Source organism: Nicotiana tomentosiformis, chromosome 11 (assembly GCF_000390325.3).
Source record: "Nicotiana tomentosiformis chromosome 11, ASM39032v3, whole genome shotgun sequence".
NCBI classification, from domain to species: Eukaryota; Viridiplantae; Streptophyta; class Magnoliopsida; order Solanales; family Solanaceae; genus Nicotiana; species Nicotiana tomentosiformis.
Genome location: NC_090822.1, coordinates 35,017,259 through 35,089,347, shown reverse-complemented (window position 1 = coordinate 35,089,347; position 72,089 = coordinate 35,017,259). Strand labels below are relative to the sequence as shown.

At 37.4% G+C, this 72,089-nt stretch overlaps 3 protein-coding genes across 6 annotated transcripts in view; 1 reads left to right on the top strand and 2 right to left on the bottom strand.

Moving 5' to 3' along the window:
* The window catches only part of LOC104103436 (1-phosphatidylinositol-3-phosphate 5-kinase FAB1B-like), a 26,611-nt gene extending 20,808 nt beyond the window's left edge, over positions 1–5,803 (bottom strand). Inside the window, exons 1-3 of one of the 3 annotated variants that reach the window (XM_070187958.1) lie at positions 5,511–5,803; positions 3,794–4,477; positions 806–1,546 (exon numbers count right to left, since the gene is read on the bottom strand). In XM_070187958.1, coding sequence (XP_070044059.1) covers positions 806–1,546; positions 3,794–4,383 — 1,331 coding nt within the window. In that variant the 5' untranslated portion in view covers positions 4,384–4,477; positions 5,511–5,803. Of the gene's footprint in view, positions 1–805; positions 1,547–3,793; positions 4,478–5,510 lie in introns of those variants that run through there. The other 2 variants (XM_070187959.1, XM_070187960.1) reach the window with 2 other exon arrangements.
* Positions 5,804–34,372: 28,569 nt separating this feature from the next.
* LOC138901246 (uncharacterized) lies at positions 34,373–36,629 on the top strand. The gene is made up of 4 exons (XM_070188994.1): positions 34,373–34,599; positions 35,756–35,796; positions 35,878–36,500; positions 36,585–36,629. The coding sequence occupies exons 1-4, from the start codon at positions 34,373–34,375 to the stop codon at positions 36,627–36,629; spliced, it is 936 nt and encodes a 311-aa protein (XP_070045095.1).
* A 5,179-nt stretch (positions 36,630–41,808) lies between these two features.
* On the bottom strand, positions 41,809–52,877 carry LOC104102852 (uncharacterized). Of its 2 annotated transcripts, none has more exons than XM_009610691.4 (5): positions 52,703–52,877; positions 43,957–44,849; positions 43,375–43,575; positions 42,767–42,962; positions 41,809–42,202 (listed from the first exon to the last, which is right to left on the bottom strand). In XM_009610691.4, the coding sequence occupies exons 2-5, from the start codon at positions 44,833–44,835 to the stop codon at positions 41,997–41,999; spliced, it is 1,482 nt and encodes a 493-aa protein (XP_009608986.1). In that variant the 5' UTR covers positions 44,836–44,849; positions 52,703–52,877; the 3' UTR covers positions 41,809–41,996. The 2 variants fall into 2 exon arrangements, with proteins under 2 accessions (XP_009608986.1, XP_018628562.1); XM_018773046.3 differs by lacking the exon at positions 52,703–52,877 and adding an exon at positions 50,576–50,748.
* Between the last annotated feature and the right edge of the window lie 19,212 nt (positions 52,878–72,089).

Genomic DNA, 72,089 nt, shown 5'->3' with positions numbered 1-72,089 from the left:
GGTGTCTTGTAAGAGCAAGAAACAGAATGTGGTTGCTCGGTCTAGTGCAGAAGCAGAATATCGAGCAATGGCTATGGCGACATGTGAGTTAATTTGGATCAAACAGTTGCTCAAGAAGTTGAAATTTGGTGAGATTAGTCAAATGGGACTTGTGTGTGATAATCAAGCTATTCTTCATATTGCGTCAAATCCAGTGTTCCATGAGAGAACTAAACACATTGAGATTGATGTCCCTTTTTTAGAGAAAAAATATTCTCGGGAGATATTACTACAAAGTTTGTAAAGTCGAATGATCAACTTGCAGATATTTTCACCAAGTCCCCAACTGGTCCTCGTATTAACTACGTATGTAACAAGCTCGGTACATATGATTTATATGCACCAGCTTGAGGGGGAGTGTTAGAATAGTTATGTGAATGTATGTAATTAGTCCTAGTCCCTTATGTAATAGGAGTAGGTTATGGGTTATGTACACATATAAATAGGGTTTATTGTAAACATAGAATATTAATCAATAATATTTTCTCCCGTGCTTTCTCAGTTGACAATCAGAAGTAATCGCAGCACAGAATAGGAGTCTAATCAAAGACAAACTGAAGTCAATAACTAAAATAAGCCAAGTATCAAATTTGAATGCAGGGGGAACAACAATTGAGCTGCAACGATACACAACATGAACATTTTGTTTAGGTGTCGAAAGTTAGGTTTATTTGTAATTCTTATACAGAGAAGATGAAAAGAAGGTATATGAGAAAGTTTAGTTTAGGTCATAATAGAAAAGCCATATAATCTGATGTAGAAAAACCTTTCTCTACGATGTCCACAGGCAATGCATTTAATCTTCACATATCCACAAGGATCCATTCCTCCATTTTGACTCATGTCAGGCTTTAGGAGTGTAGCAGCTTCCCAGGATAAAGATGTGATTATCTCCGACCAACTCTCTTTATTATCCTCCTCAGCTGGACGAATTTTTTCAACTAGCAAAAGCTGCACAATCAAAGCTTTAAAATGTCCATCAACTACATTTTTCATGGCATTTCTATGCTCTTCGGTTGACCTATACCTACTATGGTACTCTCCACCAGCTAAGTTGCACGATGAATCCATGTAACCCCACTCCCCTGGGGCTTCTTCACCACCACCATCATCCTCGTCAAATAAAAGAGATTCTCTGTCATCCTCCTCTGTTTCTGGCTCTGGTGGCAACCAGAGTAAATAACTATTCTCAAAGTCAACAGGTGCATTATCTGTATCATTCACATCATTAGGAGGAGGACCTTCATGCTCGATACCATTGATACAAGTATCTGCTTCATTCCCAAGCTCTTTCATCCCTTCTGAGTTATGCCATTCACTTTTCTCTGCCAATAATGAAGAATTTACACTATTTGATTCAATTTCAGCAGGTTGGTTGTTGCTTGGTCCACAAATATTATTCATCTCCTTGTAGTTGAAAGCACCATAATAGACATCTGGTGGAGTAAAGTGCCTTGGCTCCGAATGTGATCCACAAACACCATAATTATCATCCTCATCATCACTCCTGCCATAGCAATGCTAAGTAAGATAGCTAATTGAAACATACACTGAATAGATGATATTTGCCTAGAAATAATACATGAAATTATACATAAGAGCAGGTAAAGTATAGGTCTGATTTCAAGTGTCTCATCTATCTGTCATGATAATACTATACATACTTGGTCCATACAAGATAATCAAACCTGCAACTCAGAGGGTGCTCCTCATAAAATATAGCTCTCCCCTCCCAAAAATCCTTAAACTTGTAGACAAGGCAGAGCCGCAAGGAAAAAAAAACCTTGGTCACGATCCAAATATGCCGTTATGGGTCTTTAGTACACGGACTAAGGTACATAACCATATCCGATATGGGTCACTCACAAGTGTTCAGTACAGTTTCAGTTTTTGGCTAATTTTAGTGTATTTTGAACAACCTGCATTAAGAACCTATACGCATGTCACACCCTCTCAACACATGTATATCAAGGCAAAAAAAGGATCCATGTTAAAGTTTATCAAACAGAACAAACTTGCAAAAGCTCAACCCATTTAATACTCGCGAAAACTCAGGATACTTTCCATTTTAGTGTTTCCAATTTGTCAACCCTTCCGGTCTTTCGAACTCCAAACCGCGACCACCGGGGCTCTTTTCTCTCCTCCTCCATTTCATCATCATTATTTCAATTAACCGCCTTCAACATCACCAGTGACCTCCACAGGCCACAGCTCCTACTAACCTAGGCCATATGGCTATCAGATTCTCCCTTCCTTATCTGGCGAACTTTGCTTTCTCTAGTTCTCTTTTTCTAGAAATTCTATTCCTCATCATTTTCTCCGGTGAAACCAGCAGCAAGTAAACCTTAGCACCACCCCCACCACCGGGGGCACACACAGATTTTCTCCTTTAGCTCTCGAATATAGTTTTTTAACTGAGTTATTTGCCTATACGGCATAAATCGAATGACGACAACAACAACAACATTTAACCCTCAATCTCAAACTAGTTGCGGTCAGCTATATACATCCTTAATATCTGATGAGCTCCAATTGGACACATTCATTGCACTACTCCACAATGTGTCCTAAGATTATCTAAAACTAGGGATCCTCTAAATCTTAGACATATCCTTACATTTTCATAGAATCTGCATTCAAGCTTTAAAAACTCTTTCAAACACTTGACCTAATGCAAGTGTGCTTACAACGACTAACCTAAATTTCAAGTAGTTGGTGTTGCCTTTAAGGATATTTTGCTTCCAATATATTTTGTTCTTTGCTAAGTCCACATAAATTTTAAAAAACTGTACGTCTTTCCAGACATACTTCGTCCAAGTCATATAGGTCTATCCCATCATTTTAAAATCTTCAGTCATCTGATGTCACACCTATGATCTGGTGTTGACATGGCATAAATAAAATCCTATTTCTAATTTATCTAAATGACTTGATCCCAACTAATTATATGAACGAGTTCGAGCTTAGTTGCTATACAAAAGAACCGAGCGGAGGTCGAGATTGAGCTCGTAAAAACTTAATCCAAACAAGGTTAAGCTCGATTCGAGCCTTGTATATATGCTAAACCAAGTTCAAACCTATAAAGCTGGTGTGATTCAGCTCATATCCAGCTCTAAATATAGCAACAATGGGGCGACATTAAGTTTCTTATTCTTTGTTAGGTTTACCAGATCAAGACCTGTTGGATTTACCAACTGGGGTTTAAATTTGCTTAGCTAGAGAATACCTTTGATCAAGTTTACCAATCAACTATTATCCCAGAAATTCTTTACATAGCAACAATCAGCAACTAAATACTGAAAGTTATTCTAAAGCAGTGAGGCTTTACAACTCACAAATGGACAGACAATAAATCAAAGCACTAATAGAAGGGCCATAAATCAAAAAAGTAAAAATTGTTAAAGAACCTTGAAAAAGTATCTTCTATTAATTGAAGCACTGTAATATAGATGGTTTCTTAATCCAGGATCACATAGAAAGATCAGCTAAAAGCTTTCTGTTCATATGTAGATCTAGCAACATGCAAATTATGATTTTGATCATATATTAAATAAGATTGCAGCAATTACAACAACAACAAAACCAGTTTAGTCCCACAAGTGGGATCTGGGGAGGGTGGGGGGTCTCGGGAGGGAAAGATTGCAGCGATTATGCAATTTTTATGTGTCAGCAAACTAGCAAGAGGGGCGTAAAGGAAATGAAATCCTGTTTATACATGTTGTTTGTCTGTACATATGACACTAATAATAGATACCTGTAGCAAGAGACAAAATGACCAAAATCTGGATTCCCCAGAGCTGTTTCTTGGTCTTGCTTGAGACCTGCAGGACCCATCTGAGCTGATTGAGAAGCGCTTTGGCATGAGCTGCATGTTACATGCTGATATGGCCCGGTAGGGTAAACAGTTGAACTACCACTGCTACCACTGTTACAAGTACAGCCCGACTGGTTGCTGGCCAAACTTGTGGTAGAAGGAGATGGGCTGAGGCCTGGACTAGAAAGGTTCATCCTACTATCAACTGTGGCTAACCCCTGCTGCCACTGCTTAAAACAGAAGTTACAAACCCTTATCCTGTCTCCATCTTCCCGGCCAGCCTTGGGCTCCTCATTTGGGACAGGAACAGAGTTTGATGCACATTTGGCACAGAAAACTCGGCCACAGAGACGGCAATGATGCCTGCGGTTAAATACAGTAAACTGAGAGTCGCACTCGTAGCATACCCTACAGCTCTGGTCGGGCATCCAGAAATCCCTGGACACACTCACCTGCTCTGTCCTTCTCGGGATCCATGATTTTACTATGTCAACTATCTCATTGAGCTTCTTATTTTCAGGCGTATCCATGAATGCAACTTCCAGGATATCATGCTCATCATTATCTAATAATCATCTGCCACTGCTCGTGCTACTACCAATATGTATGCGTCTCCAATATATACTGCATAAAGAAAAAGGGAACTCAGCGCACATTCAGATTATCATACGCATCACTGCCTACTATCATCCGCTAGAGATTCTACAACTACCAATTCAAATATTCTCCAACATCTAAAGAAATGACAATCAAGCTTTAGTTGGGATATCTCATATCTCACAGCAGGTGTTCTTTTAGCTCAGACTTCTATTTTGTGGAGACTGTTAATATGAGACAAAGCAATCACAACTGAAAAAGGCAAAAGAAAATAAATTCTAGACAAAGCAATCACAATTGGAAAAGGTAAATGATAATAAAATTCTTAAATCACAAAAGAATATCAATCGATAAGCTACACCGCAATCCCAAAGTAATTGGAGTTGGCTATATGAATTATATACCTGCTCCGCTCTATTTAGACCTATTTCATTCCAATACGAACTAATTCTCCTTTCAAGGCAAAAATCACAAAAGAAAAATGATAAGTACCAATTTTATTCTCTCCACCCAAATCCTTACCACAACACCTAAAAGAAGTGAGTTTAACTCAAACCCTTTTCACGATTTAGCTAAACTTTACAATGGAATTGCTACTTTACCATAAAAGAAACATCTTTTATTTTTGCAGCTCTCTCTTCAGCATCTTATATAGACTGAAACCCAAATTACTGCGGATAAATCAAGCAACACAGATTCCGCTACATCCCCAAGGGTGTGGCGTAATGGTCAACGAAATAGGTTGAGAACCATGAGATTTTCATGTTCAAATCTAAACGGAGTCAAAAACACTAAGTGATTTCTTCTCATTGTTATCCGTATGTGTGCTGGTGGCAGGCACCAAATACATGTGGAATCAGTACAGGTGCGTGCAAACTAGCCCGACACCACGATTATCAAAAAACACAGATTACACTGTTTCCTTATATTACATAACCATTATATATGACAATACTACAAAATTGAAGAGTACAATAGCAATTCAAATAGACATTAAATCAAACAAATGAAGTGCATATGAAAATTGCTTTATTAATTCCAGCAGTTAACAGAATATAACCAATTTCAGATCCTCTATACACCGAACCCACCACTGGCCACCGTCTTCTTATTCTTCTTCTTCTTCTTTAAACTTGTTCTTTCAGTTAAAATTTCTTTTTTGATATTTTGTTTTTCGGTTGTAGAGAAAATAATCATAATGTGGAATTAAAGTTGCAGCTGAGAAATTGGAGGCAGTGATTAGATGTGCATGAAAAGTAGTACACTAATCATTTTGATTTTTGTTAAGGAGGAAAAAAACACAAGAAAGTTAAAAAGATAAAGAGAGTCACGAAAATAATATGAGAGGAAGACAAAGACACAAATAAAGGTGGTGAGGGTTTTGTGTGCATGCATTTCTTTGAATTCTTCATCTTTCAGTTTCTTGCCACGTGCCCACTTCAATTTTATTTTTTTTTTGTTTCGTCTATTTAAAAACAGGAAGAAAGAATTACAACGTACATCATTGTAATAAGTATCCTACTTAGCACATCTTATCTTCTTTCGAAAATGACTTTCCTATCTATTAGTATTGTGACAAAAATATATATTATAAAAGCATGTAATATTTTAATCGCATATTATGGGGCATTTGCATGTATATACTCACCTTTTGGGGTACTATTTAACTTATATCCGCTTTATAAAAAAAAATACAAGCGTAATCACTTATCGGGTAAATTCAGACATACGGGGCCTGAAGTAGCATTTTTTTCCTGAAGTGTGACCTTATCAAAGTAAAACTTCAAATATTTTTGTCTGAAGTTTGGCCTCACTTGCAAAAGCAATCAAAAAAACGTCATTTCGTAGTGCAAACTTCAGACAAATTAGTCTGAAGTTCTTTAGTTTGTAGTGCAAACTTCAGACAAATTAGTCTGAAGTTTTTTAGTTTGTAGTGCAAACTTCGGACAAAATCAGCTTGTTATATTTGAACTTCAGATAATTTTTTCTGGCATGATAGTTGCAAACTTCAGACAAAAATTAACCTAGTAATGTCTGAAGTTTGGCCCTACAGTCCCAAACTTCAGTTGATGCTTCTTCGAGTTTTGACAATAAACTCTTGTTTTATTATTACGTACTTTGTGTTGGGATGTATTACTGTTAGAGCAGAGGCGGACCCAGAATTTTTATGCAGCGGGGGTACATTATTCTGCTCAACCAGTGCCCCCTAAATGCTTTGTGTTCAGGGTGCCAACTGCTTTAAATTAACCATTTTCAAGGTATATACGTATATATATAGAGGATTTCGGCCGAAGTTTACTGGGTCCGGTGACCCCTCACCCTTACACATGGGTCTGTCTCTGTGTTTGAGAGGCAGTGGCGAGTCTTTCTTTCTTCTTGATTTGTCACTTTGTCGAATTTCCAGAAACTATAACATGTTTGAGAGAGAAAAGAAGAAGAGGAAAAAGAAGAGGAGGAAGAAAGGAGCGCATAGGTCGCAGGAGAAGAAGAGGAGGCAACGACGGGTCTGAAGTTGTCAAAATTAGAGTATAGGTTAAATAATTTTAAAAATATGGGTATAGCTTAAATGTGGGCGACCAAATAAGGCGCCACATGCAAATTTTATCATATTATGATATAATTTTTTCGGACAATATATGAAAGTAGAGAGATTTATATATACAATTGAAATTACATAGGATATATACGTAAATATCTGAAAAGTATGAATAGTTCTCCTTAATAGTGTTACTGTTGTGCTTTTGTCTCGGTAAACCACTTCAAAATTTAAGTGTTGTTCATTCTATTTTATCTCACTATCTAATCTAATTATTCCAAAAAAAATAAAAAATTGAAGTTTTAACTTTGTCCACTTATATATTATTGAACGAAATATTCATCGAATAGTTAGAATCGCGTCGTTGATATAAAAAGATAGTGACTTGTGTGCAGTTAATTGTCAAATTTATATCTATTTATATCATTCTATAGAAGTTTCTGTACACGTGCCGTGTCTCATATAAATTAGAACAAATTTGTTTAAAATAATATATTAAACTATGTGTATAATGAATAATAAAAATTATAAAACGGAAAAATTACAAGCTCAATTTGATGAATAATTAGCCTATTTGAGTAAAAGATGATAATTTAAAGGTATTCAGTACAGTTCTGAAAGTTTTCCATATAAGCTTAACATGCTTGTGACTTTTTACATGCTTTTTTGCACTAATATCATTTTTATTTTAAAACTCTTCCAAGAACTGACAAAAAGAAAAATACAATTTGTAAGTAAATAATGTCGAAGTAATATGACCTCAAGTTAGAATAGACTTCAAACTTTAAATATCACCATTTATCTGTTGTAGTTACTAGTTCTAACATATATGATTCTATATAAATAAGAAGATACTTGCACAGTAAACTTTAATTTGAATATCACCATTCATCTATCGTAGTTACCAGTTCTAACATGGATGATGATATATCTAAGAAAAAAAATACTTGTACAGTTTTATGAATACTCGTTGGAAGTAACAAAGAAAAATTAATATGAAATATAAAACTACCAGCACTGTATAACCACGTAGAAATAGATCTTGAAGGCATAGTGACTTGGAGAAGAATTTAAAATTCTTCTATATAAAAACGATAAAGTGACACTTACTTAAAACAATGAGAAGTCAGAAGAGGAAACTACAAATAATCCTCTTGTTGTTAATCTACATTCTTCAGCTTCTTGTTCTCTATTAGAAAGTTTTTGATAGAATACGAGTTGTTTGGTAAAGAAAAAAACCAGTAAAAATATTATTTTTGAAGAGAAAGTCATCTTTCTTTGATGCATTTAATTTATTTTATTGTACTATATATAAATTTTTTAGACACCTTATTTTGCACTTTTATAGAATACTTTAAAGAATGTGAAAAGTTGTGCAAGAAAATTATTATTACTTCAGTAGAAGATGAAAGATCCAAACAATCAGTAATAAGTAAGAAAATTTATAATCCAGTAAAGAATGTAAGAAGCTATAGAAAGGCTATTAACATGGAAGATGGAAGAAACAAAACATAAATGTGAAATTACTTTACGTACACAGTAACATTAGAGGAGTAATATTTGATTGAAGGGCAAAATGGCCATTCAGCTTTTAATGGGTATTTTGATCTTTTAACTTTCCCTTTAGGTCTTCATATTTATAATATAGTATGATTGGTATAATAATCGACTATTTCTCTAATATTTAGGAATATTCATTTAATTAATTTCAAATTATTTAGATATAATCATTTAATTATCTCCTAATATTTAGAATTTTGATTTTTCAATTCCTTTCGGTTCTTTAGAATTTGAAGCACTTTCGATTCATACCAGGGAAGCTTCGTTGACTTTTTATTCCAGTACACCCTCCGTTCCAATTTATATGAATCTATTTTCTTTTGGTCCGTCCCAAAAGAATGGCTTCTTTCTAAATTTGAAAACAATTTAGCTTAAACTTCTAACTCTACCATTAATGAGAAGCTTTTATAACCACACAAATACTCTCGACCCTTTTTGACTTGTTTAGGACAACAAATTCCAAAAGTTTTTATTTTTTCTTAAACCTCGTGCCTAGTCAAACAGGTTCACATACATTGGAACGAACGGAGTAATATTTAGGAGTATTAAATTTTCACTTTTTAGGTTTAGGATATTTATTTTTAGTTAATAAAGTTTTGACAAATTAATTCATACTAGGAAATTAAAAGCACGAACGCATAAAAGTTTGAGAAATTAATTCAATCTAAGTATCATTAGTTAAACATTATTTTCCCTATATATATAATTAATAATACGAATATCATGTTTGGAAAGCAACCTAGGGATTAGATTGGGTGTAATTGGATGTAATTACGTCATTTGGCATGTTTGTCTGACTAAGTAATTACCTGGTCAGCATTGAATTGGGTGTAATTTGAAATGTAGGTTACTTTTAAATTTCTTCTTTTTGTTTTTATTTTAATTTATTTTCTATATAGCTTTTTATTTCCATTAGTTTAATTTCTTTTTATTTTAATCTTTTTATTTTATTTTTAATTTTTAATTTTAAAATATATTTTTCTTTGTACATTAATTATCTTTTATTCTCTACCTTTACTTATTGTGATTCCATGTAATTGCTCGTATATTTTATTTCTTATTTATTTTATTTTCTTCATTTAGCGTGGTTGCGTTATAATTCTAGATTTTGAAACTACACCCCCTAATATTAGAAATAATGAGTCATTAACAAACTTGGCATATAATGAGTGATGTCATTAAAGTAGAATTTCGTTGTTGAATGAGGGTATAAATTTTTTATGTTTCTTAATCTTAAATTATATTGGAACTTGTTTTTATTATGTTGGAATTTGATATATGTTAAACTATTTTTTTTTAAATTTGAAATTGTGTTATATTTATGGTTCCAATTTACTTGTTTTAGTAGTATTGTCTTGTTATTTCACATTGCATGTTGTTCATTATTTAGTTAGAATTAGTAGATTAATTTTGTCAAATATTTGAATAATGTTATGACATTATATTTATACATATTAACTTATTTTATCAGACATGCATTCCCTGATGTTCTTACAAAATGTATGTTTTTATTTTTTATAATTAATTAGATTAAATACTATTAATTTAGAAAATATATATCAAATATTTTGCAATATTAGTTATAAATAAATGATTACTAATTAATGTATATTCAAGAAAAAATATGCATCTTAAATACCAAACCTAATATCATTTATACTTATAAAAATCATTTATAGGCATATATTATATTAACTTTTAACTTTTGATAATTACTTCATTTAAATTTTAGGCTTATCTAACCTATGTTCGGGATACTACTGCAGAGACTCCGGCTATTGATTCAGTGTCTGTAGTTCGGGAGTTCTCTGATGTATTTCCTTCAGATCTTCCAAGTAGGCCACCTAATCGTGATATTAATTTCTGTATTGACTTGGCTCCAGATACCCAGCCTATATCTGTCCCACCGTATCGCATGGCTCCAAAAAATTGAAAGAATTGAAAGAACATCTTGAGGAGTTACTAGCCAAAGGGTTCGTCAGACCGAGTGTATCACCTTGGGGTGCACCGGTATTATTTGTGAAAAAGAAGGATGGAACAATGCGGATGTGTATTGATTATCGCCAATTGAACAAAGTCACTATTAAGAACAAGTACTCGTTGCCGCGTATTGATGATCTATTTGACCAGTTGCAGGGTGCTAGGGTGTTCTCTAAGATCGACTTGAGGTCGGGGTACCAATAGTTGAAGATTCGGGATTCAGATGTTCCGAAGACTGCTTTCCGGACTAGATATGGTCATTATGAGTTTCTGGTGATGTCCTTCGGTTTAACTAACGCCCCGACAACGTTTATGGATCTGATGAACAGGGTATTCATGCCATATATTGATTCGTTTGTCATTGTCTTCATTGATGACATTTTGATCTACTCGCGCAATAAGGATGAGCATGAGCAGCATATGAGAGTAGTGCTTCAGACATTGCGGGAACAAAAGCTTTATGCTAAGTTCTCTAAATGTGAGTTTTGGCTAGAGTCTGTAGCATTTTTGGGGCTTATTGTATCGGGTGAGGGTATTAAGGTTGATCCCAAAAAGATTGAGGCAGTTCAGAATTGGCATCGTCCCACTTCGGAGACTGAGATCAGGAGTTTTCTGGGTTTAGCAGGTTATTATCGTCGGTTTGTGGAAGGTTTTTCATCTATTGTAGCACCTTTGCCCAAATTAACCCAGAAGGGTGCTCCGTTCCGATGGTCCGATGATTGTGAAGTGAGCTTTCAGAAGCTCAAGACAACATTGACTACAACACCAGTGTTAGTGTTGCCTTCCGGTTCGGGAATGTATACAGTAGATTGCGACGCTTCACGCATTGACTTGGGTTGTGTATTGATACAGGAAGGGCGAGTTATTGCATATGCTTCACGTCAGTTGAAGCCCCTCGAAAAGAATTATCTAGTGCATTATTTGTAGTTAGTTGCTATTGTACACACTCTTAAGATTTGGAGGCATTATCTTTATGGGGTGTCTTGTGAAGTTTACACTGATCATCGCAGTTTGCAACATTTGTTCAAGCAGAGGAACCTAAATTTGAGGCAGCGCAGATAGTTGTAATTACTGAAAGATTATGATATTACTATCCTATATCATCCGGGTAAAGCAAATGTGGTTGCAGACGTCTTGAGTAAAAAGGCGAAGAGTATGGGTAGTTGGGCTTTCATTACAGCAGAGGAGAGGCCATTAGCTTTGGATATTCAATCCTTGGCTAACCGACTTATGAGATTGGACATTTCAGAGCCCAGCCGAGTTCTTACATATGTTGTAGCCTAGTCTTCACTATTTGAAAAGATTAAGGCTTGCCAGTATGATGATCCACACTTAATGGTTCTTCGAGAAACGGTACTACGGGGTGGTGCCAAAAAAGTTACTATTGGAGCGGATTGTGTTCTGCGACTCCAGGATCGTCTATGTGATCCTAATGTAGATGGACTGAGGAAAAAGATCCTAGAGGAAGCACACAGTTCTCAACATTCTATTCATCCAGGTGCTACGAAGATGTATCGTGACCTGAGACAGCATTATTGGTGGCGATGAATGAAAAAGGACATAGTTGAGTATGTAGCTAGGTGTCTAAACTGCTAGCAAGTTAAATATGAGCACCAGAGACCGGGTGGCCTACTTCGGCTGATGACTATACCAGAGTGGAAATGGGAACGCATCACTATGGACTTTGTAGTTGGGTTGCCGCGGGCTTTACAGAAGTTTGATGCAGTTTGGGACATTATTGACAAGTTGACCAAGTCGGCACACTTTATTCCTGTTGTGACTATGTATACTTCAGAGAGGTTGGCCCAGATATATATTCACGAGATAGTTCGATTGCACGGTGTGCCAGTTTCTGTAATATCATATAGAGGCCCTTAGTTTACTTCACATTTTTAGAGAGCAGTACAGAGTGAATTGGGGACCCGCGTATAGCTCAGCACAACCTTTCATCTGCAGACTGACGGGTGGTTAGAGCGGACAATTCAGATTTTGGAGGATATGCTCAAGGCATGTGTGATTGACTTTGGAGGTCAGTGGGATCGTTTCTTGCCTTTGGCCGAGTTTTCTTATAATAATAGTTACCAATCCAGCATTGAGATGGCTCCATTTGAGGCTTTATATGGTCGGCGATGTCGTTCACCCATCAGTTGGTTTGAGCCCGGTGAGGCTAAGTTATATGGTACTGATTTGGTGGAGGATGTCTTGGAAAAGATAAAGTTGATTCAGGAGCGACTTCGTACAACGCAATCCAGACAGAAGAGTTATGTGAATCAGAAAGCGCGTGATTTATCATTTATGGTAGGTGAAACAGTTCTCTTGAAAGTTTCGCCGATGAAGGGAATCATGAGATTAGGGAAAAAAAGGGGAAATTGAGCTCAAGGTTAATATGCCCATTTGAGGTGTTGAGACGAGTTGGTGAGGTTGCTTATGAGCTTGCATTGCCACCCAGTCTATCGGGAGTTCATCCGATTCTCCATGTATCTATGCTCCGGAAGTATCATGCCGACCTATCACATGTGTTAGACTTCAGTACAGTTTTGCTAGATAATAGCTTGGGGTATGAAGAGGAGCCAGTTGCCATTATTGATAAACATGTTCGCCAGTTAAGGTCCAAGAGGATTTTTGCAGTAAAAGTCCAGTGATGGGGCCAACCAGTCGAGGAAGCAACTTGGGAGGCCGAGTAAAACATGCAGAGCAGATATCCACACTTATTCAGCACTTTCGGTATAATTCTAAACTCGTTCGAGGATGAACATTTGTTTAAGAGGTGGAGAATGTAATGACCTAACCGGTCATTTTGACTTTTAGAATCTCGTTCCCTACAATAAAACTTTTCGTATGTGCTTTTAATGATTTATGACTTGTGGGGATGGTTGGTTTGGAATTTGGAAGTGTTTGGGTTGAAATCGGAATACTTGGTTTCTTAAGTTGGCTTTAAAAGGCCAAGTTTGACTTCGGCCAAAATTTTGAGAAAATTACACCGGAATAGAATTTTGACGATTCCAACAGCTCCGTAAGGTGATTTTGGACTTAGGAGCATGTTCGGAATTTCATTTGGAAGTCCGTAGTTAAATTAGGCTTGAAATTGCTAAAATAGGAATTTAAGTTTGGCTGGGGAGTTGACTTTTTGATATCGGGGTTGGAATCTAGTTCCGAAAATTTTAATAGCTCCGTTATGTCATTTATGACTTGTGTGCAAAATTTGAGATCAATCGGAATTGATTTGTTAGGTTTCAATATCGAATGTAGAAGTTGGAAATTTTAAGTTTCATTAAGCTTGAATTGGACCATAATTCATGGTTTTAGCGTCGTTTTAGGTGATTTGAGGTTTCAAATAAGTTCGTATGATATTTTAGGACTTGTTGGTATATTTGGTTGAGTTCCCGAGGGTCTCGGGTGAGTTTCAGATGGTTAACGGATCAAAAGTTAGACTTAAAAAGCTGCTACAATTTTTCCTTCTGCTGGATATTCTGGGCTGTGTTCGAGCCCAAGATCGAGCCAAGATATCGAGCCCAAGGTCGACGGTCTGAGTCGAAGCCAGGGACGAGGCTCAATATCGAAGCCACGATCGAAGGCCTAGCTCGAGGGCCATGATCAAAGGCAAGGCTCGAGGGCCAGGATCGAGACCCAAGATCGAGAGTCACAATTGAAGGCACATGCTCGATGCCATGATCGAGGCCATGATCAAGACGATGACCGAAGCCCAGGCTCGAGGGCCTCGATCGTGGCAAGGCTGCCTAGGCAGATTTATAAAAGAGGGCATTCGTCCCATTTGCCATTTTTGACGAACTTCAGCTTGAGCAGAGGCGACTTTTGATAGATTTTCAAGGGAAAGACATTTGGATAAGTGATTCTAACTCGGATTTGGTCTACACACACAAATATATCATTGTTTTCACCATTTAATTAGTATTTTGAGATTGAAATTTGGGAAACTTTTATAGAAATCACATATAAACGATTTTTTAAGATTTCAGTATCGATTCGGAGTCAGATTTGAGTGAAACTGGTATGGTTGGACTTGTAATTGAATGGGTTGTCGGATTTCGTAACTTTCGCCGGATTTTGAGATGGGAGCCCCACAGACGAATTTTTAATTAATTTAGGGATTTTATTAAAAATGTAGTATTTTCTTATAGAATTGATTCCTATAAATTTTAGTGATTGTATCGAATTATTTTTTGTTAGATTCGAGTCAATCAAAATTGGATAATCGAGGAAAATGCCTACTCGTGGATTAAATTGGAGCAAGACGAGCTAAGTCTCTTGTCTAATCTTGTGACCCCATAGGTGATTAAATTAAATAAGTATTGCTAATTGCGGGGGCTACGTACTCACGAGGTGACGAGAGTCCGTGCGTAGCTACTATTAATGCTAAAGTCTGGGTAGTTTAGGACTCAAAGCATGAATTACTTGTGTAAAGTGTATTCTTTATATATATATATATATATATATATATATATATATATATATATATATATATATATATATATATATATATATATATATATATTGTGAATTGTTAGGAAAGATATTAAAAGATGAAAATCTCATATGCTTAATTTTCAGTTTAAATTAATTAATTATTAAAAGAAATTGTTCATCCTCTTGAATTGATCTCATAATAATAGGTACATAAGAAAATGTCCTCCTTTCTTGTGGAGCGGGTCGAACGCCTCGGCAGGATAGATGCATCTATGGATCGTGCCGCACGTCCCTCGACATTGTACACGATACTCTGGATCGGGCCGTACGACCTCGTCATAAATCGTGCTTAATAATAATAATAATTACACGATACTTGGACAGTTTATTGCAGCTTGTAAAGCTATTTGATAAATTAAAAATTTATTGAAATTGAATTGCAACTTGTAAAACTATTTGATAAATTGAAAATTTTATTGAAATTGAAGGCCTATAGCCCCGCGAAGCAAAAATTTTTCTTTTTCATTTTTAATGTGTAGTTTCTCTTTGATTTCTTTTTAGAAGAAAAAATTAGCAATGGCCTATAGCCTTCTTTTCTCTTTTTCTTGGCCGTTTGTCTACTACTAATTGTATTGTTAGAAAATATTTTTTAGCATAATACTCCATAAAAGTAGTAATTTAATTAGAGAGTTAATTATATTAATCGGTATTAAATATATCTTTTTAAAACTGCTAACACTCATGCCCGACAGAAGCTGGTATCGATATTTTATGATTAATTAATAATAAGACACTGAATCTCATAAATATCTTTTTTCTTTTTGAGAACTACGAAGTTTGCACAAAAATAAACCTGTCAAAAAGTGTTGGTCATGCGATGGGTCCTTACTCCTTATAGAACAATTAAAGAAATTTAAGGAAAACAAAAAAGAAGAAAAAGAGCTTGAATGATTTGTAGTATCTACGTTTAGATCATAGCTAGAATATGGCCTGCAAATTTAAGCTTAAAGGAGCAAGAAAAAGAGGAGGAGATAAATGAACTAACAATTTTTTTTAAAGAAAATGTTAAAGATAAGCAAGGGAAAAATTATAAATGCCAAATACCACTGTGAAAGTCTATCAGAAATTTACTTGAACAGAAATGTACAAAATAATTGATTTTCTTTTTAATGAAGAGAAGTAATGTACGATACATGTATTACCCAAAAATCAAAACTGCCTAACCCGCAACCGCTTTGAATTTTTAAAATATTTTTGAACCCGCACCGCGGAAACTTAAACCCACCCCGCCCCGCGTAAGCTTAAATTCGCCCTGTTTGCCATCCCTAAGATTGGTGTACCTCTATCGTCGAGTTGTATGTCAATTAATTCATATATTACGTGTATTTATGTTGTCATGTTTGCATTATTGCCTTGGGTAATTTATTTTAACTTTTTTTTTTTAATTGATGTAGACTGCATAAGCATTATGACAAGGTAATATGTTTGATTCTATTTTCAATTATACCGACATGTTCTTTTCGATAATTTGATACATATGCTGTGTTTTGAGTTGAACTGTTTGTTTGAATAAGTAAATGATGAGCCACAATTTAAAAATTTGTAGCAGTACTATGAATGAAGACATTCAACTTTGTTTGTGGACCTTTGTTTATGAATCTTAGTAGCCTGTTTGGTCAAGGTTATGCTAAAAGCATTTTTTTCCAACAAAAAAAAGGTTGTTCTTTTTCAAAATTGAAGTGTTTGTTCAAGCTTTTAAAATAAAAAAAAAGTGGGAGAAACAGAAACAGTTTTGGAGAAGAGGAAAAAATAATTCTCTTCAGAAACACTTTTTTCAAAAGCACTTTTGATAGAAAATATATTTAGGAACACTTTTTTACAGCTTGGCCTAAATACTAACTGCTGTTCAGAAATGCTTTGAAAAAAATGCCTTTGAGAAAAAAATATATTTGATTTTATAAACTTGGCCAAACAAGCTATTAGAATGGTTGATTTCGTCATCGGCCGATCAACAAAAATAATAGAAGTCCGTTAGATGTTGCTTTGTTCTCACTATTGTATTATTTAAAGTTTTTATGACTTTGATCTACTGATGTGATGCCTTTGTATCTTGATTAGCATTGCTGGTTTACAATTATTGAGCTCATATTATATTTGTTGACAAGCATCATATATGGGTTGCATATTTTTGGACAGCAAATAAGAAATTTACTACAAATGTGTTTCATACCTCTTTTATTATACTAACTTTAGTGTATGTGTGTTGCATGTGTGTTTGGCGTCAATCAATAAAATATATGTATATGAAGAACATATAAATCAAGTTATCAAATGCTAACTTTAAAAATGTCTACATGAAGTTAATATTTTACAATAAGTATAGAGAGTTGTCATTTGTTTAAACGAATACCAAGAAAGAAAATTAATTAATGACAACTCACTTAGAATATATTTTGTCTTCTAATGTTTCACTTTTGTTGTTAAACATTTGCATTTTTAATAATTTAACTCTTAATACTATAATATAACCGATTAATATGATGAATTTCGCAAAAAATGACTTGAAATTTTCTCACATTAGTTAAATCAAAGGTTTTTTTTGATTAATCGAGACTTAATGATTTGTTTTTAACGTTAAGGAGAATAATTGTTTTTGTCGTTGATTCAAATTTTAATATTAGCGCATCCCAAGTTTAAATATTTAACTATAATTATAATTTTTATCCAATAATAATCTATGTTCATTGTAATAAAAAAAATCCGTTATGACATCATTTTTGGACTTTTATGTTAGTACAACCGTTAGTGTTGTTGAATTTTACGAACACTTGTCTTTCTCTTATATTCTTAAAATTAAAATATTTTCTTAGTAAGCTTGATACTTGAAATTTGTAAAACTTAGAATTGATTGAGGTACTACATTTATGATTACGAGATATTTGTTCATACTCCAAGTTTGATTTAATTACAAAAGTTTAGTTGGCATTAAATACTAAATATAAAGAAAAATAATTCAATGAGTATTTTATTATTTGAAAGAAATACTCGTAAACCTTGACAAAGTACTTCAAAAACTGGAAAAAAAAGAAGAAAGAAAAAAAGGATTCCTAAACCAAGAAAAGGAGAACAAGAACTACTAACCCTAAGCTTTTATAACAAAAAACAATACTCCTAAACCAATATAAAAAAATACTCGTCAAATGCTTGGAATTCAATACCCTAAATCTAAATATAGTTTAAATGAAGGACTCCAATCAAACAATATGTTTTTTTTAGATCAATATCATAAGTGTTAGGAAAAGAATTTAGTAATTATTCCAAAATATTAGGAAAATAATAAATGACTATTCTTACAATTTAGAAAAATAACTTAAATTACTATTTTATATGACGTGAAAGTCAATTTTAAAGGGTAAAAAAGACAAACGATTATGAGCGAACACTATCTCGATGAATATGAACTAATAAAATATTATATATATATATATATATATATATATATATATATATATATATATATATATATATATATATATATATTATGTTTGAGTGATAAAATATAAGTTTTTGAAAATAGTAATTATTGAACTTATCTAGCTAACATAATAAACAGAGAAACTATACTCCCATATAAACCCTCAATCATGTAGGTCAATATATTCAGCTTAAAAATCATTACAAATTTTATATAATATCATTACTTTAGTTTCACAAGTTATCGTTCTTCATTTTTAGTTTTAGCAAGTACGCATTAACCCTTGAACATGTAAATTATTATGTAAAAATTTGTTTGAAAAGTTATATATTTTTAAATTCATTTTAGAAAACACAAATAAAGTCAACTAACTGACAAAAGATACCTTTTTTCTCGCTGAAAAAATACAAATAGTGCTATTAGTTCAATCAATAAGAAAAAATATAATAATTATTTCAACAAATTAGTAAATAACTAAGCGTCTATGATTGTAATAAAATTATATGAAATTCTCGGGTTCTAAAAGGAGTACGTTAATACTATTTTAGAAGCAGTAAAAATATAAAATTCATGTTAAAATTAAAATTAGGTTTAGTTCTACCTTTTAGCCTTTAATTATTTTTTTAAAGTTACTTGTTTAAAGGTGGATTGTGAATATCCTTTGAAATATTCATGCTAAAAGAGTACTATTTTATAATTCTGTCATAATAAAATAAGAATTCCTAAACTTTAAAAAGCTATGTGCACTGTATACGATTAAAATCGGGCCCACCCAATTTTACTATTTGACCGAGACCGTAGTGGATCAGACCAAAGCACGAGGACAAGGTACCGAGTTCGGGATTCGAGGTACCTGTCGAGATCGAGGCCAGTAGCGATCGAGACCAAATGAGACAGACATCGAGCAAGATCGAAGATAGCATAATAACAGAAAGGCGAGATATCCGTGACTGGTCGAAGATCATGGAGGAAATATCGGAATGGATCAAATCAGGAACGGTTAATTAGCTAATCATGGGATTTTCTTCTGTAATTAGAGTTATACCATAAGTAGAATTCCTCTACTATATAAAGGAGAATTCTAATCATTTATAACACACATTGTTCACACATATCAAAGCAATATAACGCTTTATCTCTCGCTTATACATTCTTGTTCACCAATTTACTTCTGCTTTATTCATAATTGTTCTAATATCAACTAGTTCGAGGGCACTATAGCTCGAGGGCTGAATTCCGTTTCAGCACTGGTTTGCTTTATCTTATTGTTAATTTTTATTACTAATCTTCATATTTATCAATTGGTATTAGGTGAAATCATGTGTCCTTAAAACCATATTATAAGTTTAATTGTTATCCAATATTTAGGGTAAACAGTTTGGCGCCCACGTGGGGCTAAGGATAGTAGTGATTGCTTAATACTGATTCCGACAACACACAATACTTTACGCTTATTATTGTAAGTGTTTTTGTTTTCAGGATAAACATATCAAACTCACAAACTGCACCCACACATGGTAACAACGACCTCGGATTTCACGGGGAAAACGACAATATAGCCGCCCCAGGGATCGAGTGCCTCAGGCTAATCTCGAGGGAGTACCAATTGCAAATCTCGTCGATGTCAGTTCACATATCACCCTAAATGCAAATCTGGGCACTGATCCCGAAGGTAGCGTATGCAGGGAAGGTCGATCAGGTGGTCGAGGTATGCAGGGCGGAGAAGACAGTGGAGTCAGCCTCCAATTGATATTTGAAATGCTTCAGGCTCAGTAAGCCGCTATAGCACAACTACAAAATCAGCACCGAGCACCAAATGGGGTCGAACCCGAACCCTCACCAGAAGTTATTCGTAGGGCCGAACCTATACCAGAGATATCGAACACCAATGAATCGGGGACTGATCCACCATTATGAAAATGCCCGAGGAGCTCACTAAACGGATTGAATCAGGTGAAAATAAAATCGAGGTGAATGACAAAAAAGTAGAAACATATAACTCCCGGATTGACAAAATACCGGGGGCACCACTGATTCTAAAGGGTTTGGATTCGAAGAAGTTGTGCAGAAGCCTTTCCTCCCAAGTGCGGCTCCGAAGCCCATTCCGAAGAAATTCCGCACGCCGGAAATTCCCAAATACAATGGGACCACCGACCCTAATGAGCATGTCACTTCTTATACATGCACAATAAAGGGGAATGCCTTAGAAGATGATGAGATTGAATTTGTTCTACTGAAGAAATTTGGAGAAACTCTATTTAAAGGGGCGATGATATGGTATCACAATCTGCCACCCAATTCCATCGATTCCTTCACCGTGCTTGCAGATTCCTTCATGAAGGCACACGCTAGAGCAATAAAGGTTGCAACTAGGAAGTCAGACCTCTTTAAAGTGAAACAGAAAGACAACGAAATGTTAAGGGAATTCGTATATCGGTTCCAGATGAACGCATGGACCTACCCCTGGTCATAGATGATTGGGCTGTTCAAGCCTTTACTCAAGGTTTGAACGAACGGAGTTCGGTAGCATCACGGCAGCTAAAGCAGAATTTAATTGAATATCCAGTGATAACCTGGGCCGATGTGCATAATCGATACTAGTCAAAGATCAGGGTTGAGGATGATCAATTGGGGACCCCTTCCGGTTCTGTCTACCCAAACAAGCCCATCGGCAGAGTTTAAAGGGACATCGACAGAGAACCCCGATCGAATAGAGATCGGTATCAACCATACAATGCAGATCGTAGAAACAGCAGCCTAGGACGTAATCTCGCTCGAAATGATCGAAGGAATGATCGAGGATAGAGTTCTCGAGGGCTCATGAGCAAAAGTGGCTTCGATAAACATGTTGATCCCACAGAAGCACCACGATTATCAGAATACAACTTCAGCATCGACGCATTAGGTATTGTATTAGACATTGGGAGAATCAAGGATACTAGATAGCCCAGACCCCTACAGACCGATCCAGCCCAAAGGAACCCTAACCAAATATGCAAATACCATGGTACCCATGGTCATAGAACCGAAGACTGCAGACAGCTTAGGGAGGAGGTGGCCCGTCTGTTCAACGAGGGTCACCTTCGAGAATTCTTGAGCGACCGAGCTAAAAATCACTTCAGAGACAGGGATGCAAACAGGAAAAATGAACAGGAAGAACCACAGAACATGATTCACATGATCGTTGGTGGGGTCGACATACCACAAGAGCCTGTGCTCAAACGCACCAAGGTGTCGATCACCAGGGAGAAACGAACTCGAGACTATGTACCGGAAGGCACCTTGTCGTTCAATGACGAGGAAGCAGAGGGGATCTCACAACCCCACAATGATGTATTGGTAAACTCTATTCTTATGAATAAAATGCAGGTTAAACTTGTTTTAATTGATTCAAGGAGCTCGGCCAATATTATTCGATCAAGGGTCGTGGATTAACTCATCCTACAGTATCAGATCGTTCTCACTGCTTGAGTTCTCAATGGTTTTAATATGGCAAGTGAAACAACTAAAGGCGAAATCATCTTACCAGTAAATGTAGCCAGGACTATTCAAGAAACCAAGTTCCATGTGATCGAGGGCGATATGAGATACAACGCCCTGCTCGGAAGACCCCAGACTCACAACATGAGGGCGGTCCCATAAACCCTTCAACAATGCTGAAATTCCTGACGCCGGATGGAGTAAAAAGGGTGTATGGGGAACAACATGCTGCCAAAGAGATATTCACGGTCGATGAAGTAATATCGGTATCAGCGCTTTCATCAGCAAAAGGATCGGAGTCAAAAGAAAAGAAGGAGGTTAAATAGCAACCACAGGTACCAGCCTCGACCCAATCAGAGGAAGGGGGGCGGACGAGGATGACGAACATTGGATTCCCTGATCCTTCATAATTCCCGATGACTACGATGCCACAAAATCAATGGTCGAAGAGCTGGAGCAAGTCATACTAATCGAGTACCTACCCGAGCGAAAGATATACCTAGGCACGGGATTAACACCCGAGCTCAGGGAAAAACTCATTAAATTCCTTATCGATAATATGGATAGTTTTGCTTGTTCACACCTTGATATGACAGGGATCCCACCGGAGATCACTACCCATCGATTGAGCTTGGACCCAAAGTTTCGATCGGTAAAGCAAAAGAGAAGTCCCCAGTCCGAGGTTAAACATGCTTTTATCAAGGACGAGGTAACCAAACTTCTCAAAATAGGGTCCATTCAGGAAGTAAAATACCCCGAATGGCTAGCAAACGTAGTCCCTAAAAAAGGAATAAACTTAGAATGTGCGTAGACTATAAGGATTTAAACAAAGAATGCCCTAAAGACTCCTTTCCTTTGTCAAATATCGATCGAATGATCGATGCGACGGCCGACCACGAGATCCTTAACTTTCTCGATGCCTACTCCGGGTACAATCAAATACAAATGAACCAAGAGGATCAGGAAAATACTTCGTTCATCACTAAGTATGACACCTATTGTTATAACGTAATGAAGGCAGGACTAAAAAATGCTGGTGCTACTTATCAACACCTAGTAAATCGAATGTTCGAAAAACATATAGGAAAATCGATGGAGGTTTATATTGATGACATGCTAGTTAAGTCCCTGCACGCAGAGAACCATTTGAAACATTTGCAGGAAACCTTTGACATACTAAGAAAATACAACATGAAGCTCAACCCGGAGAAATGTGCATTCAGGGTTGGTTCGGGAAAGTTCCTCGGCTTTATGGTGTCAAATCGGGGAATCGAGATCAACCCCGATAAAATCAAGGCAATCGAAGACATCACGATAGTGGATAATGTCAAGGTCGTACAGAGGTTAACAGGGCGCATAACTGCCCTGGGTAAATTTATTTCGAGGTCTTCAGATAGGAGACACCACTTCTTCTCACTGCTTAAAAGAAAAATAATATTTCATGGACCCCGGAATGCCAACAAGAATTAGAGGAACTAAAACGGTATATCTCGAGCCCGCCATTTCTTCATACTCCGAAAGCGGACGAGCAACTCTAGTTGTACTTAGCGGTCTCGGAAATCGCGGTAAGTGGGGTCCTAGTTCAAGAAGAGAAAGGTACGCAATTTTCTGTTTACTATGTTAGTCGAACCCTAGGTGAGGCCGACCCGGTACCCACACTTAGAAAAATTAGTGCTCGCTCTAATAAGCACTTCTAGGAAATTAAAACCATATTTTCAATGTCACCCAATTTGTGTGGTGACTACCTATCCCCTTCACAATATTTTGCATAAGCCCAAACTCTCAGGCCGATTGGCCAAATGGGCCGTCGAGATCAACGGGTACGATATCGAGTATCAACCCTGAATAGCCATAAAGTCACAAATCTTGGCAGACTTCATGGCCGACTTCACACCAACCCTCGTACCCGAGGTTGAAAAGGAACTATTACTAAAATTAGGTACGTCATCGGGGGTGTGGACCCTTTTCACAGATGACGCTTCGAATGTGAAGGGGTCCGGGTTAGGCATCGTTTTGAAACCGCCCACAGGTAATACAATTAGACAGTCTATCAAAACTTCAAAATTGACTAACAATGAGGCCGAATATGAGGCCATGATTGTAGGTCTAGAGCTAGCTAAGAGTTTGGGAGTAGAGGTCATCGAGGCCAAATGTGACTCCTTACTTGTGGTAAACCAAGTCAACAGAACCTTTGAGGTTTGAGAAGACCTAATTCAGAGGTACTTGGACAAACTACAGGTGGCTCTAAATTGATTTAAAGAATGGACCCTACAACATGTATCTTGAGAACAAAATAGCGAGGCCGATGCCCTTGCAAATTTGGGGTCATCAGTCGAAGATGACGAGCTAAGCTCGGGGACTGTCGTACAACTTTTGAGGTCAGTAATCGAAGAAGGCCACGCTGAAATAAACTCCACAAGTCTGACATGGGATTGGAGGAATAAATATATCGAGTACCTAAAGAACGAAAAGCTTCCATCGGGTCCTAAGGAATTGAGGACTCTACGTACGAAGGCCGCACGGTTCATATTCGCCAAGGATGGAACATTGTATAGAAGAATGTTCGATGGACCATTAGCAATATGTTTGGGTCCAGGAGATACTGACTACGTCCTACGTGAAATTCATGAAGGCACTTGCGGAAATCATTCCGGTGCCGAGTCATTGGTTCATAAAGTCATTAGAGCAGGATACTATTGGGTCGATATGGAAAAAAGATACAAAAGAGTTTGTTCGAAAGTGCGACAAATATCAAAGGTATGCGCTGATGATTCAACAACCCAGGGAGTAACTCCATTCAGTCTTATCCCTATGGTCATTCATGAAATGGGGAATGGATATCGTCGCCCCTCTACCATCAGCCCGAAGTAAAGCTAAATTCATTTTGTTTATGACTGACTATTTCTCTAAGTAGGTTGAAGCACAGGCCTTCGAGAAAGTCAGAGAAAAAGAAGTCATAGACTTCATCTGGGACCCCATTATATACCGATTCGGGATGCCTGCCGAAATCATCTACGACAATGGAAAGCAATTCGTCGGCAACAAAGTGACAAAGTTTCTCAAAGACCACAAAATAAAAAGGATCATGTCAACGCCATATCATCCTAGTGGGAACGGACAAGCCGAATTGACAAACAAGATCATCATTCAAAATCTAAAGAAAAGATTGACCGAAGCTAAAGGAAAATGGAGAGAAATATTCCCCGAGGTCCTTTGGACGTACCAAACAACATCGAAATCCAGTACGGGAGCAACACCATTCTCTTTAGTCTATGGTGCCGAAGCTCTGATCCCGATCGAAGTCGGGGAACCTAGATTCTGGTTTCGGTATGCAACAGAAGAGTCAAATCACGAGGCTATGAATACAAGCCTCAAATTGCTAGATGAAAGGCGGGAAGCCTCCCTCGTTCGAATGGCCGCACAGAAACAACGGATCGAAAGGTATTACAATCGAAGAGCTAATCCTCGACATTTTAAAATCGGGGACCTAGTTCTGAGAAAGGTCACCCTCAATACTCGAGATCCAAACTAAGGAAAACTTGGCCCAAACTGGGAGGGACTGTATCTGGTCCTCGATATTGTCGGAAAAGGATCCTACAAACTTGGCACGATAAATGGCGAGCAATTTCCAAACAATTGGAACATATCACTCCTCAAACGATATTACTACTAAGGTATGACCTTCTCAATTTTCATTTAAATTTTATATTAACCGATTGTATATATTCAATCGAAGACATCAAGGGATTCTTCAGCACAAAGTCCTTAGGTCTGAAAGCACGCATTGCATTTTTTTTCCCTTAGACCGGTTTTTGTCCCAAATGGGTTGTTCCGGCGAGATTTTTAATGAGGCAACCATTGTTCGTGTTAACTTAGAGCAATTCAACAGTATACGAGGCTTCTTTACAATCAACCTCGAATACTGGGGGGCATCACCCTCAAATGTCAACTTTGTTATAAGGAAAGTACTTCATGTCAGCAGGGTCTCGATAGGTAAACTTTGTATGTAAGGTCCAAGCGGTCGAACGAACCGTGCCCATGTAGATTACTCGAGCCCTAATGACAAACATGTACACATGTATGATCTATTGAAAGATGTATTTTCTCCTTACCAAATATTTCATGCCTTAGAGAAATTTTTACTTTACAATTTCGTGCTTGTGATTTTTTATGGAAATCGGCTAAAGGGCCGATCGTAACTAAAGTTCGAGCAACTAAACCCGCACTCAGGTACTGCCATCTGAAAAATTGACATGATCGAATTACTAAAACCTCGATATCGTAAGACCATAAAAAGGCAACCCTCGATTTTATAGGCCACCACCACCCCACTCTAGGACTGACACTTCGAACAAGTTCGAAGTACAACAGAGAAACAAGCCCAATTGGCAAATCCTAAACTAAAGGCTACGGCCAAATTATCACGGTTTGGAGACGTCTGATTTCCATTATAAAATAGGCCTTCGAATATTTTCATAAACCGGTTAAAAAGGCTACCCTCGGCTGAATTACTAAGGGTCTCGATAATATCGACCCTCAAAAATCTTAATGAGTGCAAAGTCGTTCGAACTCTCGAACAAATCCTTTATTTTATGCTAAGGCATTACGAAACAAAGGGTCTCGATAATATCGACCCTCGAAAATCCTAATGGGTACGGAATCGTTCGAACTCTCGAGCAAATTCCTTATTTCATGCTAAGGCATAATAGATTTTATATGATTAAATAATAAACTTTTCAAGCCGAAAAAAGGGGGAAGCCATTCTTTTTACTATGGTCGTATCGGCCTAATTCAAGAGCCTAAAGGGCCATTTTAAAGAGCCTAAAGGGCCATTTTATTTTTGAGTTAAAAAAATCATCCTCACTCAATTAAGACCTAAGGGTCACCCTACTCCGAGTTCGAGCAAGTATTCACTCGATTATAAAGGCTACACTAGTCCGACTTCGACCAAGTTGCCTAAGCCTCGAACTTATGAGCAAAATTTTCATAAAGTATGAATGAAACACAATTTTCACAAAATAGAAGATGAAATAAAGACAAGTCAAAAGGGAAAGAGATCTTTTATATATGATAATATTTACAAGGTCCGATCGGGACCCTATATAGCAACAAAAAAATCCTAAGGTTCGTAATTTTCTCCGGGGGCAACTTCTCCATCGGGGTGCCCCCCGCTCTCGGACCCGTTCTCGGTGTCATCATTATTATCATCATCATCATTGGAGGAGGCCAGTTCTCTAGCATCGGCTTCATGCTCTTTAGCCTTTATTATCTCGTTAGTGAGATCGAAACCTCAAGCATGGATCTCCTCGAGGGTTTCCCTCCGAGATTGGCATTTGGCGAGTTTAGCAACCCAATGTGCTCGAGTTTGAGCGGTCTTAACAGTCTCTCTCGCTTGGTCTTGAGCAGCTTCAGCATCAGACCGGTAGACGGCCATGATTTCCTCCGCATCGGCCTTAGCCTTTTCCGCCTCGGATTTGGCCTTTGCAAGTTCGGTGGCCAACCGAGCCTCGGTCTCCTCTATTTTCTTTGCTTGATCCGAGCTCTTCTCCTTCATACCTTGAAGCTGACTTTCGGCCGATGACAATTGGGCTCGAGCAGCTTCCTTCTCTGAAGCAAGGTGGTCCATATTTTGTTTTTACCCCAAGGTATCCGCCTTCATCATATTGATCTCCTCACGAAACTGCTCGATCATCTTGACTTTTTGCTGAACCTGTGAGATTGAAGTGTTAGCCATCGTCCCCTAAATGATGCCATGAGTTTCTAAGATTTTCATTACCTGCTTGATCAGATCGGTCTGTTCTTTGTGAGCCGTGGCCAACTAGGCTCGGAGGTCCTTGATCTTTCTTCTTTTTGCCCGCTAAGAAGTTTGAGGGAATTTCTCTCCTCCGTGAGCCCTTGAAGATCGGCCTCACATCGACTCACCTCTGCTCAGGATTTGGAAAATGCCTCCTGATTGAGTGCTAAGGCCTATACGGAAAGAAAAAAGGAAATCAGACAGGAAAAGAAGAAATAAACATAAGTGTGATATCGACGAGGGGAATTGAGGCTTACCCGATTCAGGACTTGTTGAGCCTCATCAAAGAGACTCGATGCTTCACTCGAGTCCTTCCTGGAAATCTCCAAATCACTCAGGCCGGTAGCGTCTTCAACCCCGGTAAAGTAACCACGGAAGGGGTCCTCCCCTCTATGGGCTCCTTCTATATTGGGAGTCCTCGTAGCTTGGGCCTCCCAAATTGCCTCCTCAGAAATTGCAGGGAGAGTCGGCGAGTCTCCAATTTCTATTACCCCAGGTGGGTCACTTAGGGCATTCTCTTAATTTTGAAGGGCCTTAGAGTCGGCCCCTTCACACATACCCGACGTTTCTCATTCTGGTGGGAGGCATCTTCAGTCTTCAACAACTCAGGGACTTTGCCCGAGTCCTTTTACAAGACCCCTTCGGCTCGAGGCAGAATCTCTTCAGCTCCCACCAACTCAGTGGCCTTTGGGGCCTCGGTGTTCCTCTTCACTCGTGCCACCAATTCGGAGCCGTCTTCTTCTTCTTCTTCTTCTTCTTTCTCTCTTAGGCGCCGAAGTACCTCCGTAGGCAGGGCGACAATGTCTTTCTTCGGCTTACGAGCCGTATTTTTCTTGGGCTTTGGATCCTCGGAGGTTGAGGTCTTTTTCCTCTTTTTATCCTTCGCCGGTTTTGCGACCGGGGTTGAAGTCTCCTCCTCACCAGATGGGAGGCCTTTTGGCCACATCTTTGCCTAGGCTTGTATACAAGAAAATTGAGTTAGTATGAGAAGAATATCTTGATCAAGCCACTATACACGTGAAAGAAATCTTACCATGATTTTTGGCCTCCCATCGGCCCTTCGATAAATCACGCCATTGGCGTTTAGCATAAGTCGATGTCGAGACTAGGTCCCTGACCCAGCTCTTTATGTCGGAGATGGCACCGGGAATCCATGCAGCGGCTACATCGAAAAAGAACATCAGTGAGAGAAAGCAAAAAAGCCAAGTAAGAAATAGAAGGGGATCGTACTTATGTTTCATATTCCACTTCTCGGGAAAAGGCATTTTCTCTGCCGGAATTAAGTCTGAGGTCTTCACCCTGACGAATCGACTCATCCAGCCTCGGTCCTTGTCTATACTGGAGATAAAGACTTTGGTGGCTCGGCGTTGGAGCTTTGTTAACCCACCTTGGTAAAGCCGGGGGCTATATAACTTGATGAGGTGGTCGAGGGTGAAGGGGAGCCCGTCAATTTTGCTCGAGAAAAACTGAGCAATATGACGATCCTCCAGAATGAGGGGTGAATCTGACCGAGGGTCACCTGGTACTTCTTGCAGAAGTCCACGATGATTGGGTCAAGAGGACCCAACGTGAAAGGATACGTGTAAACACTCAAATACCCTTCCATGTGGGTAGTAATAGCCTCATCTGGGCCCGGAATCACTACATCTTTCTTTTGCCAGTTGCAATTCTCCTTGACCTTGTCGACATAGCTCTTAGGTATCGAGCATATGTATCTCGATACCGTCTTGCAATGACCGGGAACCGCCGAGGTCTTCTCTATCTTGAAATCAGAGTTTAGTGCGCACCCCCCAGGAATACATTCCTCAAGGCGGGGTTCCACCGGTGCTTTTCCGCCGGCCGGTTGAGAAGATGAAGCATCTTCTTTTTGTGGTACCGTTTTTGCCATTTTTGCCATTTTTGTTTGAGTTTGAAGAAAGAAGAAGCTATTGGGACTTGATGTTTAAGAAGGGGTTAACAATAAAACCTAAAGATCTTGTAGAATGGAAGAACTTAGAAGATGCAAAAAGCTTTGAAGAATAGAGGAGATTGAAAGTAAAGTTTGAGTCAATAGTAAAAATGCCTATTTATGGGTTTCACGGCAACAGTTCGAAACCACTAGTGGCCAACCACCAACTGACACGCATTAAATGCCTAGAGAACTACACTGACGGGACGTTTCAGTCACTTCTATCGCTTGCGTCACAGAGGTAACATCATGACAAGTCGAGGATCGAAGGCTCAATTCGTTTCTTGTCATTACACTCCAAAAAATGAGGGGACTATCTGTATATGGTTAAAACCGGGCCCATCCGATTTTACTATTTGACCAAGACTAAGACCAGGGAGTTGCATCGAAGGTCGTCCCCGTAGTGGATCAGACCAAAGCACGAGAACAAAGTACCAAGTTCGGGATTCGAGGTACTTGTCGAGATCTAGGCCAGTAGCGATCGAGATCAAATGAGTCAGACATCGAGCAAGATCGAAGATAGCATAATAACATAAAGGCGAGATATCCATGACTGGTCGAAGATCATGGCGGAAATCTCAGAACGGATCAAATCAGGAACGGTTAATTAGCTAATCATGAGATTTTATTCTGTAATTAGAGTTATATCATAAGTAGAATTCTTCTACTATATAAAGGGGAATTCTAATCATTTGTAACACACATTGTTCACGCATATCAAAGCAATATAATACTTTCTCTCTCGCTTATACATTCTTGTTCATCAGTTTACTTCTGCTTTATTCATAATTGTTCTAATATCGACTAGTTCGAGGGCACTCTAGCTCGAGGGCTGAATTTCGTTTCAGCACTGGTTTACTTTATCTTATTGTTAATTTCTATTACTAATCTTCATATTTATCAATTGGTATTAGGTGAAATCACAAGTCCTTAAAATCACATTATAAGTTTAATTGTTATCCAATTTTAAGGATAAACATGCACGAGACTTTATTTGTACTTTTAAATTTATTCTCTTTCAATTAGCTTTATTTTACTAAAATTATAAATAAATAATTGGTTATAATTCTATACAAAGAACATAGACTTCTAAATCTAAAAAAGAGTTCTAAGTGAACGAAACATTCCTACTTTAGTCCTTTTGGGTGTTAATTTTCTATTTAAATATATTGATGAAGGATTCAACATATAATATTTAGTTGATTTGGAAGTCCTAAATATTAGGAAAATAATTAAATAGATATTCTTTAATATTAGGAAAATAATTAAATGACTATTTTGTCTAATGGGAACTCTATTTTTAAAGGGTTAAAAAGGCGAACGACATTTCGCTAAGGACATTCGTGCTTTTAATATAGTATATAAATTATATTCTTTGATTTTTATGACAATCAATAAAGTGAAACGCCCAAAATAAAAAGCTAAAATGCCAAAATGTTCATGTCAGATGAATGATCTTTTTACCTTTCATTCAAACGATGTTCCTAATGTTTTTGTACAATGTATCATGTACTGAAACTAAAAGAAGAATGATTAGAATAGATCAAAACTCTAAACGTGATTATTATTTTCAGGAACTTGTAATGCTTTGTTAATTTTTATTTCTAGTTTAAAAAAGCAAACACATCTTTTTAATATTATTATGTTGTTTTCAAAAAAATTATTCTCATTGATACAAAGTACACGTGTGGTACCTTAAAGACTAATATATTGATAATTTTATGCAATTCACTCAAATTGCCTCTATTATGGTAATCTACTAGGTTTCAAAATCTTTACGTCACAGACTTTTAACGTAAAGTACTATTTTAGAGAGTCATTTCATAATTATAAGAGCCACTGTTCAAATAATAGATTTGTATTTAAAATACCCTCTTTTGTAGGCTAAATAGTAAAAACAGTTATTTGCAATTTTAGGGGGCTGATATCTTCGACTCTTATATATTAAAAAATGTTGGAGAAATGTATCAATTCCTGAAACAATTTTGAAAAGTGATTATTTTATCAAATTAAATTTTACTCCCACTATTATATAATATAGGACATGCTTTTTTTGTTTACTTTGATGATACATAATCATATATACAAATAAACTCCATTGCATTATGAATCCATATGATTTGGCAAGTTTTATATCAGCAAATGACTAAAGTTTCAAGTCATATGATTTCCCTTATCCTTTCCACATATTTTAGTGATTTCTAAATACTCCCCCGTTTCAATTTAGATGATATAGTTTGACTTGACACAAAGTTTAAGAAATAAAAGAAGACTTTTGAAATATGTAGTGTTAAAAGCTTCAGGGACAAAAGCTTAATGGGGTCGTAATATTTGTATGGCCATAAAAGTTTCTCATTAAGAGTAAAGTTGGCAGAATGAAAAGTTTAAAGTTAAATTGTTTCTAAATATAAAAATGTGTCAATACTTTTTGGAACAGACTAATAAGGAAAATGTGTGTTCTAAATTGAGACAGAGGGAGTAGTTGTTATCACCCTTATTCGGCCGATATGCACAGATAGCCAGTAATAACACATGTATTTATTTTTAAGCCACTATTTTAAATGTATTTAGTCTTTAGCCACTGCTTTAATACACTTTTACCTGCCCGGACGAAAATACCCTTCTGCTATATAGGATTTCGCTGATATATACGCTCCTTATTTACGATCAGCAGCAGCTCAAACTTACGTGCAAACTTACGTGCAGAGAATTGTTGTGATCGTCCAAAATTGTAGAAGCTTCTCTTCCGATTTCAAACTTCCAGTCTAAGTTCAGAATTCAACTTTCTCGTCCAAAATTCACCATAAAATTACAGTAAGTTCTAAATTTCAGATATCTCTATATGCTTTTGTGTATTTGTGTGAATTTTTATTTCGTTACTGAAGAATAAAATGCTAGGAATTTGATTTTTTTTTCTTTTCTGTATTGATAACGTTAAGGACATAGCGTCCTTAACTCTGTGATTATTCTATAAATATTGAGGACATAATGTTAAGGATTTGGTGTCCTTAACATGACTGTTGTTCTAAAACATATTAAGGATAAAGTGTCTTGTGTTTTGCAACTTGTGTTAATAAAGTTAAGGACACGATGTCCTTAACTTCATGACTATTGTTCTAAATATTAAGGACATAGTGTCTTGTATTTACAAATTGTATTAATAAAGTTAAGGACACGATATCCTTAACTTCATGACTGTTGTTCTAAATATTAAGGATACCATGTCCTTAACATTTTCACTGCACACATCAAAGTGAAGGACACCACGTCCTTAACATTTTCACTGCACACATTAAAGTTAAGGATAGTTTGTCCTTAATATTTACACTGCACACATCAAAGTTAAGGACAGCTTGTCCTTAAATTTTTACTGCACACATCAAAGTTAAGGACCATTTGTCCTTAACTTTTACAATGCACACATCAAAGTTAAGGACACCATGTCCTTAACTTTTTGACTTCACACATCAAAGTTAAGGACATAATGTCCTGTTTTTGCAACTTGTACTGATAAAGTTTAGGACATGATGTCCTTAACTTCATGACTACTGTGTAAACATTAAGGACATAGTGTCCTATTTTTGCAACTTGTACTAATAAAGTTTAGGACATGATGTCCTTAACTTCATGACTACTGTGTAAATATTAAGGACATAGTGTCTTGTATTTGCAACTTATATTGATAAAGTTAGGACATTATGTCCTTAACTTCATGACTGTTGTTCTAAATATTAAGGACATAGTGTCCTGCGTTTTGCAACTTGTATTGATAAAGTTTAGGACATCGTGTCCTTAACTTCACGATTGATGTATAAATATGTCCTGAATTTCCCATTTTTTTGACTTGCAGGATGGATACAATATGTATTATAGTTGCTTTTAATGGTAGATGGACTGCAGACTGTAAGTATCTTGATCATCAAACAAAGCTTGTTCTAGTACCAGAGGCAATTCGATTTGAAGATTTCATTAACCAGGTCTTTGAAGTTATTGAATTGGATAGACACAAGTTTGAAGCAATGATATGGTTTGATATCAATCTGGGGACAAGCAAGGGAATGCTTGTATCCAAAGATTTAGATCTTCACACATGTATAGAGTTACTAAAAAGTCATTCACTCTTCAAGGGCTATCGTTTCATTATTGATGTTTTGGAAAGAGTTTTTGGTTCTACAAGCACCTTTGAACATGTCAATACAGAAACTCAACAAGACAATCAAGACAAATGCCAACAAATAATGGAAATAGATGTGGTTGAAGCTCAACCAATAACTGAAGAGGTGCTTCAAACATTTGATTCTATTCAAGTGGAAGGACAAAGCATTATAGAGATTGACAACGAACAAGCTTTGGGTATTCAAGTCTTAGAGAGTGCACCGGTAATAGAAGAAGTTGCTGAAAAACCCTTTACTCAACTAACTAGACGAAGCTCAAAATCGAAACAAAAAGAATCCCCAACTACGATATTAAGAGAAAATGCTTCGTTGGATGAAATAAAAGTGGGATCAATATTTGACAAAAAGAAGAGTATAATTAACTGTTTTTCCAATATAGCAATTAAAGTACATTTTGAATTCAAGATTGTTAGATCAAGATCAACAAGATATTCGTTGAAATGCAATGATGATAGGTGTGGGTGGTGTGTACGTGCTTTCAGAATTAAAGATTCATAACTATTTAAAATAGTAAAGATTGAGAAAAATCATGACTACTCAGTTAACACTATGAAAGCTGATCAAAGGCATGCAACTTCAAAGTTTATTAGTGGTTACATTATCGACAATCTTCGAGACCCAAGGTTTGAAGTTACACCAGCCTTTGTCATGACAGAAATGCAAAAATTGCATGGACTAGACATTGGTTATCACAAAGCGTGGCATGCTATTCAACGTACTTCAGCTTTAATAAGAGGAACTCCTGAAGAGAATTATGAATTATTATCTTCATACTTGTATATGATGAAAAGTAAAAACCCGGGAACATAAACTAACATAAATATAGACGACAATAACAGGTAAACAATCAAAAGGAGTTTATTAGTCTGTTTTATAAACTTTAGGACATGGTGTCTTTAACTTGGATGTGTACAATAAAAATGTTAAGGACACGGTGTCCTTAACTTTGATGTGTGCAGTGAAAAAGCTAAGGACATGATGTCCTTAACTTTGATGTGTGCATTATAAAAGTTAAGGACATGGTGTCCTTAACTTTGATGTGTGCATTGAAAAAGTCAAGAAAATGGTGTCCTTAACTTGGATGTGTGCATTATAAAAGTTAAGGACATGGTGTCCTTAACTTTGATGTGTGCATTGTAAAAGTTAAGGACAAACTGTCCTTAACTTGGATGTGTGCATTGTAAAAGTTAAGGACATGGTGTCCTTAGCTTTGATGTGTGCATTGTAAAGGTTAAGGACAAGTTGTCCTTAACTTTGATGTATGCAGTGAAAATGTTAAGGACATGGTGTCCTTAACTTGGATGTGTGTAGTGAAAAACTTAAGGACATGGTGTCCTTAACATTGATGTGTGCATTGTAAAATTTGAGGACATGGTGTCCTTAACTTTGATGTATGCAGTGAAAAAGTTAAGGACATTCTGTCCTTAACTTTGATGTGTGCAGTGAAAATGTTAAGGACATGGTGTCCTTAACTTATATGTGTGCAGTGAAAATGTTAACGACATGGTGTCCTTAACTTTGATGTGTGCAGTAAAAATGTTAAGGACATGGTGTCCTTAACTTTGATATGTGCAGTGAAAATGATAAGGGCATGGTATCCTTAACTTTTATGTGTGCATTGTAAAAGTGAAGGACATGGTGTCCTTAACTTTGATGTGTGCATTCTAAAAGTTAAGGACAACTTTGATGTGTGCATTGAAAATGTTAAGGACATTGTGTCCTTAACTTTGATGTGTGCAGTGAAAATGTTAAGTACATGGTGTCCTTAACTTTGATGTGTGCATTGTAAAAGTTAAGAACAAGTTGTCCTTAACTTTGATGTGTGAAATGAAAATATTAAGGACAAGATGTCCATAACTTTGATGTGTGCAGTATAAATGTTAAGGATTTGGTGTCCTGTATTTTTAACCTTATGTTAAACTGTATTTTCAGGTTTCTTTATATGTTTTATGCATATGGATCATCAATAGCTGGTTGGAATTATTGTAGACCAGTGATTATTGTTGATGAAACTTTTTTGAAGTCAAAATAACGTGGTGTTTTAATGATTTCAGTTTCAAAGGATGCAAATAACCAAATATTCCCACTAGCCTTTGGAATTGCAGAATCTGAAAATAACAATTCCTATAAGTGGTACTTTAGTGAGCTTCGCAATGCAATTGGGAGCCGTGACAATTTAATTTTTTTATCAGACAAGCATCAATCTATTGCACATGGCATTGCAAAAGTATATCCTGAAAGCCACCATGGGATTTGTATCTATCATTTGGAGCAGAACCTAAAGCGAAGGAAAGTGAAAAGTGAGGTCATAAAACTTTTCCAAAGTACTGCAAGAGTATACAGGCACAAAGAATTTGATCTATACATGTCAGATATAGCAAAAGTTGATAAGAAGACTTTTGACTACTTGATGGAAGAACCACCGGAAAGGTGGGCACGCTCTTGTAGTCCACGACGAAGGTATGACATGCTCACAACAAACATAGTTGAGTCAATGAATTCTGTGCTATTAGAAGCAAGGGAGTTGCCTATATTAAGAATGATGGATTTCATCCAAGTGAAGCTACAATGTTGGTTTTATGAAATAAGAAATGAAGCAGAAGGAACTTTTTATTACGTTTCTTGTTGGGTAGAAGAGAAATTGAAGAAAAAGATAGATTTAGATTTTACTTTAAATGTAAGTATTATGTTATTACTTTAACTTATTATTTTAATAATAATTTAACATAATGTACTAACTTATAGTTTTTCAACTTTGAAGGTCTTCCTTGTTGATTCATGGCGTTCTAGAGTTGAGGAAGAATGAATTACTTTCTTGGTGGACTTAAACAAAAGAACATGTGATTATTTTCATTTCAATTTGATGAATTACCATGTATACATGCAATTGCAGCTATCTAGAAGAGAAACATCAAGAAGTCCAATTTCTGCTTGGACTGGTACTTAAAGAAATCTTGGCTGAAAATATATGAAAGACAAATACATCCTGTAGGACATACAGATTCTTGGATTGTACCAGAGAGTGTTAAGTCACAAATTATTAAACCTCCAGATTTCAAAGTCCCTCCAGGTATAAGGCAGAAGAAAAGGCATATTTCAGCTACCGAATCATCAAAAATAACATTCAAATGTGGTCGTTGCAGAAGAATTGGTCATAATAGAATATCTTGTATATATTCTCCGGCAGTCCATCCATTTTCAAGGAAGCATAGAGAATAATAGATATATCCACTTATGTTTATCTACTCTTTTAAGTTTTTGCTATAAATTGGATTCATTTAGATTGTGTTTATTTGAGCAAGTAAACATTAGCAGATGGTTATATAAAAGATGTCCTGAATTTTTTAAGTTTCTTTGCGCTTACGTGCTTTTTATTTCTTTTTCTTTTTCTGGGAGTTCAATTTACCTTTGTCGGACCAATTATTATTTATGGAATTTTATTCTTGCCGTAAGTAAACAAGAAAGTCCTTTTCTTTATATAATTTGACGCCTGCAGCTTGCTACATCTTTATTTTTAAAATCATATTGGTACAAGTAAAACGTAAGGACATAATATTTTAAAAGTCCTGAAAATTTCAAGTATGAATTTAATATTAAGGACATAAATTTCTAAAATGTCCTTTACTTCTGAAAATCTCAGATTATTGTCTAGATATCGAGAAGTTCAGGACATTTCAGAAAAATATGTCCTGAATATTATTTTCATCCTTCAACAAATCAGGACGTTTATGAACATTATGTCCTGAAGTTCTACAACAATCAATGTATCTTTTGCTATATCTCTACAGATTTAATAAAAGACTGGCAATTTAAAATGGACAAATCAGTAGTTATAAAACTTTACATCTGCAGCTTGCTAAACACAGCTTGCTACATTTTATTTTTAAAATGAGATTGGTACAAGTAGACTTGAGGATATAATTTTTTGAAACGTCCTGAACTTCTCCGATAATCTCTAAATCTGCCTCCATATCCTTTTTGAACTTCTCCGATAATCTCTAAATCAAAAACCATAAAAATAAAAAAGTCTCTTAAGCAAAAATATGCAAATAAAAAACTAATGGTATTCAAAGACAGAAAACCTATATTAACAATTTTCTTAAGCAAGACTTCTTCAAATTGTGTTGAAGGCATTGAACTTTGATCTTGAGACAATGGCACATGCACACTAGCGGGCTCCGCATCTACTTCAGAAGAAAGAAATGGTACCATCTCGAGCAACTGATACAACTATTATATAAGGAAAAAAAACGTAAGTATTCAGAACTAAAACACATAAACAAAATAATAGCTAGTAATCATATTAACTTACTTTTTCATTATGGAAGTACTTTTTACATAGGGTGTCATAATATGGAGATTTGATATCTGAATAACATAGCATCCGAGGGAACCCACATTCTCTGAAGTTCACAAATTATTTTTCCTGAAAAATTTGGAATACTTCCATAATCCAAACACAGAAGGTGAAAGGGAAGCCAAATATAGTATAACTGTCCTTCTCTTTATCTTTCTCTTTCTCATTCTCATTGGCTGAAGTATTTTGTTTGGGCTTCAAGCAACTCTTCAATGATTTTAGTAACTTTTCATAACAAAGAGAGCCCCAATTGAAAGAAGAGCAGAGTTCATCGTCATCTACGATTTTCATTACCCGCTCAGACACATTCCGATTCTTGCGCTTCCCCATCAACACAGATTCAACAAAATAAATTGTTGCCAACTTCACCAAATCATCATGGCTGCCTACAAATGATGCAATTGTACCATATAGGTGACTAGTAATAAAATGCCACAAATCGCCTAACTCGATTCTATCCTTTCCAGGGAAGTAGACTTTCGAAAGCCTATTCTCTCTTTCACGTAAAACTTTGAAGTCCACTGAAGAAGAACATTTCAACCCAGTAATTATCTGGAACGCTTCACGTGTAAACTTCACTTCATGATCAAAAACCTTGAATGTCATTGAATGCAAGTCATTGCTTACAATTTCTGAAAGCAACACACAATGAATAAGTCTACCACAAAACTTCACACCTTGTAATCGGAAAAAGTTTCCGAAAACACCATCCCTCAACTTCTTTCATTGCGTGTTCGACAAAATTTTTTTTATTGTTTCCTTATACTGAAAATCTCCTTTCCAATAGCTCATCGAATTATGCCAATCATTAAACTCGAAAACATGATCTCCTTCCATTAGCACACTACAAAGAAGGAAATAGAACGTAAACATTAGGACTATTTTTTTGAAATGTCCTTAATATTTAAACTATAAAACTAAAATCCAGGACCTAAGTAGATGCATCTTCAATAGAAGAACAGTAAACTAAAATTAGCTTACAAATTCTTAGGACTATTTTTCTGAAATGTCCTTAATATTAAAACTACAAAACTAAAATCCAGGACCTAAGTAGATGCATCTTTAATAGAAGAACAATAAACTAAAATTAGCTTACAAATTCTTAGGACTATTTTTCTGAAATGTCCTTAATATTTAAACTAAAAAACTAAAATCCAGAACCTAATTAGATGCATCTTTAATAGAAGCACAATTAACTGAAATTTGCTTACAAATTCTTAGGACTATTTTTCTAAAATGTCCTTAATATTTAAACTAAAAAACTAAAATTCAGGACCTAATTAGATGCATCTTTAATAGAAGCACAATTGATTAAAATTAGCTTACAAATTCATAGGACTATTTTTCTGAAATATCCTTAATATTTAAACTAAAAAACTAAAATTCAGGACCCAATTAGATGCATCTTTAATAGAAGTACAATTAACTAAAATTCCTAAACACAATTAGCTTACAAAATCTTAGGACTATTTTTCTGAAATGTCTTTACATAATCAGTATATTGATTGAACCACAAACACATTTCAATACCAAAAGGTTCTCAATAACTTTCTCACAAAAATCCACACCTTATTCCTCAGCGAATCAAGTTATAATCATTATTTTGGACATTTCACACATACTTGATGACAAACACAATATTAATCACGATTAGAGATATACAAAAAGAAAAATGCATAAAAGCAAAATCGAAAACATACTAGTACGTTGGTTTGTTGCAGAGAAGATGACAAAGGAGAAGAGATTAAGTTGGACAAAGTATACGCAGAAAATTATTGTGGGCTGGACAGGAACGATATTGAGGGAGCGAAATTTTGCTTTTTGGCTCTGAACTTCAATCGAGAGAAGAGAGTTGCATGCAGGAACGATATTGAGGGAGCAAAATTTTGGCTCTGAACTTAAATGAGAGAAGCGTATAAAGGAAGGGTTTGGGAATAAAAGAAATAGAAGAAAGGGTAAAAATATCTTTTCATATTAATTTTAATAGAGTAGTGGCTATTTTTGCTCAACATTAGAATTGGTGGATAAAAAATAAACACCACCTTATTTAGTGGCTACCACACGCCATTTTTACCCCTTATTCTTCTCCAAGATTGTTCTAATTAGCCAAAAGTACTCAAATGTTTTGATAATGATATTCTACTATTAGTTGACAATAGGTGTGCATAACTTTGAATGTCTGGCACGGTAACAAGGTCCAACAATGAATCTAACATGAAAAATGGAGCAATGGCTCTGTCAATGTCAAGTTCTTGCCACTATTTTGGCTTCGATGATTCACCCCTCACCAAAATTCTCTATTTAGCCAAATCTCCGATGGATGTGATTAGCAAATAGATGAAACCATCTGGTCTTTATAACTAATGATGCAAATACTAGACTGGAATTTCCGGTTTATACTACGTATTACAATTTACAACAATGCTAGTTATAAACTTACTCGATTTGCTACAACCTTATTCTCGGTCGCATTGGAAACTTTATCTTCCAGTTGAGTAGTTTACAAGGCATGTACTGCGTTCAATTGACCAACAAATCTCTATATAATCACAAATTCCGAAACATAAAAATAAGAATCTGTATATTTCGTTTTGCTTATCGATTGTTCGTGACTTGATACGAGCCGGATGAGCACGCTTAATGAGGATGATTTCCTAGTCAACATCATAGCATTGGAGTGCTTTAAAGGAATCAAGATCAAGAAGGCTATATTGACAATTTAGCTATTTAGGCTAGTCTTATAATATAGGTCTACTTAGCTTCTTTACTAGCCTAAGGGTATTTTAGTCATCTAGCCTAAATAGACCAAACCTTGAGAGGTTTAGGATATCTTTTATTTCTCTTTATTTACCATATTTTTAGACTATCTATATTAGGTTTATCATGTATGAGTTCATGTTCATATTCTTGGATTATCTTTTGTATTTGGATGTTAATTCATTGTTCTAGTTGATATATATCTTCGTAGGGGCTTTGGATTGCATTCTTTACTTAGCTTAATCCGTGTTTCGTATCTAACTAGTTCATAGTTAGGTTCTTGTCTTTCTCTATTTTAAACCCTAATCTTCTATCTTTTTGATTCCGTGTATTTTTGCATTATCCGTGTTTTCTATACGATTCCGTATCATGACTGCTTAACGATTTGTGAATCTTACTCTTAAATTTGCTGTTTTGCATTTGTGATTATTCTTCTAAGATAACGTGGGGCAATAGAATCAGCTTTTGGCAGTCTCTAATCTTACAATAGTTTTTCAATCAAGCAGATATAAGTCAATCATGCAAATTTGGCCAATACGGCAAGTGCTGGATTGTTTCACTTGTCTCTGGACCAATCTAACCATTATCTCATTAGAGGAAAAAGTGCAATAAGAATCTTAAACATGTACTCCCTCAATTATTATCACCTTTTTTCATCAACAGAAATGAAAAAGTTCATGAGACGGCAATACACTATTCCTAAGCTGTCTACCTACAATTTCAACAGCTTGATGTTCATGCTATTGAAAGAACTGCTGCATTTTCATGTTATGTTCTTTTTTCCAAAATAGAAGTCATCTACAGCAATAATAACCAATTTTAGCACTTACCAGATCCGTCATACCCTAGTAGTATATCTGACAAATATCCATAGCATGAAAATTAACTCCAAATTATCAGAATCATAACAGTATATATGTACAAGTATATTGTTTATGTACAAGGGAGAGAAGCTATTATCCTGGTTCAAAAGGACATTCCTCTACCCTATTAAACCAAATACTTCACATTTCTTCTAGTATGCACAAGGGACTGCAAGAGCCAACACATCTCACCATTTTAATCATGGACTCCTTTCAAGCGTAGTGGAAAGCTTTCATATAGGTCTCTGAGTGCAGCATACAAGGGTTCTCCAGCTTTGGGTCTCTCCACTGTCCCAAGAAGGATGTCAGCTGTAGTAAGGTAAGGATCCCCATAGAATCGGAGATTTGTATCCATCCGTGTCGTGACGATGTTCCCCTCAAGCGAGACTCCCACAAATGCACCTGAAGCACACAAGTCAAACCCAACGAGAATTAAGCGATCACAGTTTTGCTGATAACCCCCACTGGTGCAGGAGATGGCCACCAAAGAGAGGAAACGGTAATAATGTGCCTGGCCGCTCCGTTTTCTAAAGAGTCATCAGCAGCATACTTTGGACTCGTTTTGGATTAATTCATTTGAATCTCGATATAACTATGCATACAAAAAAGTGCAATTTGCATGAATAAGAGGTCTTTTACTGTGTGACAATGGATTTTATCTTTTCCTAAGAGTTTTCACATAGGCACTGGCTTGTGAGGTCGCCCTTACTATTTTGACAAACTTCTGAAACAAAATTCCAGACACAGTTAAAACAAAAATCGAGACTCGTGTCCCTCCTCATATTTCCGAATTTTAACATATGCATGACCAAAGATGATTAATAGCTCCAATGTCTGCACAAGATTGTATCAAGTAATTCTTGTATGACCTAAGGCATGGCACAAGGCCAACCTTGAATATTGGAAATTCAAAACAAACTTTCATGATATGTTACGGAAAATCTAGGCCCAAAAGAAGCTACTTACCTTTACTACAACTGTAAGTATAGCATATGCCAGAACCTCTCTCTCCAGCTCGAAGATCTGCCTCCACAGCTCTCCCAACTGGACCAGCTGCAGCACTGCAACCAGCACCAAGAGAAAAATGCATACGGCTGCAAAATGTCTTCACAGCCTTAGAGTCATGTAGCACAATAATGAAGTCCGTCAACTCGCCTCCAATCTACACAAAGACAAATATCAATCTTTTGGACAAAGGATGATGAAAAAAGTAGCAAAAAACAAATGCAATAAATATGTGCTCTACTATTTAGTTAATAGGAGAATAAGCCATTCATTTTAGTAGAGAGAAATGGATCAAATTCTTAATTCAGGAAAAACCAAAAAGTATTTGTCAATTAGGGTAAAGAAAAATGCCGATTACATGCCCATGGATCTTTTTGTTCCCCTTTGACATAAAATACTTATAATTCAGACCCAACCTTTGGCAGAAAACAGAAAATGAATCTGATTAAAGACAGCATAGTCAATCACTCAACTCATCTGAATTCCTAAAGTTTAGTATTCTACATAATCTAAACTGACTGCATTCTCAAACCTGAAAAAGACTCACTAGCAAAGACCGTTAAGTATACCTGCGCACCCCATCCCAAACCGGCTGATATTATAGCAGATGGTGCAGACCATGAACCATCAGATCTTCGTGCAACCACCAGGCCAGTACCAAGTTTATAAGTAAGAAGCACCCCAGCTTTAGCAACCGTTAATATTGCCAGACCTTTAGCTCCTTTGAGAACTGCACCAGGTATGGACCTCTCAGGATTCAACCGAGCAACCTGTGCATTACAAGATTTAATCAGCATCACAAGGCAGAAGTTGCACGGTAGGGACAGCAAGTCAAGCACAAACGAATCTGAAGATTCTGATAGGATCTTCTACTATCAGAATCTTCTGGAACTGATTCCATTCTTGTTTACACCGTACAGGAAGAGAGGGACGACGGAATGTCATACGAGCCCTGTGTGTGTGTGTGTGTGTGAGAGAGAGAGAGAGAGAGAGAGAGAGAGAGAGAGAGAGAGAGAGAGAGAGAGAGAGAGTATCCAAAGAAAAGAAAAAAAGTTGTCAATATTCATCTCAATAGTAACAAAAGACACAGTGGTGATCTGAGGTTAGAGCAACCAGAATTAGGAAAAGAAAAAGTAGTAAATATAATAGACCTGTGCATAAGTCCTCAATGTGTTTGATGACTTGTATATCTCATATTCCATAGATAAACCCACTGGAAGGTTCAACCAACCTCTCGTACAAGTCCAGTCCATAACATCATGCTTTGCGGCCTGCACAGCGTTGCTGATGGTGTTGATGAGAACGCCTTGCACTGGATCAAGCCTATCATAGCAGGAATCACACACTCTCTGGGGGTTCTTCTCCCGAAACATCATGGGCAACAGGCACCTCCCTTTTGTACATGTCCTACAAAAAACCCCTCCGCAAAACCGACAATGATGTCTTCCACGAGTAAAGGCCGTGAAAGGCGCAGTGCACTGCATGCAAACAGTTGTAGAACTGTCTGGGAGCCACTCTGGAGGCTCAGCTTCCAACACATCCTTGTAAGCACTATAGTTAAACGCACTTGGTTCAACTAGTGGGGGAGCACTTGGTATGTAAACTGATGAGTGCAAGAAAGTATCTCCATTCTTACTAGATCCAAGAAATGAAACATCAGAACTAGGCAACTGAGGAACTGCATCTGAAACATGACCTTTATTCTGCCCAGTTACAATAGCAACTAGCCCACTCAAGACATTTTTTAAATTGACCTCAGGAGGACGATTTTGTGGCACGAAGTTATATGGGTCATTACCAGAATCATATCCCCTATCTAATACATCATCAGATTCGATCGAAGGGTACCCACAGAGATAATTTTGCCCAGCAGACTGGGAAGCTTCTGGGAATCTCCCGAATGAATCTTCATCAACTTCGTCTTCAACAAACTGAAATTTCACATTGTCCTTTTCCAAATTAGCAAGTGAAGAATACACAACTTTGCCTTCTGATTTCACCATGCTTCCAGCATAAGCAGTACAGCACATCAACAATAGATAGGCTGCAAATAGGCAACATGACACCAGTCAAAAGAAAATTTAACAAGAAAATTCAGAAGGAACCGTCAAAATTTCAACTCTGTTATCTAACGAGATACTCATAATAGCCATGAACCAATTTAAAGAACCCCATCGCCCTAAAATGCTTCCTGATTTAAATTGAAGGTTCTAAAACATTTTAAATACCGTAAAAAGTTTATGAGACGCACTTTAACTATTCACATCTTTATCCTCTTTTCCATTCATTTAAAATGTCACAGAAAATATATACCCGGGTATGTTTCTACACATTCTGTTAATAATTGTGGCAGGCCAAAAGTCCACAAGCAAATAGGGAGGAGAGTAATCCAATTAACAATCAAATCAACTAAACCTCAATCCCCAAACTAGTTGGAGCTGGCCCCAATTTCAGTACTATAATTGAACTTATTCACCCAAAAGCAAATTACTTCCAGCCAGAAATGAGAATTAAAGCATTATTGAGAATAGTAAAAATGAAGAATCAAGTCCCATAACCGAAAAATGCATCCAAGGGTGTCGCTAAACTGATAAAGTGGGAGGATCGCCATGAAGCTTCGGGTTTAAATCCCAATGAAGCCAAAAAGCAATAGGTGATTTTTTTTTTTTGAGTAGGTTACATATTGTATATTAATATAAAGACTACACAAAAAATGTGGAGTCACCCATAATTACATAGGAGAGGAAAAAAAGACTCCTAATCCTTGGTCTTCTCACAAGGAATCTAAAACATCAAAAAGGCTCATGTTCTTCTAAAAGTTTTCCTTTACACCAAAAGTAGAACAACAATAGACACTTCATTTTTATCTCCTGTACATGATTATACTTGTCTTCAAAACATCTCTTGTTTCTCTTTTTCCAAATTGTCCACTAGATGCAAGCAGGGACAATCCCCCATCTCTGCTTCTGATAGGACAAATTACATCTCTATTCCAACATGCAAGAACTTCAGGAATTCTTCTTGGCAGTCCACATAATACCCCTTAAGTTGATAAAAATTCTCCATAGTTGAGCACTAATTGTCTTTGCCTCCTCTCCACACAACTAGCATTTAGAGCATAATTGATATCCTCTCTTGACTAGGTTGTCCTGTGTCAACACTGCCTCCTTTGCCAACAACCAAGTAAAGCAAGCAACTTTATAAGGAATTTTAACTTTCCAAATCAGTTTCCATGGCCAACAACCAACTTGGTTCATGGAAAGGCTGAATTCATTATAAGCTGATCTAACAGAGAACTTCCCAATTTTATTTCCTTGCCAATTCAAACAGTCTTCAGAGTTTGAAATTCCTTTAAACTGTTCTAAAACATTGTAGAACTCTGTTAGTCTACCAATCTCCCAGTCATTTAACAATCTTCTGTAAGTAAGATTCCACACTTGCATATTCCATACCTCTCCTATTGTTGCTTCTTGTTGTTGATTGAGGATGTAGATGTCAGGAAACATTTGACTCAAAGATCCTTGCCCAGTTATCCTTCCAAAAGGATATCTTTATGCCATTTCCTACACTGAAACTTGTTTTGTTCATGAATTTAGGCCATAGATTCCTGATGGATTTCCATAGACTAACCCCATGAAGCCCATTCACTGATTTGGTTGTCCATTTGCCATTCATACCATACTTCTCACTAATCACCTTTTTCCATAAGGATTGTTCTTCGGCAAATCTCCATAACCACTTCATCATCAAGCTTTGATTCTGAGTTCTCAAGTTCTTTATTCCCAACCCCCATCTTTTTTGTTAATAGTAAGAGAGTTCTATTTGACTAAATGTATTTTCTTCTTAACACAGTTCCCTTCCCACAAGAAGTTCCTTCTTAAAGCATCTATCCTCTCAGGAATTGGAAACAGGACATCATGTAAGTAGGCATAGCATCTAATACAAAGTTTTAATCAGAGTTAATCTACCCCCATTGATAGGTACTGACTCTTCCAGTTAGTCAACTTCTTTTTACATTTCTCTATCAACACCATTTCATATCCCTTTTGATTTGTTTTTTACCCCCAATGGCATTCCCTGATAGACTGACGGCAGCTCCCCTATTTTACCTCCAAGAATTCTAGACAAGTATTGCATCTCACTTACATTATTAACTAGATACATAAAACTTGATGTAGCTTCAAACAAGACAAAAACTGCCCTTAACACTTTCAGTTGCTCACTGTCAGCCTCACAAAATACAATAGTGTCATCGGGATATTGTAGATGGGATATCTCCAAATTGCTGTCTGCCCTAGCATTTACCTTAAAACCCCTTACCCAATTGTTTAATTGGGCAGTTTTCAACACACCATTCAATCCTTCCATAGTATTGATGAAAAGGAGATAAAGGGTCTCTCTGCCTCAAACCCCTCTGAGAAGGGAAGGAACCAGCTGGTGAACTATTAACCATAATTGAAAACTTTACTGTACTGATGCAAATTTTATCCTTATCCTCAAAGCTCATTTTAGTCCGAGTTTCCAACAAAAAGTTCCAATTTAAGTGATTGTATGCCTTCTCTATGTCCAGTTTGCATGATATTCCAGGCTCTTTGCTTTTCAATCTTGCATCTACACATTCATTGGCAATTAAAATGGCATCCATTATCTGTCTGGCCCTAATGAAAGCCATCTGTTTGAGCATCCACCAGCTTGTTTACCACTTTTTTGAGTCTTTCAGTCATTAATTTAGATATGATCTTGTAAACACTGCCTATTAAACTTATAGGCCTAAAATCTTTCAACTTTTTAGCCCCATCTTCTTGGGAATTAATGCCACAAAGGTGGCATTAAAGCTCTTTTCAAACACACACTGCTCATGGAAATTGTGGATTGCAGTTACTACTTCCTCTCAGCATTGAAAGAAGAAAGCCATAGAAAATCCCTCAGGACCTGGTGTCCCCTGCACAAGCCTTTACACTTTCCCAAATCTCCTGAGTTTCAAAAGGACTTTGCAAATTAAGTTTTCCTCTGGAGAAATCCTAGGACAATTTATGATATTGCCATGTGGCCTCCATATTTCTGGTTCAGAATATAGCTTTTGGTAGAATGTTACAATCTCCTCTTTTATGTCTGTCGGATTCTCCATAGTTTCCCCTTCTACAATCAATTTGTCAATGTTATTGTACCTCCTATGAGCATTTGCAGTTCTGTGGAAATATTTAGTGTTTTTATCCCCTTGTTTCAACCAAAGATCCCTAGATCTTTGCCTCCAAGCCACCTCCTCATTTCTAGCAATCTCTTCAAATTCTAGAGCTAAAGCAGACTTAACATGTATTTCTTCCTCAGTGAGACATCTTTGATCATGTATTTCCTCTAGTTCAGCTAGTTGGTTGAGGATTAAGTTTCTGCATCTCCGGATTTCCTTGTAGTGTTTTACTCCATTCCTTTAATTTTGCCTTCAGGGCTTTAAGTTTAAAGGCCAGAATAAAATCAGGTCTTCCTTCACAATTAAAAGAGTTCCACCCGTGTTTAATCCTTGATTGGAAGCCCTCAATTTGAAGCCACCAGTTCTTAAACTTGAAATAGGATTTGACTGAATCCCAATTGTCACATTGAAGCATCACATGGGAGTGGTCAGATGTCACTCTATGATGGATTGATTGCTTAATGTTTCTGAAGCTCTCATTCCAATCCATAGAGATCAAGAACCTGTCCAACCTAACTGATATCACATGCATGTCGCCTTTTCTCCAAGTGTAGTTACCTCCTGCCACTTGAAAATCCACCAACTCCATGTCTTCAATAAACTCTGAAAATCCATTCATTGCTCTAGAGATTCTATTGCAGTGCTTCTCTGATGGAAACCTCACTGTGTGGAAATCCCCACATACCACCCATGACCCCTCAAAGAGTACCCTAGCTCCTGCTAATTCCCACCAGACTTTATGCATTTCCTTCATATGATTTGGTGCATATACACTGGATAGGTACCAGGTGAATCCCTGACATTTACCAAAAAATTTACAGGTTATTGTATAAGAACCTAAGCTACTAATCTCCCCTTCCCACATTCTACCATCCCACATAACTAATATGCCCCCTCCAATCCCACTAGCTTCCAATTGTGCAAATTTTCCCCATCTATTATTCCACAGTTCTTTCACAATCTCCCCAATGTCTCCTTCGATTTTGGATCCTTGAAAACAATATACATCTGCTTTCCACTTGTGAATTAAACTCTTGATCAACATTCTTTTTCTATGTCGATTCAACCCCCTAACATTCCATGAGAGAAATGTTTACCTTCATTGGTCCCTGGATAACCATACAACCCCCCTACTTCAAGTACCATTGCTTCTGAAGTCGCTTCCTATTTCCAACCCCTTTAGTTTTTAATCCCTTTTCGCCGAGGAGTTTCTGACATTTGCATATCTGGAAACCCTTTGTTCTCTTGTCTTTTGTTGTCAATTTTCATGAAAAACTTCAAAGCTTCTCTCTCGCATCCCTGAAAATGTATCCCAAACTCCTTGCCGAGTCTGATTATGTTCTGGTGTACCCAAATTGAGGCCTCAAATTTTGGGTTCTTCTCTTCCTCTAAACTCTGTAAATTTAGAGGAGTAGCTTCTTCAATTACCAAACCCACAAATTTTTCCACCTCTGAAGTTTGCATGTGTTTGTTGCTGAAACCCTAATTTTCTCTCTCCTGACTTCCTGTTTCTTTGAAGATTGTCATAGCATCTTCCTCTTCGATCATATGTTGTTGGACATCTACCCCTTCTTCAATTTCTCTTTGATTCTCTTTCGTAGAAATCAGCTCTTCATAACTCGTTAACTGAGTTCCAAACAGAGGTGTATAATTATTGGCCATAATCTCTTCTTGATGTGGGTCAGGCCTGGGCTCTATGTTAGCAGCCCTCTGGGCATTAATATCTGAAATACTTTGGGCCAAAAAATTTGGCCCAAAGATTTTATTTTAAAAACTTGACCCTCATTAGAAATAGGAACTGATAGCCCTATCTCACGTGAGACCCTACATGAAGACCCTAAATTATAGCTACTCAGTGCCTCCGCCACTTTTGAAGAATCCACGTGCCCTGTCAGATCTAACTTTTCTTAAGCCCCCCCTCCCCCGAATGAGATTTCTTCGATTACTCACTGGTCCGTGCGCCTGCAACAGCTCCCGTACTGGTTCTTACTGGAGCTTCGCACCAGATCTGAATTTCCGAGATGATTCCTTCGAACTCCACCTTTACTACTTTCGGAACTGCATCGCCATCTCCTTTAACCTTCAACCTCGCCCATTTCAAGTGGTTTCTCAGTTTCGTTTCCTCTTCAGTTTGAATCCAGCCACCCCAGTAGTCTCCAACTTCCTTGAAAACTTTTTGGGACCATAGTTGAAGAGGAAGCCCTACCAATCCGATCCAGACATGATTCACCTTTTCTTTTCTTGGGACAGAACCCACTACTGGCGACCACCATTGGAGGTTGGGTTTGTGTTTTTTCCAGAACCAGACACCTCTCATAATTTCCTTAGAATGAAATTCAAAGAGAAAGCGATTGCGACCCATCTCGTATATGTTAGTTCCATGTGCCCGTTTCCAAGAGCTGCTGGCCCATCGACGAATTTCCGACAGGGTTGGGATATCAAAAATATCTTCTAAGAGGCTCCCCACCATACTTCACTCAAGAAGATCATTTTGAATTGAGTTGTTTCCTCCCTCGATGTGTATAATGCCTCTTATTGCCTGAATTGTAGCTTCTTGAATGTCTCTAGATGACCATTTATACCTTTTGATAGTGTCGGAATAGAGAAGGCCTTCCTCGGTACGTTTGGGAACATTTGTAACTAACAAATGATCTTTGCAATTAATGAACCTCTCAATCTTTAGTGCAATATCCAGCCACCCCGTATTGAATGCCACTTCAGGAATGATTATAACTGATCTCCTACTTCCTTGAATGCTAATGATTGTTACCTAACAGCCATATCTGTTGAAGTTTTTGGCACAGAAAACTTCTGATGAGTGATCATGAAGTTTCCATCTCTTCACATAATTCCTCTTAACTTTTGAAGCTTCCTTCAAAGTCTCTCATATCCACCCCATCGTCCTCCGGCTAAAGGTTGTTCTTATAAGGTTCTGATCACGTTCCGACCACGTTCCGTCCATTTGTACCACTCCTCACCTCTATTGGCGCTTTTGATGATATCATAGGACTCGAATCCCACTGCAAAGTAAATTGTGTTATCGCCCATGTCTACTAAAAAGAATTTAATATCAAGAATGTTAGTGAGCCTGATTAGAAACCAACTATGCTGCCGGAATAACCCCCTGAAAAAGTAGTTAGAATGAAAAGAAAGACTAGGAAAAGTTAGTCCGGGAAAAGTGCCTGGGAGCATTCTTACATGCCCCAAGCTTTCTTTTTACTAGTTTAAAAAAAAAGTAATAGGTGATTTATGCCTATCTATTCAAACATGAGTTGACAGAGTTACCTACTCGATACCTCGATACCTGGTGGGAGATAACATGTACCCTATAGAATAGTAAGGTGGGCACAGGTGGGTCTGGACACCACCATCAAGAAAAAAAAAACCATAACCAAAAATGCCAGAAAAATATGCAACATTACACAATCAAATCTATAAAAAGAAAACCCAAATAGCATACCCCAAAGAAAAAGAGATTTGCACAAAAGTATAACACAACACACTATATTGTACGCCATGTTTTTAAGTTCACAACCGCATAGCCCATTATTTTTTTTGAAACAGTGTTTGCACCAGGTATACACTTTATCCACTCATTATAATATTGCATAATGTCGTATAATGTTGTATACAAAATCTAGCTTTTGTATCCTAAGAACTTCTAACTCACAAAAAGTATCACCAAATAGCTTCAAATTTGAACCACAACTTCAAAATGACATCCCAGCGCACCCCAAACTTCAATTTGTCAAAAACTTCAACAAATCACAAAACCCATTTATGAGTTTTTCAAGATTTTAAAAATCCCAACCATGACATTTTTAATTTTTCACTTTTAGTTCTCGGTACAATATTTAAATTTGTGATGATAAACATGAATATCACCTCAAACAGTTTCTAACTAAGAACTTCTTAATATAATTACAATGTTAATAGGTGAAAAGAGGTTTCAAATTATCTACAAAATAAGCTAAATTAGGTACGAAAAAAAGAATATAGGCTATAATTGGTTGGGGAAGTATACTTCGCCGTAATTGTTAAAAAAAATACTACGCCGCAATTGTTAAAAAAATACTAATTTGGAGAAACAGAATCCTGAGTTTTTCAGCTAATTGCTGATAAGTATAAAGCAGGAGCTTACTAGCTAGCTACTAGACAACTTCAAACAATAAGGAGGGAGCAGGGAAGTAGTCCTATTAACAATCAAATCAACTAAAGCCTCAAGCCCAAGCTAGTTGTTGCCTGCCCCGACTCCAGTACTATAAATGAACTAATTCACCCAAAAGCGAATTCCTTCCAGCCAGAAATGAGAACTTAAGCATTATTGAGAATATTAAAAAAGAAAAATCAATCCGAGAACCAAAAATACCACAAAAGTAAGCACTTACAGCAGAACATACACAATTAAAGCAATAAATAAAATCACAAACAGCAAACAGCAAAATAAACAATAATTTGGAGAAACAAAATCTAGGGTTTTCAGCTAATAGCTGATGTGTATAAGCTAGCGTTCACTAGCTAGCTACGACAACACTTCAACCTACAAAATAACATTTTAATATCAACTTTCTCTATATCTAGGGTTATCTTGTATACCAAAAAATTCATACACACAGAGACATAGACAAAACTGAATATTGAAGAGAGAAATTAATCAATTATACTGGAATTCGATCGGAAGAAATTTGAAAAAAAAGGAGTAAAATTACCGGATCTTGTCTGTGGTCGGTGAATTTGTATAAGGGTTGAGTTTGTGGGAGGAAGGAAGAAGGCGATAAGAGAGGGTTTGTGGTTTCGTGAGTTCCCTGTTTGCTTGGGAAACCGGACAGACGCTTCGGAGATTTCACCCTTGTTTGGATTGGGGCTATTTTAAAAAATATTTCTGTATTTATACGTTCGTGTTGAAATATTTATAGTTTCGTGACGTACATTGCGCCAACACAAAACGATCTATCTATACTAATATTATTATCTATCTATATCTATATCTATCTATATATTTCACGTTAAATGTTGAACGACTAAAATATACTTGAAATATTAATCGACTTTTATATCCTTAAATATTTTATTAAAAAAATAATTCCATATTGGCTAAAATAGTAATCTAATAATAATTTGCCTAATATTTAGGAATTCGATACCAACTAATAATAAAATTCTTTTAAATAACTGAATGTAATGTTCTAATACTATACTAATTCTACCTGGAAAATTACACAGAACAATAGTAGAATCTCACATTCAAAACTAGGGGTGTTCGTCGGTCGGTACGGTACAATATTTAGACATTTCGGTTCGGTATCTTCGGTATTCGGTTTCGTAAAATGCTATACCAATACCGTACCTAACTAAATTCGGTATGGTTCGATTTTTCTCCTTTCGGATTCGGTTTATTCGGTTTTTAATGCTAACTAGTGCATAGAGTCATAGGCGGTAATATTCTTAATTAAAGTTGCTTACCCTTAAAATCGGATAACCATTAAATTTGTAAGTGATTTTAAGGATATGTGATTTCACCTAGCACAAATTGACAAATGTGATAATTAATGCTAGAAATTGACTGTAAAATAAAGCAAACCGGTATAGAAATACAATTTGGCCCTCGAGCTAGATCGCCCTCGAAGCGGCTGAAAATATAGTTAAGAAATATGCTCTGAACTAAAGAACAAGAGAATTTAAGAGAGAAAAGTGTTGTATTGCTTTGATATGCCAGAATTAGATGATTACAAATGATTAAAACCCCCATTTATATAGTAGAGGAATTCTACTTATGGTATAATTCTAAATACAAAAGGAAAACACACAATTGGCTAAATGACCGTTCTTGATTAGATCCGTTCCGAGATTTCCGTCACGATGCTCGACCGGTCACGGATATGTCGGCTTTCCGTTAGTATGTTATCTTCGGTCTTGCTTGATGTCTATCATGTTTGGTCTCGATCATTACTGGTCTCGATCTCGATTGGTACTTCGAATCCTGAGCTCGGTACCCACCTTCATGTCTCGGTTTGATATAACACGGGGTTGATCCTTGGCCCACCATCCTGGTCTCGGTTAATCAAAAAAATCGGGTGAGCCCGATTTTAACGTATACAGATAGTCCTCTCATTTTTTTGAGTGTAATGACAAGAAACGAATTGAGTCTTCGATCTTTACCCGATTTGTCATGACGTCATCATCATGATGTAAGCGACAGAGGTGGCGAAACATCCCGTCGGTACAGTTCCCCAGGCATTTAATGTGTGTCAGTTGACGGTCGGCCACTACCAGCTTTGAACCGTCGTCGTGAAACCCGTAAATAGGTCCCTTTTCCATTCTTTCAAACTTTACTTTCAATCTTTTCTGCTCTAATCTTCAAAGCTCTCTACATTTTTCACCTTCAAATCTTTAAGTTCCATTGTTGATCCCTTCTAAAATACCAAATTATCATCTTCATTCTTCTTTACCCTCAAAACCTAATGGCGAAAACATCTAAAATTGTTCCACAAAAAGAAAATGCCTCATCACCTCGGTCGGCCCGCGAGAACACAACGGTGGAGCCACGCCCTGAGGAGTGTGTTCCCGGGGAGTGTGTTATTAGTTCTGACTTTAAAATCAAGAAAAACTCATTGGTCCCCGGTCGATGCGAGCCGGTATCGAGATACATATGCTCGATATCCGAGAGTTTCCTCAAACAAGTGAAGAAAGACTGTAACTGGGAAAATAAAGAAGTCGTGATACCCCTGAAGAAGATATCACTACCTATGTGAAAAGGTTCTTGAGTGTTTACACTTACCCTTTCACGCTAGATCCCCTCGATCCAGTCATCGTAGACTTCTACAGAAAGTACCAAGTAACCCTCGGACAAATCCACACCTCTTTCTCGAGGATTGTAATATTGCTCTGATTCTTTGTGAGCAAAATCGATGGGCTCCCTTTCACCCTCGATCACCTTATAAGGTTGTATAGCCCCGGGCTAATAAAGCTTCAATGCCGGGCTACCAATATACTTATCTCGAGCTTAGATGAAGATAAAAATCGAGGTTGGATGGGTCGGTTTATCCGAGCGAGGACCTCAGACCTGATTCCGGCTGAGAGCATGTCGTTTCACGAGAAATAGAATATGAAATGTAAGTATGATTCCATTATTAGTTCATGTTTGTCATTTTTACTTCTTCGTTTTTCCTTATCAGCATTTTTTCTCGGTGTAGCTGTTGCTTGGATGCCGGGTGCGGTCCCTCACCTTGAGTGCTGGGTCAGGAGCCTAGTCTCGACATCGTCATATGCTGAGCACACATGGTGCAATCTATCAAAGGGCCGGTGAGAGGCTAAAAATCATAGTAAGTCACCGTTCTTGTATTTGATTATTTACTAAAATGCCTTTTCGAGCTTACTCTGTTTCCCTTTTTTGCAGGTCTCGAAAAAGATGCCATCATGAGGCCCCCATCTGGTGAAGAAGAAACCTCATTCCCTGTCCCAAAGCCGGAAAAGGAGAGCAAGAGGTTCAAAATCCGCCATTAGAAACCAATGCGACTCAGCTGCTATTACACATACCAACAGTTCCAAAATTTTGACTAACTCCTTAAATTTCCAAACATTTCGCCAGAGTTTCCCCCGTAATTGGGCCTATCCATATGCCAAAGAATCTCAAAAACAGTCCTAACAACATATACTTGAACCAACGACGCAATATAATATAAAAACAATTCCAAGCGTGGCCTCACGAGCAGTATATTACCAAAGAGGAACACCTTTAACATCAACTGTACAAATGATACAAAATTCACAAGAAACAATTTAATAGAATCGATTATATAGCTATTCAAACAAATTAGGGTACATCTTCTTCATCTCGTCCTCGGCTTTTCAGGTGGCTCTTTGACTTGTTGGATTTGCCATAACACTTTCACGAAGGTAATTTCTTTGTTCCTTAACTTTCGAACTTGCCTATCATGCTCGCCGCGAAGAATCTCTACAATCATCAACACATAAGTGTATTATGGCATCACGAAACCCCGGGTTTTAGGTGAAATTTTACGGGGCCTTACAACCTCCCCCACTTAAGATCATTCGTCCTCGAATGAGGGTCCAAATCTGCCATTAGAAGACAGTGTGAGTCAATTTCAATTACACACACCAACTGTTCCAAAATTTTGACAAACTCCTTAAATTTCAAAACATTTCGCCAGAGTCTCCCCTGTAATTGGGCCTATCCACATGCCAAAGAATCTCAAAATCAGTCCTAACAACATATACCTAAACCAACGACGCAACATAACATAAAAACAACGCCCATCGTGGCCTCACAAGCAGTATATTGCAAAAGAGGAACACCTTTAACATCAACTGTACAAATGATACAAAATTCACAAGGAACAATTTAATAGAATCGATTACATGGCTATTCAAACAAATTAGGGTATATGTAGAGCGGCTCGTAAGCCTAAGAAGAATGTGATCCCCCTGTCCATGGAGTTAGTTCAACTCCTAAGAGAGGCGGAAGAAGAAGAAGAAGAAAAAGAAAAAAGAAAAAAAAAGAAGAAGAAGAAGAAGAAGAAGAAGAAAATGAGGATGATTTCGGTCTGGTGGCTCGAGCACGAGCTAATACCGAGGGTCAAAAGGTAACTAGATCGGTCGAAGCTGGAAATATTCTGCCTCGATCTGACGGGGTCCAAGAGGGGGATTCAGTTGGAGTCCTTGAGCCGATTGAAGCCGAAGGTGCCTTACCTCGGGGTGAGAAAGCAGCGGAAGTGGCTGTGGAGGCCGATCTCGAGGCTCCTCGAGATGGAGAGAACGCCCCAAGACACCCACTTGGGGAAATAGAAATCGGAGACTCCCTGTCGCTTCCTTCATTCTCCGAGGAAATGATTCGGGAGGCTCGGGCCATGAAGACTCCTTAGGTAGAAGGAGCCCACGGAGGGGAGTGACTTGGAGGTACCGAGGAAGGACTCGGGCAAAACTTCCTTGAGTTTCAGATTGACCAGCCAGTTTTCGACCCCTAGTGTCAATCCCAGGGGCAAACGAATAATCAGCATCTTGATCCCGGAGGATGCACGAGTTCTTGCCGCCCCCGTAGGGGTGGCTTGTTATCTTCGGAGTCTGGTCACGGAGGAAGATCAGGCTCTGATGGACGAGGTGGGAGCACCGTGTCTTTTTAATGAGGCCCAACAAGCTTTGAATCGGGTAAGCCCCAACTCCTTTTGTCAATATCAGTTTCTATACTTATGTTTTTTCTCTTTTTGCTTAATTCTTTTTCTTCTATTTGTATAGGCCTCGGTACTTCATCATGAAGATTTCTTTAGGTCTCGAGGGGAACTGAGTCGATATGAGGCCGAAATTCAAGGGCTCACTAAGGAGAAAAAGCCCTCAAGCTTCTCAGTGAGCAAAAAGAAGAGAAAGCAAAGGGCCTTCAAGCTAAGCTAGTTTGGCTCAGAAAGAACAAAGCGACCTGGTCGAGCAGGTAATAAGAATCTTAGAAGTTTATGACATCGGTTCGGGCGTGACGGCTAATAGTTCGATCCCACGGGTCTAGCAGAAGCTTGAGATAATCGGCCAACTTCGGGAAGAAGTGGATGCGGTGAAGGCAGAGACCATAGCATGGAAGCAAAATATGGACCGTCTTGACTCAGAGAAAGAGGATGCTCGGGATCAGCTATCTTCGGCTGAAAACCAACTCCAAAGCATGAGAGAGAAGAACTTGGTGCAAGCCAAGAAAATCGAGGAGTTCCAGACTCGGTTGGGTTCAGCAACCTCCGATCGAGAGAAGCTGGTCACGAAACTTGCAGTGGCCAAATCTGAGGTTGAGACGGCCAAGGCCAATGCCGAGGCAATCGTGGCCGTCTACCGACGCTGAAGCTTCTCAAGCTCGAGCAAAAGAATTTGCCGAAGTTGCTCAGGTTCGAGCACATTGGGTTGCTGAGTATGCCAAGTGTCAGTATCGAAGAGATCCATGCTCGTGGCTTCGGTCTTACTGCCGCGATTGAAAATGCCAAAGAGCTTGAAGCCGAAGCATTGGCCTCTCCCGATGACGACGACTCCGGAGCATGAGCGGATCTGAGAGTGGAGAAGACCCTGATGGTGAAGATGTTGCTCCCGGAGAAGATTAGGTACTTAGGATCTTTTTGGGGGTTTTTCTATAGAATTCCGATCGGGCCATGTTGCCCTTGTAAATAATTTTTGATATATATAAAGATATTTTTCTCTTTCTGTCTTGTCTTGTGAAATTTTTACTTCATTTATGCCTTATGAAATTTTTGCTTCATTTATGCCTTATGAAATTGTATTCATAGGTTCGAGGTTTAGGCAATTTGACCGAAATCGAACTAGTATAGTTTTTACGATCGAGTGAGTGTTTGCTCGAACTCGAAGTAAGGTAACCCTTAGGTTTTATTTGAGCGAGGACGATCTCTCGAACTCAAAAGTAAAAAATACCCCTTAGGCTTTTGTTGCCGATATGGCCTTTGTAAAGAGAATTGTATATGGCTTTCTCCCCTTTTCAACTTGAAAAGTTTTTATCATTTGTATTTGTAAAAATATGTAATAACTTAGCATGAAATAAGGAATTATTCGAGAGTTCGAACGATTTTGTACTCATTAGAGTTTTCAAGGCTTGATATTATCGAAGCCCTTTATGATTTTGCCGAGGGTAGCCCTTTTAACCGGTTTATGAGAATATTCAAAGGCCTGTTTTATTACGGAATTCTGACGTCTCCGAACCGTGTTAGTTTGGCCATAGCCTTTTTAAATTCGGGACTTGCCTCTTGGGCTTATTTTCCCATTTCATTTCGAGCTTGTCCGAAGTGTCAGTCCCCGAGTGGGGTGGCCATGGCCTATAAAAATCGAGAGTTACCTTTAAGGTCTTATGATCTCGAAGTTTTAATAATTCAATCTTGTCTATTTTTTGGACGGCAGTCCCCGAGTGTGGGGTTAGTTGTTCGAACTTCAGTTATGATCGGCCCTTAAGCCTGTTTACACAATAGGTCAAGAGTATGAAATTGTAAAGTAGAAAATTTTTCGAAGGCATGAGATATCGGCAAGGAAAAATACTTCTCTTAATAAATGATTATACATGCGTACATGTTCGATGTCAGGGCTCGAGCAACCTATATGGGTACGGTTCATTCGACCGTTTGGCCCTTACAAAATTTACCTATCGAGCCCCCGATGTAACGAAGTAATTTCCTTGCAACAAAGTTGACATTCAAGGGTAATGCCCCCTAGTATTCGAGGTCGATTGTAAAGAAGTCTCAGATACTGTTGAATTGTTCTAAGTTAGCACGACCAATGGTTGCCTCGTTAAAAACCTCACCAGAAAATGAAAACTCATTTGGGACAAAATTGGTCTAAGGGAAAAAGAGTGCAACGGTACTTTCAGACCTAATGACTTCGTGTTGAAGAATCCATCGTCGTTCCTGGTCGGACACCTGCAATGGTTAGTTTGAAATATAATTAAAATGAAAGGGTCGTACCTTAGCAGTAGTATCGTTTTAGGAGAGATGCGTTCCAATTATTTGGTAATTGTTCGACGTTCATCGTGCCGAGCTTATATGATCCTTTTCCGATTATGTCGAGGACCTGGTATGGTCCCTCCCAATTTGGACCCAGTTTTCCTTCATTCGTATTTCGAGTGTTGAGGGTGAATTTTCTTAGCACCAAGTCTCCGATTTTAAAATGTCGAAGATTGGCTCTTTGATTGTAGTACCTTTCGATCCATTGTTTTTGTGCGACCAATCGAACGAGGACGGTCTCGTGTTTTTCGTCCAACAATTCTAGGCTTGTATTCATGGCCTCGTGATTCGATTATTCTGTTGCATATCGAAACCTGAGGCTAGGTTTACCGACCTCGGCTGGGATAAGGGCTTCAGCACCATAGACTAAAGAGAACGGTGTTGCCCCCGTACTAAATTTCGATGTTGTGTGGTACGCCTAAAGAACCTCAAGCAATATTTCTCTCCACTTTCCTTTGGTGTCAGTCAGTCTCTTCTTAAGATTTTGGATAATGGTTTTGTTGGTCGATTCGGCTTGTCTGTTCCCACTGGGATGATAAGGTGTCGATTGATATTGTGATCCTCGAGAAATTTAGTCACTTTGCTGCCAATGAATTGCTTTCTATTATCACACACAATCTCGCCAGGCATCTCGAATTAACATATAATATTGTCCCAAATGAAGTCTATGACTTCCTTTTCTCTGACTTTATCGAAAGCCTATGATTCAATCCACTTAGAAAAATATCCAGTCATAAATAAAATAAAATAAACTTTACCTAGGGCCGAAGGGAGAGGGCCGGCGATATCCATTCCCAATTTCATGAACGGCCAAGGGGATAAGACCGAGTGGAGCTGCTCCCCGGGCTGGTGAATCATTGGCGCATACCTTTGACATTTGTCGCACTTTCGAACGAACTCTTTTGTATCCTTTTCCATATCGACCCAGTAGTACCCTGCTCTGATAACTTTGTGAACCAATGACTCGGCACCAGAATGATTTTCATAAGTGCCTTCGTGAATCTCCTGTAGGACTTAGTCGGTATCTCTCGGTCCCAAACATATTGCTAACGGTCCATCGAACATCCTCCTAAACAACGTTCCATCCTCGAACAAAGTGAACCGTTCTGCCTTTGTGTGTAGAGTTCTCGACTCCTTTGGATCTGATAGACACTTCTCGTTCTTTAGGTATTCTATGTACTTGTTTCTCCAATCCTATGTCAGACTTGTAGAGTTTATTTCGGCGTGGACTTTTTCGATCACTGATCTCGAGAGTTGTACAACAGTCCCCGAGTTAAGTTCGTCATCTTCGACCGATGACCCCAAGTTTGCAAGAGCGTCGGCCTCGCTGTTCTGTTCTCGAGGTACATACTGTAAGGTCCACTCTTTAAACCAATGTAAAGTTACCTGTAGCTTGTCCAAATACCTCTGTATTCGGTCTTCTCGGATTTCGAAAGTTCTGTTGACTTGGTTTATCACGAGTAGGGAATCACATTTGGCCTCGATGACCTATGCTCTCAAACCTTTAGCCAACTCGAGACCTGCAATCATGGCCTCATACTTGGCCTCATTGTTAGTTAATTTCGATGTTCTAATAGATTGTCTAATTATATTACCCGTGGGTGGCTTTAAAACGATACCCAGCTCGGACCTCTTCGCCCTCGAAGCACCGTCCGTGAAGAGGGTCCACACCCTCGATGATGTACCCAATTTTAATAACAGTTCTTTTTCGACCTCGGGTACGAGGGCTGACGTGAAGTTGGCCATGAAGTCTGCCAAGATTTGAGACTTGATGGTCGTTCGGGGTCGATACTCGATATCGTACCCATTGATCTCGATGATCCATTTGGCCAATTGACTCGAAAGTTTGGGTTTGTGCAAAATATTGCGAAGGGGATAGGTAGTTACAACGCATATTGGACGACATTGGAAATACAATTTTAATTTCCTAGAGGCGCTTATTAAAGCAAGCACTAATTTTTCTAAGTGTGGGTATCTGGTCTCGGCCACACCTAAGGTCCGACTAACATAGTAAATAGGGAATTACATACCTTGTTCTTCTCAGACTAGGACCCCACTTGCCGCTATTTCCGAGACTGCCAAGTACAAGTAGAGTTACTCGTCCGCTTTCGGGGTGTGAAGTAGTGGCGGGCTTGACAAGTATCGTTTTAGTTCCTCTAAGGCCTGTTGACATTCCGGAGTCCATGCGAATCTACTCTTCTTCTTAAGTAGTGAGAAGAATCGGTGACTTCTATCTGAGGACCTCGAAATGAATCGTCCTAGGGCGGTTATGCGCCCCGTTAATCTTTGTACGACCTTGCCATTATCCACGACCGTGATATCCTCGATGGCTTTGATTTTATCGGGGTTGATCTCGATTCCCCAATTTGATACCATGAAGCTGAGGAACTTGCCCGAGATGACCCCGAACGCACATTTCTCCGGGTTGAGCTTCATTTCATACTTCCTCAGTATATCGAACGTCTCCTACAATGTTTCAAATGGTCCTATGCTCGTAGGGACTTAACTAACATGTCGTCAATATAAACTTCCATTGATTTTCCTATTTGTTCTTCGAACATTCGATTTACTAGGCGTTGATAAGTTGCACCAATATTTTTTAGTCCGAACGACATTACGTTATAACAATAGGTGCCGTATTTAGTGATACACGAAGTCTTTTCCTGATCCTCCGGGTTCATCTGTATTTAGTTGTACCCAGAGTAGGCATCGAGAAAACTGAGAATCTTATGGCCGGTCGTGGCATCGATCATGCGATCGATATTCGACAAAGGAAAAGATTCCTTAGGGCATGCCTTGTTTAAGTCCTTATAGTGTACGCACATTCTATGTTTATTTTCCTTCTTAGGAACTACCACTATGTTTGCTAACCATTCAGGATATTTCACTTCCCGAATGGACCCTATTTTGAGAAGTTTGGTTACCTCGTCCTTGATGAATGCATGCTTAACCTCGAAGTGGGCCTTCTTTTTTGCTTTACTGGACGGAACTTCGGGTCCAGACTTAATCGATAGGTAGTGATTTCTGGTAAGATCCCTGTCATATCGAGATGGGACCAGGCAAAGCAATCCATGTTAGCTTCAAGGAAATTAATAAGTTTGTTCCTGAGCTCGGGGGTTAGCCCCGTGCCCAGGTATACTTTTCGTTCGGGCTGGTAGTCGATCAACGTGACTTGTTCCAGCTCTTCGACCATTGACTTGGTGGCGTCAGAGTCATCGGGAATTATAAAGGATCGAGGGATCCAGTAATCGTCATCCTTGTTGATCCTTTGATCCTGTAATTGGGTCGAGGCCGGTGTCTATGGTTGCTATTTGGCCTCCTGCTTTCCCTTCGACTCCGATCCCTTCGCTGATGAGAGTACCGATACCGGTATCACTTTATCGACTGAAAACATCTCTTTGGCGGCAGGTTGTTCCCCGTACACCGTTTTTACTCCCTCCGGTGTCGGGAACTTCAAAACTTGGTGAAGGGTCGAAGGTACTGCCCTCATGTTATGGATCCAAGGCCTTCCGAGCAAGGCGTTGTACCTCATGTCACCCTCGATCATATGGAACTTTGCTTCTCGAACGGTCCCGGCAATGTTTACTGGCAAGATAATTTCACCTTTGGTAGTTTCACTCGCCATGTTGAAGCCGTTAAGAACCTGAGCTACATGCACAATTTGATCATGTAGTCCGAGCTGCTCCATGACCGTCAATCGAATAATATTGGCCGAGCTTCCTGGAACAGATATTACAGTGCGTCGTTGTGGGGTTATGAGATCCCCTCTGCATCCTCGTCATTGAAAGACAAGGTCCCGTCCAGCATATAGTCCCGAGTTTGCTTTTCCCTCGTGATCGACACCTTGGTGCGCTTGAATATGGGTCCATGTGGAATATCGACCCCACCAACGATCATGTGAATCACATGTTGTGGTTCTTCCTGTTTGTTCTTCCTGTTTGCATCCTTGTCTCTGAAGTGGTTCTTAGCTCGGTCGCTCAAGAATTCTCGAAGATGACCCTCGTTGAACAAACGGGCTACCTCCCCCCTTAGCTGTTTGCAGTCCTTCGTTCTATGACCATGATTACCATGGTATTTGAACATTTGATTAGGATTCCTCTGGGCCAGATCGATCTGTAAGGGTCGAGGCCATCTGGTATCTTTGATCCTCCCAATGACCGATACAATAGCTGATGCATCAACGTTGAAGTTGTATTCTGATAGTCGTGGCTCTTTTGTGGGCTTGACATTTCTATCGAAACCACTCTTACTCATGAGCCCTGCCCTCGATCATTTCTTCGATCACTTCGAACGGGATTGCGTCCAGGACCGCTATTTCTCCGATCTCCACCGTATGGTTGATATCGATTCCTGTTTGATTGTGGTTCTCTATCGATGTCCCTTTGAATTCTGCCGACGGGCCTGTTTGGATAAACGGAACCGGAAGGAGGTCCCAACTGATCATCCTCGACCCTGATTTTTGACTGGTATTGATTATGCACATCGGCCCAAGTCACAACTGGATATTCAATTAAATTCTGTTTTAACTATCGTGAGGCCATCGAACTTTATTCATTCAGCCCTTGAGTAAAAGCTTGGACGTCCCAATCATCTGTGACCGGGGGTAAGTCCATACGTTCCATCTCGAACCGAGATACGAACTCTCTGAGCATTTCGTTGTCTTTTTTCTTCACTTTGAAGAGGTCTGACTTCCTAGTCTCGACTTTTATAGCTCCGACGTGTGCTTTGACGAAGGAATCTGCAAGCATGGCAAAGGAATCAATGGAGTTGGGGGGCAAATTATGATACCATATCATCGCCCCCTTCAATAAGGTTTCTCCAAATTTCTTCAGTTGAACGGACTCAATCTCATCATCCTCTAAGTCGTTCCCCTTTATTGTGCATGTGTAAGAAGTGGCATGCTCATTGGGGTCAGTTGTTCCATTATACTTGGGAATTTATGGCATGAAGATTTCTTCGGAATGGGCTTAGGAGCCGCACTTGGGGGGAAAGGTTTTTGCACGAACTTCTTCGAATCCAAACCCTTCAGAATCGGTGGTGCCCTCGAAATTTTATCAACTCGGGAGTTATACGTTTCTACCTTTTTGTCATTTTCTTCAATCTTTTTCTCCCCCGATCCAATTCGCTTTGTAAGCTATTCGAGCATTTTCATAATGGTGGGGGCAGTCCCCAATTCATTCACGTTTGACCTCTCCGGTACTGGTTCGACCCTTTGAACAACTTCTAGTGAGGGCTCGAGTTCAACCTTATTTGGTGCGCGGTTCTGATTTTGGAGTTGTGCTATGGCAGCTTGTTGAGCCTGCAACATTCAAATATTAGTCGAAGGCTGACTCTGCCGTCTTCGCCGCCGTGTGTATCTTGACCGACTGGTCGAACATCTCTGCGGACTCTATTCTCGGGGTTGACGCCCAGATTTGTATTTAGGGTGACATGGAAACTGACGTTGATGGGATCTGCAATCGGTACTCCCTCAAGGCCAGCCTGAGGTACTTCAATCCCTGCTGTGGCTATATTGTCGTTTTCCTCATGAAAACCAAGGCCATTATCGGCGTGTGTGGGTACTGTTTGAGAGTTCGACATGCTGATCCTGAAGTCAAAAACACTTACGAGAATAAGCGTAAAGCAGTGTGTGTTATAAGAATTAGTACCAGGCGATCACTATTATCTTTAGCCCCACGGTAAGCGCCAAACTATTTACCCTTAAAATCGGATAACAATTAAACTCGTAAGCGGTTTTAAAGATATGTGATTTTACCTAGCACAAATTGACAAATATGATAATTAATGCTAGAAATTGATTGTAAAATAAAGCAAACCAGTATAGAAATGCAATTTGGACCTCGAGCTAGATTGCCCTCGAACCGGCTGAAAATATAGTTAAGAAATATGCTCTGAACTAAAGAACAAGAGAATTTAAGAGAGAAAAGTATTGTATTGCTTTGATATGCCAGAATTAGATGATTACAAATAATTAGACCCCCCTTTATATAGTAGAGGAATTCTACTTATGGTATAATTTTAAATACAGAAGAAAAACCCATGATTGGCTAAATAACCGTTCTTGATTTGATCCGTTCCAAGATTTCCGCTTCGATCCTCGACCTGTCACGGATATCTCGGCTTTCCGTTAGTATGCTATCTTCGGTCTTGCCCGATGTCTATCCTATTTGGTCACGATCATTACTGGTCTAGATCTCGATTGGTACTTCGAATCCCGAGCTCGGTACCGCACCTTCATGTCTCGGTTTGATATAACACGGGCTGATCCTCCGCCCACTATCCTGGTCTCGGTTAATCAATAAAATTGGTGAGCCCGGTTTTAACCGTATACAAAAGTACTCAAAAGTGCAAAACTAAAAACGTTTGTTGACAAAATTTTTGTCAAAAACTAGCAAATACCAACGTAGAGAGAGAAAACTTAGAGAAATATCTTGTTGCTTGCTTAGAATTAATTGATGAACTTAGAGAATAAAGGAAAGTAAAATTTTAGATTTCTTACATTTAAGTTATAATTAATAAAATGTGTATTGTGTAATATAATATATATTTCTGTATGGTATCGGTATTTCGGCATTTCATTTTAAAATACCAAATACTATACCTAATATCAATTTTTTTTAAAACATAAACAAAATACCATACTGAATACCAAAATATGGAATACCGAATACCAACATTTTCGATTTCGATACGGTAATTCGATATTTACCAAATTATGCACAACCCTATTCAAAACCCATAGCAATCCCACGTATGAGACATATATATTACCTCTATATAAATAGTTTTATTATATTCACGACATTGCAACATAAGATATCTGTATGCGAATCTTTTTAGAGGTAATTTTTGTCTCTTTTAATATCATATTTTATAGATTAGATTTGGCTCTCTAACACAACCAAAAGATAGTTACTGACAATTAAAAAGTTGAATATTTAAATTTGAGAATGTTGGCTGATAATTTGGTGTTTGGCTAAGCTTATAAGCCGGTCAAACCGGCTTATAAGCACTTTTTGGTTTATCTACGCGTTTGGTAAAATTAAAAGTGCTTATAAGTAAAAAATAAGTCAAAAGCCATAAGTTGGTCTCCCTCAACTTATCAAATTTCAGCTTATAAGCACTTTAGGTTTGACCAAATTATTTACTATTCTATCCCTAAAATACTTCTCTAAAAACGAAGAGTTTTAAAACAAAACTCTTCATATAGTTTTACTCTATCCCAGTTCTTCAATACATATTAAGTGCTTGTTTCTTCTCTACAAACGCCGTGTGCATTATTTAAGGTTTTTTTTCTTAACTTTTGTTAATTTATACTCCACCCCTTCTAATTTGTGAGTGTATACTTATCATAACATAAATTATATTTATAAATAAATATATTATCTAATTATTTTTATAATTAAAATAACATGATAAATAGGTAGAATCTAAAATTTTGAAGAAAATAATATTTTTAGTAGTGTAAATTGTTATAAGGTCATTTAAGTCATTTTAATATTTAAAAGTGCTTATCAACGCTTTTTAATCAAATAATTTCAGCTGCTTATTTTTTATTTCAGCACTTTTATCCAAACACGTAACTGTTTATTTTTTAATTCAGTTTCAACACTTAAAAGTGTTTTTCAGCACCTAATGCTTATCAGCTACTCTAAATCAACTAAGCCAAACGGGCTCTAAGTAAGATTTACAACAAAAATCTCTTTACTTTTATTGTTATAGTAATCCAACCGAAGTCGGGTGGTGTTTGACCCATATATGTTAAAAAAAAGATTTAAAAAAAACAATGACCTATTTAATTGATAAAACAATTTTAACAAAAACAAAAAATTAACTGAAGAAAAGCTTTGGTGGAAACCAAAACTAAACGAAACATTCGCAAGACCAGTTTGAAAAAAGAATCAGCAATTTCAATTTTTGAAAGAAACTTTTATAGAAGGAGACATTTCCAAAACTGTTAAAGAAATATAATTAAAATAGGTATAAATTTTATAAAGTAACTCACTGGCATTTGCTCATACTCTATTTATCTAACCTATAATTACAAGACCTATTATACCCTTTAATCTTTCAAGTTAATTCTTACAAGGATGGACATAATTGAAAAACAATCAGTTATGAAGAACAGCAGTAAAGATGTGGTAACAAGTATATTCACATATCTCACATGCGTTAATTATTGGGCGTGCTTATTATTACGTGCGAGGTACGTTCAGAACTAAATTATTTACTATCTCACATGTGTGAAAAGCACGAAGGTTTTTAGCAAAATATTTTCGTCTTTTTTATCTTTTAAAAATAGAGTTTCACATTAGATAAAATTATAATTTTATTATTTTCCTATTATTTAGGATTCTATAATTCTATAATTTTGATTATCAAGTCTTTTCTTATTTGAACTATGTAAGAAGTCCTAATATTTAGGACTTTTAAAAAAGGTTTTAAAACCTAGAAAAGGCTTTGATTAGGTATTAAAACTATTCTAAATTTAAAGTGTATTTAGGGCGTTGAGTTGATGTATGAATTTATCACTTATACTTTTATCACATTACCCATAACTAATATACAACTCCACATTATCTAGGGAAAAAAATACTATTTTTTAGAGGTACTGTAATGACCCTATCGGTCATTTTGACTTTTAAAATTCCATTTCCCTAAATAAAACTCCATATATGTACTTTTATTAATTTATGACTTACGGGGATGGTTGGTTCAAAATTTGGAAGTGATCAGGTTGAAATCAGAACAATTGATTCCTTAATTTGGCTTTAAAAGGCCAAGTTTGACTTCGGTCAATATTTTGAAAAAACGACACGGGAATCGAAATTTGACGGTTCCAATAGGTTCGTATAATGATTTCGAACTTGGCCGTATGTTCGAATCAGATTTTGGATAACCCAGGAGCGTTTCAGCGCTTAATAGTAAAAATCAATTATTTGAACGTTTAATGTTCTTTAAATTTGATTTGGACTAGGTTTTAGAGTAATTGAGATCCGTTTGGAATTCCGAGTCTGGGAATAGCTCCGTATAGTGATTTAAAACGTGTACACAAAATTTGGTGTCATTCTGAGTAGTATAAGTATATTTCGGCGCGTTCGGAGTAAGTTTGAAGAATTTGAAATTTCTAAGTTGAATCAATTTGGTTTGAGGTATGATTCTTAGTTTTGATGTTGTTTTACATGTTCCGAGGGTTCGAGCAAGTCCGTTTTATGATTCCAAACTTGTTGGTATGTTCGGGGGAGGGGCCCGGGGGCTTCGGGTGTTGACCGGACGAGGCTCAGATTAATTTTGGACCTTGGAGCCACAATAGAAGCTTCAACTTCTGCTGTAACCGCACATGCGCTTGGCCAGCCGCAGGTGCGAAGCTCGCAGGTGCGTGAAGGGCACCGCAGAAGCGAAAAGTACGCAGATGCGCAGGTACAAGCCGCAGAAGCGCATCGCAGATGCGATGTACAAGCTGCAGAAGCGGACGGAGAGGGAAACCGCATCTGCGACGCATTTTTTGCAGATGCGGAGCCGCAGGTGCGAAAGTTCTGTTTGGCAGAAAGCTTTAAGAACGGGAAAAACAGTCATTTTGCTCATTTCTCTCCATTTTTGGGCGATTTTGGAGCTTTTTGAGAGGAGATTTCAACTAGCAATTTGAAGGTAAATTAATTCTACACACTTTGAGTTAAATACATATATTATAGGTAGATTTTAACCTGTAAATTTTAGAAATCAAAGGTTAGAAGAAAAACCTAGAATTTTATAAAAAATGAGTTTTTAACCACGAAAATGGTTATGGAATTGGATAGGAATTATTTATTTGAGTTCTTGAGATTATGTGTAATGTTTTCATCCGAAAATTTTCGGAATCCGGGCACATGGGTCCGGGGTGAATTTCAAAAATTTTACCATTTTGGATAGGGTAATTTATTTAATAGGTGAATTTTGAATTATTGAACATTTATTAATTATTTTATATAACTTTTGGATAATTTCGGATTTTTCGGCATCGAATTGAGGTTTTTGCGACATTTTGATCGGAAAAGTGGACTTTGAGACAAGGTAAGTCTCTTGTCTAATCTTGTGAGGGAGAAATTACCCCATAAGTGATTAAACTAATAATCGTTACTAATTGTGGGGGCTACGTACGCACGAGGTGACGAGAGTCCGTACGTAGCTATTAGCTATGCTAAAGTTCGGGTAGTTTAGGACTCAAAGCATGAATTATGTGTGTAAATTGTATCCTTTATTTAATTAAATTATTTAAAATATATTGTAAATTGTTAGGGAAAGATAGTAAAAGATGAAAATCTTATATAATTAATTTTCTGCTTAAATTAATTAATTGTTAAAAGAATTTGTTCATCCTCTCGAATTAATCTATAATAAATATACTCTCCTTCCGGAGGTACATAAGAAAATGTCCTCCTTCTTTGTGGAGCGGGCCGAACGCCTCAACAGTATAGATGCATCTATGGATCGCGCGCGCACGCCCCTCGGCAGTGTACACGCTACTCTGGATCGGGCCGTACGACCTCGGTAGAAATCGTGCCTAATAATAATAATTACACGATACCTTGATATTTTAATTGCAGTTTGTGAATTTAATTAATAGATTGGAAATTGTTGCATTTGAAGGAATTTAATTATTTCTGCTGGTTAAATAAAATTATTGTTAACTCGGTAAATCGTGTTGATTTAGATATTCTAGTTTTATTTCAATTATTATTATTGACCCTTAGTGAGTGTCAAAGTGGGCTATCTCGTCTCTACCTCTTCGAGATTAGGCTTGACACTTACTGGGTACACGTTGTTTACGTACTCATGCTACACTTGGTGCACTTTTTGTGCAGGACCTAAGACAGGTGTTATCGTTGGACCTATCGGCGCGCACCCGCGTTATCCAGAGGCTTAGTGGTGAGCTGCTTTTGAGTTGTTCTGCAGCAACTAGTGTCTTTTTTGAAAATTTTATTCTGTTTATTTTATTTCAGACAGTCTTTATAATTTTTGTATAATCTACTAGATACTTATACACTTGTGACACCAGGTCTTGTCACACACACTAGTAGAATGTTTTGATTTAATTATTTTTCTTGGTCATTTTAATTTACCAGATCTTTGCATATTGTTTTTAATTCTTGCAAGTAAAAAGAGTTTAATTACTCGGTTAATTTTAAAAGAATAAAATATGGGTTTTAACTTACTGATTGGCTTACCTAGCTGTAGTGTTGGGCGCCATCACGACCTATAGGTGAAATTGGGCCGTGACAAGTACTTTATTATACGTTTCTCTACAGTGCTAAACAAAGAATTTTTATTCGTTATCTCTTTCTACTTTACATGCAACTAGCCTTTGTAGCTCGATAATATTTTACCTCTAAATGAATCCCAAAATTTTAAAATAAAAAACAATTCAACAATTTGTTAAACAAAATTGAGAAAGACAATGAGATGTCTATATAATATTCAACATAAGTTTTCAAGCAAAACTATCTATCCATCCATCTATCTATTTATCTATCTATCTGTATCCATATACTATATTAAAAGCATGAATGTCCTTAGCGAAATGCCATTCACCTTTTTTGTCCTTTAAAAAACAAATCACACTAGATAAAATAGCCATTTAATTATTTTTTTTAATTTTTAGAACTTTAAATCGCCTAAGTTTTGTTTATTGAACTCTTCTTTATTTGAACTATGTGAGAAGTCATAATGTTTAAAACTTTAAATCGACTCAAATATTACCACTTTAATTTGAATAAACTCATAAAAAAGGACGCTAATGATATGTGACTTACCTTACATATATAAACCAAATTGAACGATATAATAATCATTATATGATATTTAATACTTATCTATATCATATTAAAAGCACGAATATCTTTAGCGAAATGTCGTTCGCCTTTTTTATCCCTTTAAATTTTGTTCAAAATAGATAAAATGGTCATTTTATTATTCTCCTAGCCAATATTTAGGATTTCTAAATTAAATCATATTTATTACTTATTAAATTTTTACTTATTTGAATTAAGTAAGAAGTCCTTATAATTAATATTTTAAAATCATTAAAATTTTACATTATATAAGTTTTACAATTAAAGTATGATTAAACAAAGAAAGAGGAGGCATTTTGCTTTTTTCCTTTATCCCAAATCAGTAATTAACCTATAAATGCTAGGAGTAGTCTACGTGAGATTGGTCCACTGACTATTTGTAACGACCCGACTGGTCGTTTTGAGTATTACGACCCCGTTCCCCCATTTACTGCTCAATTTATGCTTTACAGTTATTTTATGACTTACTATGTTAGTTGGTTCGGGTCCGGAAGAAATTCAGAGTGAAATGAGACACTTAGTCTCATAATTAGAAATTTAAGTTAGAAAAGTCGAATGGATGGGGACTTATGTATAAACGACCTCGGATTCGAATTTTGATAATTCCAATAGCTCCGTATGGTGATTTTGGACTTATGAACGTATTCAGGATTTTTTTTTGGAGGTCCGTAGTAGAATTAGGCTTGAATTGGCGAAAGTTGAAAATTCGGCGATTTCGGTAGTGATTCTAACTCTAATTTGGTTAATATACATTTATATCAATGATTTCATCATCTGAT

Coding starts and splice junctions, on each gene's coding strand:
- LOC138901246 (XM_070188994.1), top strand. CDS start 34,373: ATGAAAGCTGATCAAAGGCATGCAACTTCAAAGTTTATTAGTGGTTAC. Junction 35,797..35,877: donor ATATGGATCATCAATAGCTG/GTTGGAATTATT, acceptor TAATGATTTCAG/TTTCAAAGGATGCAAATAAC. Junction 36,501..36,584: donor ATTTAGATTTTACTTTAAAT/GTAAGTATTATG, acceptor TCAACTTTGAAG/GTCTTCCTTGTTGATTCATG.
- LOC104102852 (XM_018773046.3), bottom strand. CDS start 50,627: ATGTTCCCAAACGTACCGAGGAAGGCCTTCTCTATTCCGACACTATCA. Junction 43,576..43,956: donor CATTGAGGACTTATGCACAG/GTCTATTATATT, acceptor TGTAATGCACAG/GTTGCTCGGTTGAATCCTGA. Junction 42,963..43,374: donor GTTTGGGATGGGGTGCGCAG/GTATACTTAACG, acceptor GTCTTTGTGTAG/ATTGGAGGCGAGTTGACGGA.